The sequence below is a fragment of the Bidens hawaiensis genome, unplaced genomic scaffold, assembly GCF_021521415.1.
Source record: "Bidens hawaiensis isolate Kalapana, Puna unplaced genomic scaffold, B.hawaiensis_p1.1 tig00029290_1, whole genome shotgun sequence".
Classification (NCBI taxonomy): Eukaryota; Viridiplantae; Streptophyta; class Magnoliopsida; order Asterales; family Asteraceae; genus Bidens; species Bidens hawaiensis.
The window spans coordinates 36,982-109,070 of NW_027494827.1; the positions used below are offsets into that span (position 1 = coordinate 36,982).

General features: G+C 36.3%; 2 protein-coding genes, 1 long non-coding RNA gene and 1 pseudogene across 4 annotated transcripts; all 4 read right to left on the reverse strand.

Annotated features, from left to right (window-relative positions):
- Nucleotides 1-20,072: 20,072 nt before the first annotated feature.
- Nucleotides 20,073-22,829, reverse strand: LOC143578548 (uncharacterized). Of its 2 annotated transcripts, none has more exons than XR_013143295.1 (3): nucleotides 22,453-22,829; nucleotides 21,588-21,660; nucleotides 20,073-20,678 (listed from the first exon to the last, which is right to left on the reverse strand). It is a non-coding gene; the product is annotated as an uncharacterized LOC143578548 (long non-coding RNA). The 2 variants fall into 2 exon arrangements; XR_013143294.1 differs by lacking the exon at nucleotides 22,453-22,829 and adding an exon at nucleotides 21,752-22,200.
- Nucleotides 22,830-22,998: 169 nt separating this feature from the next.
- Nucleotides 22,999-38,168, reverse strand: LOC143578545 (protein JINGUBANG-like; annotated as a pseudogene).
- A 9,261-nt stretch (nucleotides 38,169-47,429) lies between these two features.
- Nucleotides 47,430-50,686, reverse strand: LOC143578546 (uncharacterized). Its single transcript, XM_077062095.1, has one exon. The coding sequence runs from the start codon at nucleotides 50,175-50,177 to the stop codon at nucleotides 47,463-47,465; it is 2,715 nt and encodes a 904-aa protein (XP_076918210.1). The 5' UTR covers nucleotides 50,178-50,686; the 3' UTR covers nucleotides 47,430-47,462.
- Nucleotides 50,687-66,673: 15,987 nt separating this feature from the next.
- LOC143578547 (uncharacterized) lies at nucleotides 66,674-69,827 on the reverse strand. Its single transcript, XM_077062096.1, has 2 exons — nucleotides 67,256-69,827; nucleotides 66,674-67,176 (listed from the first exon to the last, which is right to left on the reverse strand). The coding sequence occupies exon 1, from the start codon at nucleotides 69,003-69,005 to the stop codon at nucleotides 68,106-68,108; it is 900 nt and encodes a 299-aa protein (XP_076918211.1). The 5' UTR covers nucleotides 69,006-69,827; the 3' UTR covers nucleotides 66,674-67,176; nucleotides 67,256-68,105.
- Between the last annotated feature and the right edge of the window lie 2,262 nt (nucleotides 69,828-72,089).

Genomic DNA, 72,089 nt, shown 5'->3' on the forward strand with positions numbered 1-72,089 from the left:
AGGAGCCGACATTGGGTGCGGTAGAGTCAGTTGCCAGGACATGGGTTTGGTTGGTGATGAGGGTTTGGTTTGAGAGTCTCGATATGGTGGTGGTTGGTGGTGGTGTCCGGTAGCATTAGGTGACGGAGGAAATGGTGGGAGTTTGATGAAGATGATGTGTAATAAAACACACTTACTTTCCTTATGATTTTATCATGGTTTTTGTGCTTAATTGTTTATTTTATGAAAGTATTGGGGGTTAAGTGCAATAATTTATAAAGTTTAAATGTTAATTGTAGGTTTATGAAAGATGGTGAAAAAAGAGTTAATTTGGAAGATTTTAGAGGCCTTTTTGGTCAAGTTTTAAAGCTACAACTCAAGGCCCAACCCAAGCCCACAAGTTAGAAGCCTTGCATGATATTATATTAAGTTAATTAATTTAATTCTCAGCCATATTCCAGCCCTAAAAACCGAAATTAAAAAAAAAAACCCTAACTCCTTCAAGAGTTCCGATCGGCAGCAGCAAAGAAGGAACGAAAAAGAAGAGAAGGCGGCGGCTGTGGTGGCTGTGACGGCTTGAGAGGAAGAAGAACATCAAGAAGACTCTTGTGCAGCTGCTAGGCATCAAATACATTCATAAACTCAGCCATATAACCCTAAGTAATCATCTTTAAACCTTGTTTATTGTTCAAGAACCCTAACTAGTTAAATTGATCTTTTTCTTTGGATTGTTTTGCAAGTAATTGATTGTTTGACTTTGATTTAGTTATTCTTGGATCTTGAATGAGTTTGATTATGTTTATGATGATGTTTATGATGTTTTACTTGAATGTTAATGGCTGTCCAAAATTAATGAGTAGCTAATCTTGTTTGTTCTACCTAGGTTTGATGAATATTGTTAGGTTTTGACTAGTAATATGGATTGTTAATGATCATGGCTTAAATTGTTAATGTAAAGTTTGATTTAATAGTAAATTAGATTGTGTTTGGTGGCTGTGTTTTGTTTGATTATACCTAATAACCTCGTGCTTTAATTAATTGAATTGGTTTTGATTAGTTGTTGCATGTTTAAGGCTCTTTACTTTGTGTTTAGGGTTTAATTGCGGGGTGTACAACCGTAGGGATAAGTGGGTAAATTAATTAGATAAAATCAGTTGTGAAACACCTTCTTAGAGACCGAGAGGTGATAAGAAGTAAACTCGTCTCATTACTTTTACTTGTTAGAATTAAGATCGCGCGAGAGCAGGTTTTGTTCTTGTCGGGTTTGGGTGTTTGAGCGATTAGTTGGTCTAGTTTAAGTTAAGTTGAATTGTTCCTCTATCCTTGGTTGCGTAGTATTCGTTTCCATTAGGTTAGTGTGTCGGTGAGACCGAGAGGTGAGTCGGCATTAGAACACGTTAATAATTTGTTTTCCCGGTTTGTACTTAAAATCAACTAAAATAAGTTAGAGTTTGTTAGTGAGACCGAGAGGTGATCTGACCTTCTTGAGCGAACCTTAGTTGTGTCATCCTTTAGAACCGGTGTCGTGAGAGTTTTCAATCCATTGTCTTCTCATCTCCTTCAATATGATTCTTACCTAGGTAGACGTTTTTATCACTACAGTCAAAGTTTCCGAAGTTTTATCAAAAGTTTTCATTTAGTTAAGTTAAGTAGTTAAATTAAATCTAAAAAAAATCAATTAAATATTTTGGTGAGTCTTGGTTAGAGTTTAGTAATTATAAACGTTTTCACGTGTCTTCGAGTTCGATATCCGAACTTTCCTCATCTGTGCTATACGCGATCGGTACACTTGCCGTTTGTGTGAACTAGAATAGATTGTTTGGTTTTTAAAGCTTAGTTGCGAATTGTGTTTTATTTATATATATTTTCGCACATCAGAAGAAGATGATGAATATGATTTGTTTTAAAAAGACGAAATTCATTTGAAAATCGTCTTTGGAGATGAATTTTAAAAAAAACTCAAAAAACCACAATTTTGAAAACTCACGTGGAAGACGGAAACCGTTTGAAACATCACGTTAAAAATGGTTTTCATCAGGTAAGATTTGACGTGAAAACAAACGTTTAAGACAAATTTGAGATGAAAAGTCGCGTGGTAGGTGGGAAGGCTTGACAAATGGCAGATTATGATTGGTCCACGAAAAATCACAGGGAATTTCCCAATGTCACGTGGAAGACGGATTTGAAGCACAATTATGGGAATTTGAAATCTGGCGGGCCATTTTGGGAATTTTCTCTCCTGACAAGGGCTATTTTGGGAATTTTCCCAATCTATAATGATAGCATTATGTAGAAAGTACTTTATTCTCTTCCATCATTAATATTTTAGTATTTTAAAGGCTTTGTTTGAAAATTAATAGTTTTAATCCTTTTTGTGTAATCTTAAAATTAATTCAAGTCATTATTCACTTTTGGCTAAATCTGTGAAATTAATTACTACCATACCAGGTAATTAAATCTAAAATATTCAACATTAATTAACTTTTTACTTATAAGAACCAATATCAAAAATCATTGACAGCTACAAAAAAACTTCTCCAATTGCATTCTCTTTTCCAAAATTGTTGTCATGCCAAGAACCTAAGTGAAGCTTGCTTTCATAGAGAATAGCAAGGCAAGGAAAAGTTCATTCATGAAAAGAAAGGAAAGTTTGAAGAACAAGATGCATGAGCTATGCATATTATGTGACGTTGTAGGTTCCCAGCCGGATCTACACGGAATATCTCGTTCTACGTAGGTGCGGAATCCCTACGTAAGACGTTACGAGCGTAGAAGACGATACGAGTTAACACGATCGAACACACGTTACAATAAGCAAAGATACGTTGTATATTGCAACCGGAAACACGTGATATCAATCACTGATTACAGGACTCGTAAACACGTAAACTAAAAACTCAAACTTCTGAAACTCAAGCCGTAACCTAGACCTTATATCAGACGACAACTTCGCCTGGCATGTTCAGGCGAAGTTGTCACTAACTTCGCTTATCTAACAAGTTCGCCTGTATCAGCGAACTTGTTAGCTAACTTCGCTTAATACAAAACACTAATCCAAACGACTCGATTACAGACACTATATACTGAACTACTGACATCATGTACCAACAGACTCCCCCTTGGCAGTAGCTTCAATCTTTATCTTCAAACACGTGTCTTGTAATCTTCAACAATCTTGTATCTTCATCTTTAAGCATGAACTCCTTCACGTACACAAACTGATACAATTCTTTGATATTTCTTTGCTTCGTCTTTCCAAGCAAGAATATAAAATATCTTCTTCACATTCAGCACCTGCAGATCAGCTTGCGACAAGTTCACTAGATGCATCGGATCATAGACTCTCAGCAGCTCTTGTTCATCTTCGTCCTCCATTACTGCTTCAGCTGTTTCACAATCTACATACCACCACTTCAGATCCTTCAGCACATCCTTGGGCATTTGTTTCATCGGCACTTCTTTTAAACACCGGATCGGTTTATACTTCATAATCATCCAAGGCTTGCCATCTGTTCTCATCCCTCTATCTTTGTCTTCAATGAGTTTCCCTTTTGTGGTTTCAACAGCTCGAACTTCTTCTCTTTTATACTTTCCTTCCAAACAATCTTCCCAATGACTCTAGCCATGTTATCATCACTTCTGTTGATTAACCCCAATCTGGCTAAGTCTCTCACTTCACATTCTGGCAATGTATTCAATGATCTCAACATCCTCTTGAAGTATTGAACACCATCATACCTTTTAATCACAAAGAGCCTCAACTGCTCATCATATATCCAGCATATAATCCCCTTTCTCGATTCAGCATAGCCTCTAATGTTGTAACTCTTCTTAAACATAGTAGGGACCGCCGGTTTCTTCGTTTTTACAAACCATTGAGCATAGCCTTCTTTCCATCTTGGCTGCTCTTCCCATTCCGTCTCATCATTTCCAATCTCTTGACTCATATCTGCCTTATCGACTTCTGGAATCTCATGCTCCACATTCTCCTCTACTATCTCTCCCTCTTCTATATCATTTTCAATAACAATCTCTGCACCAATCTTCTCTATCTCATCCATCGGTAATACATCATCATCACCTACAAATTCATCATCCATCTCCTCAACTTCCACTACCACCACATCATCACCACCAGCTGCACTTGTCGACTCCCCCTGAGTTGTGGAAGTCCCAAGAGCTTGATCAGTTCTTGGCAACTCTCCACCTGCACCTTTCGATGCATTGGGATCATCGTCTCTGTCATTTCGCTTCTTAGTCCTCAGCTCATCGCTCTTACAGCTCGTCTCCCCCTGAGATGCCAAGAACTCCTTCAAAGCATCAATGATTTTGCCATGTTCTATCAGCAGGGACGACTGTATCTGATTCTCTGCAACGAGGCGTTGAATAGCATGGGTCTGGATAAGATTCACCCTTGATTGTTCTGCCACGACCCGTTCAAGTGCTGCTATTCGTTCAGAGTCTGATAAGGTTGCATCGAAATCAAACCTCATATGTGATATATCTTGAGTGTACTGAGGAGGGATTTCCGATGTAACCGGGACCTCAGAAGTAGGCATAGACGTAACCGCAGGTGGTATCGTCACCGATAACCCTGCAGTGGCCACAACCGTCGACTCAATAATTCGTGCCACGACCTCCGTTGGAGTAAGAGTTGGAGGTGGCAACGATACAATCTCCGGAGCCAATAGTTGGAATGTAGTGGGTGGGAGGCCAAAGGCAGATGAGGTAGCCACCACGGGAACGTCCGTGGCGCTTGGCCTTGTAACTTGTAATGATGAGGGAACGATAGTCATACCGGACAGTGCGGGTGGGGTGAAACGTACCACCCTTGAGCTCTCACCGGCTCCCGAACCTGCACCTGCCCGTTCCCTTCTTGATCTCCGAATCAACTGATGAACTTCTTCTTCATAATCTGACTCGCTGTCATCATCAGTTCTCTTTCGTTTCCCTTGAACCCGTTCTTGGTTAACTAGAATTCGTCTTGCTTCAGCCAACTCATCATCAGAATCAGAATCAGCCACCGTTGTAGCTGTCCTAGTCACATTCACACTTGAAACTTGTACATTTTCCTCTGGATCCACCCGATCCATATCAAAGAAGCCTTGACCACCAAATGCAGCATCAAGGTCTACGTTCTCCTCCGGTGACACAACAGGAGCAGCAGGTATAGCTTGAGGTGCTCCTGCCTGTTGTGGTGCCGGGTCCTGAAACTCGTCCCCACGAGCTGGCACATACTCCGGGTTGATCAAGTACCCAAAAGTGGAGTATGTCGAAGACGGAGCTCAGGTTTGCTCCTCGCACTGGAAGATCTGCATTGGGCGAAGATCCGTTTGCTCACACTTTCCACGTATCTAATTGGGCGGCGCTGAGGTAGCGTTGGAGCAATATGATTCAAGATCATTTGGAGGAATCTTGGATACATGATAAATCTCTCACGCGCCACCGCTCTTCTCTGTCGATCTATCTCGTAGAAGACCATCTGACTAAAGCTGTAACGCTTATTATAAGTCAGAGCAGTCATCGCCGACTGCATGGTCGCGCCCATGCCATCAGTGCCAATAGAATCCTGAATCGAAGACCTTCTTAGCAGTAAGAATAGCGCCATGGTGACCTCCTGTCGGTCCCTCATGACAGTGGCTCAGAATCCGCCGCCCCTCTTCAACATCCACGCATCTCCTTACCAGCTGATCAGCACCTATACGAAAAAGAAACGGGTCGTCCCAGATGTAGAACTTTACGTCAGCAAAAAATTTCTTCTTTGGCTGGTGAGACATCCTCTTAGGGAGGGAACCATCGACGAGGAAATTCGCGATATCGGAAAACCATGGGTAGCCGTCATCCTGGGCTTTGACAAACATGAGATTCTCTATCGGGAAATGGTCATTGATGAGGACCCCAGCATCTCCAATCTCGGCTCTCTTAAGACGTGACAAGTGATCCGCAGCTACATTCTCGGACCCCTTTTTATCACGGATTTCGATATCAAACTCCTGAAGCAGCAGGATCCATCGGATGAGACGAGGCTTAGCATCCTGTTTGCTGAAAATATAACGAATGGCAGCATGATCCGTGTAGACGACCGTTTGGACAGAACATGATAGGACCTAAACTTATCAAATGCAAACACCACAGCTAACAAATCTTTCTAGGTGGTGGTGTAATTCTCCTATGCAGTGTTCAAGGTCCGGCTCGCATAGTAGATCGGGTGGAAGTGCTTCTCCTTCCGCTGTCCAAGCACTGCTCCTACGGCATAGTCGCTCGCATCGCACAACAATTCGAATGGCAAAGACCAGTCGGGAGCAATCATGATCGGGGCGTTAACGAGTTTGTCTTTTAGAAGACCAAACGCCTCGATACATTGTTAAGAGAAGACAAATGGCGCGTCTTTCTCTAGTAGCTTGGTCATCGGTCTTGCAATTTTCGAGAAATCTTTAATGAACCGGCGATAGAAACCTGCATGACCTAAGAAGCTACGGATGGATCTTACAGACGTGGGCGGGGGAAGGTTAGAAATGGTTTCAATTTTAGCTCGATCAACCTTGATCCCCGCACTCGAGATCCTATGTCCTAGAACAATGCCCTCGCGTACCATGAAGTGACACTTCTCCCAGTTGAGGACTAGGTTGGTATCGACGCAACGAGCCATCATCCTATCAAGGTTGGAGAGACAATGATCGAAAGAATTCCCGAAGACAGAAAAATCGTCCATGAAGACCTCCATGAAATCCTCGATCATGTCATGAAAGATCGCCACCATACATCGCTGGAAAGTAGCTGGAGCGTTACATAGTCCAAAGGGCATACGTTTATAGGCAAACGTGCCATAGGGGCAGGTGAATGTGGTTTTCTCCTGATCATCGGGAGAGATCGGGATTTGGAAATACCCGGAGAAACCATCCAGAAAACAGTAGTACTGCTGACCCGCCAAACGCTCAAGCATCTGATCAAGGAAGGGTAGAGGAAAGTGATCTTTCCTAGTGGCGTCGTTCAGTCTGCGGTAGTCGATGCAGACTCTCCAACCGGTCACGGTCCTAGTGGGAATAAGCTCGTTCCTTTCATTGGTGACGACAGTCATGCCACCCTTCTTGGGAACCACTTGGACCGGACTCACCCAGGCGCTATCAGAGATGGGAAAAATGATTCCCGCATCAAGGAGTTTGATGATTTCTTTCTTAACGACCTCTAGTATTTTCGGATTAAGCCTCCGTTGAGGCTGAACAACGGATTTGAAATTATCCTCCATGAGGATCTTATGAGTGCAAAATGAGGGATTAATCCCTTTGATGTCGATAATCTTCTATGCTATCGCCTCCTTATGCGCTTTCAGCACCTTCAACAACTTCACCTTCTCGACCTCTGTCAAGGCAGACGCGATGATGACGGGTAGCTTCCTCTCTTCGTCAAGAAATGCATACTCCAAATGATCAGGTAGATCCTTAAGTTCTAATGAAGGAGGAGGGCTCTCAACAGAAGGCCGGTCTTTCGGATCATCTCGCATGATCTCGACAGCTGACTCTGAATCTAGGGGTGGTGACACGGTGTCATCCATCAATGGTTGAGTGGTCATGGCAACCATCTCGACCTCTAAAATCTCCCTATCTAGAATCTGTGGGTCCAAGGTAGGTCCTCCACAGATGTCAGTGAAAAACTCCCGCACATACGATACGATGGTGTCAACGAAATACAGGGAGTCGTCAATCGACTTGGGGTGCTTGAGTGAATGTCTTACGTCAAAGGTGACGTTATCATCCCCAACTTTCAGAATCAATTTTTCCTCACGGGCGTCGATCAACGCCTGTGCGGTGGCAAGGAATGGTCGGCCTAAAATGAGCGGGACACTATCATCCTCATTCATATCCAGAATGACAAAGTCCACCGGGAAGATGAACTTGTCGATACGAACAAGCATGTTCTCGACCACCCCTCGCGGATATTTCACGGAACGATCAGCAAGTTGGATACTCATTCGGGTTGGCCTAGGTTCGCCAAGACCCAACTTACTGAAAACAGAATACGGCATGAGATTGATGTTGGCCCCAAGGTCGGCCAAAGCATGCCGAACCGTATCGTCGCCTAAGATGCAGGGAATTGTGAAACTCCCCGGATCGGCCATCTTTTCAGGCAACTTCATCTGCAACACTGCAGAGCACCCAGCACTCAACGGAATAGAAGAGACCTCAGCTAGCTTCTCCTTATTGGAAAGAATGTCCTTGAGGAATTTGGCATATTTGGGCATCTGAGTAAGCGCCTCAAGGAAAGGAATGTTTAAGTGAAGTTGTTTGAGAAGTTCAAGGAACTTGGAGTTTTGCTCCTTGTCTCTATCCGATCGGAGTCTCCTAGGATAAGACAATTTGGGTTTGTAGACTCTCAAAGGTGGGTTTGATGAAGGTATATCAGCCGGCTTTGTACTCGCAGGAATAGTTTGCTGGTGTGCCTCGACCGGAGGAGACTCCATCTGGATCTCCTCGTCCACCTGCTCCTCTTCATCGACAACAGAGGTGACAACTCTCGAAGGACAGGCCTCTCTTTCTCTTTTAGCACCGCTCCTAGTAGTCACTACTTTGGCAAATCCTCTCGGATTTTTCTCGGTATTACTCGGTAGGGAACCTGGTGCTCTCTCGGATAACTGGCTGGCAATCTCTCCGACGTGACGCTCAAGATTAGCTAGAGACGTGGCTTGGTTCTTCAACATAGCATCGTGTTCCGCAAATTGGGCCTCATTCGTCACTCGGTTCCTCTCATCTCGCTTCAGCAGCTCAGCCATCATCTCCTCCAGTGAGGCTTTCTTCTCCTCTCTCCCCGCTTGTTCCGAACTCTCCTGACCTGAACTCCCCTGCCCGAATAGATTCTCTCGACGCTGGTTTTGGTATTGGGCTTGGTAGCCACTGGCTTGTCCCTCACGATAGTTATTCTGATTTCTCCAGCCAGTGTTCCCGCCGAAGGCGGGGGTTTGATATCTCAAGGGGTTGTTGACGAAGTCAACCTCCTCCTCATTTCTACCCGGCTTAACAGGACAGTCAATAGTGTCGTGACCCCCTCGGCAAACCTCACACTTCCCGATGCTCTTAACAGTAAGATCTCTAACGAGTTTGTTCAAAGCATCAATCTGCGCCTGCATGCTAGTGTTCGAATCGACCTGAAGTACTCCTCTTGATGACGTGGAAGAATTTCTGCCCCCGTGCCCATCGTAGCTCGCTGCAAGATCATCAAAAAGGACGACACACTCAACGGGATCTTTGTTCTTAAGGAGGTTCCCATTAGCAGTCTGGTTCAACATCTCTCTCACGTACTGAGTGGATCCATTGTAGAATTTCTCGATGAGCATCCATTTGTCTAAACCGTGGTGAGGACAACTAAGAAGGAGGTCTTTGAATCTTTCCCAAACTTCCCCAAAAAGACTCGCCGGACCTCATGCGGAAGGAACAAATCTCCTCACGGAGTCTAGCGGATTTAGATGGCGGAAAGAATTTGGTCATGAATTTCTCTTGAAGGCCCGCCCAAGTGGTGATGGATCCAGCAGGTAGATACTTCATCCATTTGTAGGCTTTTCTGGTGAGTGAGAAGGGAAAAAGACGGAGATATATGGCTTCATCGTTCATGTTGCCGATATTGAAAGTTTCACAGATTTGAACAAACATGTCGATGTGGTTTGAAGGATCTTCGCTCTCTAGCTCTTCGAATTGGAGTGCGGTTTGATGAGTTGCATGACGTGGGCAGGAATGGACCAGTTGCCAGCGGCGGCACCGTTCGGTAAAGTGATGCTTGAATGAGGATTCGTTGTCGGCCTACAATAGTCAGCTACTACTCTCCTAGGGGGTTGGTCACCCATGTTCCTATCCCTAGAAGATGCGGAAGAAATAGAAGTAGAAGAAGAATCAGAACCTGTCGGTGAAATAGAACGCTCTCTCTCGGGTTGGACATTCTCGGTGTCGTCAGACGTTTCAAGCTTCGGCGGTCCTTGTGAGCGGGTATGATGCATATGACTATAAAGAAAAACTTAAGCTAAAATTAAACTAAAAAGCTAAAATTAACAAATAAAAGCAAATAAACAAGTAAAAAGAAAACAGGTAAGTCCCCAAACTCGGGTCGTTCTCTAATCGCCTCAAACCGTGTCCCCGGCAACGGCGCCAAAAACTTGATGTGCGAAAATATATATATAAATAAAACACGAAATTGCAACTAAACTTTAAAAACTAAACAACCTATCCTAGTTCACACAAACAACAAGTGTACCGGTCGCGTATAGCAAAGATCAGGAAAGTCCGGATATCGAACTCGAAGACATGTGAGAACGGCTCAGATTATAAACCCTAATCCAAGTCCTACCTAAAAATATTTAATTGATTTTATTTATTTTTTTATTTTATTATAATTAACTAACTTGCTTAACTTAACGAAACTAACGAGAAAACTTAACGACACTTACGGAGCTTTTAACAGATATGGAGAAACGACTACCTAGGCAAGAATCTTATTGACAGTTCAACGACTAACGGAATTAACTAATCACACGACACCGGGATCTTAAAATAATCAACTAAGGCTCGTTAAAATTCGCTAGATCACCTCTCGGTCTCACCAACTAACCCTCACAAATCTAAGAAGACTGAATAAATGTACTGGTAAAAATATTACTAAGGTACCCTAATGACGCATCTCCTCTCGGACTCAACGACCCAAAACTCGCTAAAAATGGTACTAGCAATTAAAGGGATAAAGGGGTAACAATATTTAACCCAATCTAAGACACATATTTGCACACAAAACTAAACCGGACAAGACCAAAACTCGCTCTCGCGTAGTTCTAACCTAACCGAATAAAGACGCAAGACAAACCGACTCCCTATTACCTCTCGGTCGCAAGGAAGGTGAAACTATTGAGTTTTAATAATTAATTGCACTCAAGATTCCTATGGTCGCGCTAACCAAAAACAGATCAAAAACACTAAGTCTAAGACCTAAACGTAGAACTCTAACCAAATGACACACAATCAATCAATCAAAGTAATACGCGGAATCACAAACAATAATTATATAAAAACAATATTTAACACATCAAAGATTAAATTATATAAAGCTTTCAATAATAATACGTCGTGTAATTAATTAAAACCATGTAAACCGTCAAACAAAATCAATATTCATCTCAACCTAGGTAGTGCAAATAGTTTAGCTACTCATATCATTAATAATAAACAAAGACACAAAAATATTAAACATGTTCATGTCTAACACAAACTCAAAACAAACCATAACCATAAAGAAAAGAAACCAAACCAAAGTATATATGGATGCAAACTGATTTTTCTTTGGCTGCAATTTCCGATCGGGATTTCTTCTTTCTTGTTTGATGTCCTCCTTGCGATCAGAAATATATAGGGTAGTTGGTTTAAGCTTTATATTATAATTTTTGTTTGTTGTTGTCCACAATTGTTTTTGCCGTGAGGTTTAATCCCAACCACACAAAGCTTGGTTCAACTTGTGTCTCCTTCCAAGAGACACAATCCTAGCCGACCACCCAAACTACAAACTTAAGTTTCTTTCTTTTTTTATTCCGATCGCCCTAGGGTGTGTGGTCTTAGGGTTTTTTTTTATTTTGTTTTAATATATAATATCCATGTAAAGTTTTCCTCTAGCGGGCTTGGGTCGGGCCTTGAGCTTGTTTTTGTTAACTTGATCATAAAAGCCTCTTTTATCTTCAAAAAATCGAACCTTTTCACTTTTAAAACTCGTCACCTACATAAAATAATAAACTTTGTAAGATTAAGTTAAAACGAGTTAAAAACATTATCTATTATATAAATTAGTAATAAAAAGGTGATAAAATGGTACGGAAAAATAAGTGTGTTTTACAACACATCACTCACAGATCTCAAGGTATTATCATGCAATATTTAAAATGACAATATCTATTATTTAATTTCAATAAATCAAAATACATGATTTCATGAATAGAACAAGTAAGGACAAAATGATATTTAAAGTTCTTGTTTCTTCTCTCTAGCATGTAATCCTAAGTTTCTTTACCAAATCTTGCAACTAGATCACATGATAACCTGCATATGCGTTAAAATACAATAATTTTGTCAACACTAGGTTGAGTGAGTAAAACACCAGATTTAAGACATTATAATAATAATAATAATAATAATAATAATAATAATAATAAAAGTGCAAATTGTTCCCGTGAGATAAACAGTTAATCCATAACACATAAACAATCAATCAAACCATAAAGAAATTGCTCAACCAATTCCATATAAATGGACATTGTTTACCAAGCAAGGACTAAACCGTTGCCATAAAAATGGACAACAGTTACCAAAGATAGTCGTATGATCATACTATAAATGAGAACTTCTCCCACATGCGTTGAAATAAAGCAAGTAAGCAAATAGCAAGTTAAGCAAACTGATATACACACAAGGATAAACAGTTGCGGTTGAATACTAAATAATATAAAATAGTTAGTTACGCATATGTCCCCAAAACGTTAAAAATGAGTTAAAAAGAGGGGAGTGAAATATTCACCTCAGTAAACAAGTAAGAGATAATGAATATGTAAGAAAGTAGTACGTCAAGTTCTTCAGGATTTACCGACGAGAATCCTAATTACAATAATTGGGGAAATAAATATGGATGGAATAACGAAGCTAAAACTAGATAATGGTTCAGGATTTGATATCGATTGTGTTCTTTTAGAAATTAAATATGACTTAGACTTATCAGCAAGTTTATTACTTTTATTTAACAATAGTTTATCATAAATAATATTATTTTAATTATACAAGATTACATACAAATACTTAAGTAAATATTTATAAGACTTTGAATAAATTATTTTAAACTAAAAATACATTTAATGTTTATATATATTCTTATTATTAATAAAGATAGCTTTTAAAATAAATATTGTAAATTAGAGATAATAGATAATAATAAATAATAACATTTATACTATATGATCTTTTAAAAAATGTGCAAGCTATATATACTTTTAATACGTGGATAAACGAGATGAATTTTATATATATTAGTTTTTACACATAATACATTTTCATATATATATATATATATATATATATATATATATATATATATAAAAGGGTTAAAATAAAAAGACAAAGTTTTGTAGGAAGAGTATGAATGACATAAAATTTAGAGTTAGGAAACTATGTAGCCTAAATCCTGGTTTCCTATAAAACTATTTGGTATTTTAAAAACTATCAATCTCAACCACTAGATCATAGATTCAAGGGCTTAGATTTATTCTTACTCTTCCTAGAAAACTATTTCTTTTATTATAACTCACCCACATATATATATATATATATATATATATGTGCATTTATACATGGTTTTTAACAATGATTCGGAAAAACAACTAGTTTATATGTCGGTTCTGTAAAAGTATTGATTAAATATTAATTTTATAATATTAATAATATTTATGTTATTAATTTATGATCCATTATGCTTAATTAATAAACAAACATGTTTTGTAAAAGTATTGATTAAAAATTAATTTTATAATATTAATAATATTTATGTTATTAATTTATGATCCATTATGCTTAATTAATAAACAAACATGTTTTTCCAAAAATAAAGGGGCTGAGGGGTCTGAACCCGCGCCACCCTGCGGTCCGGATCCTACTGCAAACACAAGCCAGACCAAGTGATCCAGCATGTTAGCTGTTTAATTCACGAAAGCAAAAATATATAACAAACTGATACAATACCCAGATTAAGAACAAACCTTATAAATCATCAATCGGCCAAAACATTATTCGTTTGCCGATTAATGTTAGGGCTAATGATCCTCACCAAAAGGCGATCTCAACCATATAACCATTTACCTTAAAGATGCAAGACGAAGGTTAACTGACTCAGCTAAGTGTCGGCAAGAACAAGACCAAGAACATGATATCACATCAACGATAATGCAATTAGTCAAAGGGGTTAGGCCGGCGAGGGTGTCGAGATAATATCTGCAAGTTCAATTGGATTATAATTATATCTGGCTTGTATAACACGTCCCAAATAATGTCGGCTAAGTCGCAACTTGGTATGGGTTTGGGTCCAAGACACCCCAATTGTAATCGGGTTTGTGAATACGAGTATGGGTTTGGGTCGGATCTTGGGTTAAACGGGTTAGGATGATAATTTGCAATTTAGTCCTTAAGGTTTAAGGATGGAAGCAATTTGGGTTAAAGTTTTAGTTTGAGCTAAAATTGTTATTTATTGAAAGATATAAGTATATAATTAATTAAATAATATAATAATAGTTAATTTTTTTTCGATAAATGCGTTAAAATTTCCCGAACAGCGAAAGGGGTCGGGTTTTACTAAAAATATAAATTTTGAAAAGTCCGAGTTGTTACATGTTCATTGATGAATACTTTTCTTTTTGGAACTTTTAGTTTAAGATACGTACCAAACACTATTCAATGAATCTAAATGTGTATAAAATGTTTTGTATTTCTATTTAAAGGAGTGTGTTTTTAACTTGTGAAAAACAACGTTATAGACTTAGTTCTAGATATAAAAAAATCAGAATTTCAAATTCCAGCTATAAAAAAATACATGTTAAGTATATATGTAGCATAATTGCAATTGCAAGCATAGAGAGAAAAATAAATCAAGCATCAATTTGAACTTCAAATTTCGAAATATGTTGTATTGAATATATCATAATCAAAAGTGACCAATAGCCATCTGAGGAAACAAATATTTCAAATAAATAATTCTAAGGAATGAACCTTGAGGTTTCATGAAATAATTAGAATAATTATTGATGATGATGATGCGACATATGATCTCTATGAGAAAAATCACACAATTTGATTTTTGACTCAACATCTTCTAGTCATCGTAGGCTTTGTAAATTGGTGTTGATCTATATTCATTGCTAAATTTGGAAACTTTTGATACTGTGAATTTCTTGTGCATGCAATTTTACTATAAATATAATACCTTACCGGGACAAACCTTAGAGATACGATAATTTTGTTGTCACGTGAAATATGCAGTCAAGGATTATACAACGGCCCAATTCTTTCTTTGACCACCACCTATACATGTGGAAGCCTTGTGGTCTGGCTTTGCACTTTGTTCCGTAACATCTTACCAATTACAATTCTGAACTGCGTAATGGAAGGAAGTTAGAGGGCTAGCTTTCCGCTTAATCTTCTTTTTATGATCAGAATTTAGATGGAATTAATTAGACGTGTATGATATGTGTGGAATTATATTCAAGTTGACTTGCAAAAGAATGATGGATTTGTACTATCAAGTGAAGCATAACTTATAATTGTTATTTTTAACGAAATTAGCATCACATAAATCCATTGATCAACCTATCAAGGGATCCAAGATGTAAGATTTAGAAGCGCTAAAGATAAAACCTTGTATAATCTTCTTTTTAGGAAAGAAATGTTGCTTATAAATACCACCACTTTGAGCTTCGAAGGATATCTTTAAAGACATGTGATTGACCTTTTACACCTTACATAAAGCAAGTTACATGAATGATTATAGAATATGTTCTAAGTATGAGATTTTATAAATAGTAAGTATTGGATATGAGAGCATACTTATCCTTCATGGATACATTTGGGTTATGTATTATAATGACAATGGTGAGAATTGTGAGTTAGTTCGTGAACCGGTCATTTATACTACAAATAGGAGTATTAGAATCAATCATCATGCTATGTTTTCAAGTTGCTTGATCTAATGATTTGCAATTGATATCACACCCGGCTTCAGAGGCCTAGACATGTGACGAACAGTTGGTACATCTTTTGTAAATATATTAGAGTTTATGTTCCAACGCAGATTTCTTCATTTAAAATATTAATTTATATAACTCGGGAATTTAAACATCGTTATCATTACAAAACATTTCTTGTATAAAGAAAACATAATTTACATATTTTACATATTTTCAAAATATTGAGCCATCGGACTAGCAATCTAACAACTATCTTCCATCTTCTATATGAACCTTGTACATATTTTTAATCATTACCTTACGCTTACTTACGACCAGCTGTCGCTGAGCAAGGACATTACCATAAGGGATGATTAAAGATAAATGAAATAAAAGAGAGAAATGGATCTTAGAAATTGTTAAGTCCCCGGTGCGCTGATCGATACAAGATTTGATCGACATCTAAGAGTGCGGAATCCTTCTAGATTCATTTATGGTGTAAAAGACGAAGATGAAGTTAAATGAACAATAACAACAATACACGAATGGGATAAAATACGACTCAAAACTCATTTATTATTAATTATCACATATTACAAACCGAAAGAGTATACATCATTTTACCAGTGTGAGGTGGACTCTACCCTGGGTCAACCCACGAAACTACCTCTATCTACTAATCTCATGACGATTGAATAGTTGAACAACCAATAAAAACCCTAAACATAATACACATATATATAATAAAACAAGTTTGCGGGCTTGGGCCTCTAAGCGAACTTAAGCTAAGTTCTCTAGGGCAGGTTCGCCTAAACTGGTCTGAATTGCACAGCGACAGTTACAAAATGCACCAACAACAATTGATTAAGTGTCATTAATTGTCCAAAATCAACATGGCAAACATGTAAAAGCAAGTGTAGTGAGGCGATATTGAGGGTAATATCGCCCAATATTGCAACTACCAATAACATTACAAATACAGTAGTATACATTCATCACATATAATGTAAACTTTCTCCGTGCCAATATTGCTATTTAAATTCAAACAACCTCTAATTGGATTTACATAAGCTTTAGGTTATGAGTAAGATTCAAGCCTTCAAAGTAAATATTTTAGTCAACCCGTGTTAACTCCAAATTCGAAAACAAAATTACTTTTGACTCGTTTAAAGTGCTAAATTTCAACTGTATAAACCCGAATTTAACCAAAATGCCCATAGTAGCAAATTTCTATTTTCTTTTCTTAGATTGGCCCATCAAACAACAACAAAACCTTTATCTCAAATTTGGAATTAATAAGCGGGTAAGCGGTTCGTTGTGGTTATTAATTATGACCTTTTTCTAACAACCCAAAATGAACCTGACCAAAACAGTGGCATTTGACTCGAATAAACCATTGACACAACTTTGACCCATTATCATTCTAAATGAACTGTTGACACCAATTATATTATGATTATTGATCATGTCAACAACTTTTAGTATCCAAAAAAAGTATATACATACAATACCTGAGATGGGGTCCATGTATCTTGGTTAATGGCATCCATAGCAGGCTCCTTAAATCTTTCAATTGCATAATAAAATGCTATGGTAACATATATTAGTGGAAAAGCAATATGTAGCAGTTTGCACTAGCCAAAATTAATCAATAGCTGCAAGATCGCTAGTTATATATATATATATATATATATATATATATATATTAAAAACCACGTTTTGTTAACTCACAGAAAGAACTATTTATGAAACTTATTACACGTCTGCCGTTATTTGTTCACTTTCTACATCTTGTCATTTGTTCAGCTCCATCACTTGATTCTCTCCTCCGCTGTCATTGTCTTCTGTCGCGTTCATCCGGTGTATGTCGACGGCGACAGAAGTTTGCCACCACCACTTGCAAGCTCCTCTTATCGATTCGAACAGCTGCTGCACTTCACGGATCTTTAATTGAAGGTAACAAATCTCTAATTTGATGAATAGGGTAAAAAGAGCGTGATGACGGGTTTAGGTTCCCTTTCACAACTTCATCTCACGCGTTTAACATGCATAGGATGAGATTTTGTCTTGATAACTGTCAGGACATCTGATTGACAAAGCGGCTACTACTTGGCTAGGACATCGTTCAGCTGACAGTTAAGGTTTATTTCTCAGTTTCTAGGGGGTTTTAATGTCCCTTTTAATTTTTGTTTTCTAATTGCCGCAGGTTCAGTAATCTCCGTGAATACTTGAACATCAATCGTTTGCGGTATGTAATGTGCTTCTTCAGTTTTCCATCTATAGAGTTACAATTTCCAGTTTGGGTTTTTGGGGCATCTATTTTTGCTTTACCTATTTTAATGTTTGTCTGTGTTTTGTAATTTTGTAGCTTCATCATTCGGAAAGAATAGCGGAACGTGAAGCATGTGTAGTATGTTATCTGATTTTTCAGTTCATAATTTCGGATTTCATTTTATCATAGTCTCGCTCTGTTTACGTCTCCCATCGATCAAATCTTATCCAATCTTTATTGATAAAACCAACAAACACATGTCCCAAATTCGGTGCCCTAAACTATTAATTTACAGTCAAAACGATTCTGGGAACGAAACCAATTTCAGTATGGGTTGTGCAGGATCATCACGTGCGAAATCGGACGGTAATCATTTCAATTCAGGTTCAATTTCATGTGGTTTTCATAGTTAAGTTGGTGCAAGTTCGATTTTAGATGCTAATTTTCGATCTACGCGTTTGGAGACTTGAATTATTGGTTGTTTATGTGATTGTTAACGGTGGTTGTGTTCATTTGTATGAAATCATGTTGATTAATGTTGGATTGAATTTGGGGGTTTTCTATTGATAACATTTTTGTTATTTTTTTAATTCTCGAATAATAATAGCAATGATAATTCTGTAGGAGAACCCCAAAAGACATGTATATGTTTTTGTAGGTGTAGAGTATTGCAAGAATGACTCCAAGAATGCATACTAAATGCATTTTCCTATTGATAATCACCACCTACTGACCCTAAATAAACCCACATTTCCCCCAATCTCATTTACGTTTACATTTTATTTCTTTATTGCATCTTTTTTGAATTTCATAGTTGGTGTGATGAATACCTGAGAAGTATGCGAATGTCCTCTTCTCAATTGGATGTAAGGTAAGTACCAACACTACAACAAATCTCGATTATGTTAGTATATTTGAAAATGATGATTAGCAAAAATTTGCTTGCATTTTGTAACAGGCCAAATTCAAGGTTGCATTTTGTTAGTCAAAGGTCAGACGTCATATTACATTTTGTTAGTAATGTGTCACATTTCATATGGTAGCTTCAGAGTTGTATTTTGTTGGTCATGTATATTAGGTCTCAATACAACTTGCATTTTGTAGCGGGTCATATTCAAGTTGGCGTCCTGTTTACAGCTTGGATTAACGGTTCAGATTGCATATGGTAGAGTAACAGGTCAGATATTGTTGATTGAAACTTGCATTTCTTAACAGGTCAGCTTCAATATTTTGTTGATTTCTTAGCTAACAATTGAGTAGCGCTCGATAATAGCATTGCTTATGACTTATGAGCGACAAAATAGTTGCGGATGTAATCACCGGGTTCATCTTTTCATTACACATCAAAGTTACAATAGTTGCTAAGAGAATAATCATGATCAACATGATAAAAAAGAAAAAAAAATAACATATTAAGCCGAAAAAAGGTAAGAGCTGCCCCAGTTTATCATCGTACCTATTTGTAATGTTTAAGTAAACATACACATACGATGTCATCATTATACTTTTGTTTAACTTTATGTTTTTTTCTATATTTTGTAGTAGCAAAAGTATACATTAATGATTTAATGGTGTTGAAAAGGATTTCTGCAATTCAACCACACTACAGTACAGACCCTCTCCAAATAAAGATTATAAGATGGATCCATTTGTAAGTTTGGCAGTACACAAATTAGATAACAAAGCCAATGACACCTTTTATTTTCGTTTGGGGCAAACATAAAGATATATATAGTAGCGAATGAGTTGGTATATGTAGTCAAATGCAGGTCTCTATGTCTAACCTTTTTGTAGAACCTGGATACATTTGGTAAGGGCAAATGGATTGATATATATACCTAAGTGTAGGGACTGCTGTTTTTTTTTTCATATATGAATACATGTATCTAATTCCACCAAACTTTTATTTTACCATTCAATCACTGATCTTATCAACATGTCTAACACACACGGAACATGGCACTGACTTGGCCCGCCGTAACGTGCGGGTATGATTACTAGTTTATCTCAATTTGGAAAATGAATTTACACTGGTGGGCCGGTTTTGAGTGGAGGCCCTTCTCCACCGGGCCTAAGGTAAATCGGACATATATATATACTAGGTTATAACCCGTGTGCTACACGGGCCTGAGTACCTAACATTTTGAAATTATGAATAATTTATAAAAAAGAAATATGAGTTATATTTAACAGTGTCCCGTTTAAAATTACATATTATTTTTACTTAAAAAACTGAAATGTGAAAGGTTTGGGTAGTCTTTAAGCACTAATATCACTTGGGCAGCCAAGCCACACCATTTCTTGTCTTCATTACATTGGAATGTAATGACAGTTGCCAAAGTTTTCAATATGCTGCACACAATTCCCAAATCAAACATATCAATTTACTTGATATTGATAACCGCCAAAAGATTAAATAATTAGATCCTTTATAAAATTATAACATAACTTACCTTGTAAAGGGGAATATTTCTTACGCTAGCTCCTGCTTTGCAACTACAAGAGATACTGCAAGAATGACATTTGCTCCTAGTAAAACATCAAAATGATTCATTCATAAGTATGACTATGTCAACTTTCTGCAAGAAAAGAAAAGAAATCGATTTAACATCTGGAGCTATACGTTTTGCTTGCATCAGCCTTGCTCGTTATTAGTCCCATTGAGTTCTTCAACCATGCAATTGTCAATACCGTTTGATTAGTTGGGTCCTGTAACATTATAATACATTCAAATCATATATATTAATACACTATACGATCAAGATTATCATTCTTTTGGACCTGTAATGCAAAAAAAAACAATATTCACACAAATAAACGAAAATTGCAAAAATCAGCAATGAGGAGTGAACGGAATGGAAAAATCACATACATTGAGGTATCTAAAAACATAGACAATGAACAATCGACTTTGTAGTTGTTACCTACCGTGTTGCGATAACACATATTATATGTTAAAAAACCAATCAATTGTTTACCTGTTAAAGAAACCAAATACCAACCTATTGGTGAAAACCTTTTTTGGCCAATTACGTATACAAAATTGGCCAGTTAATGGAACAAAAATATGACCCGTTAACGGGTGAAATTTGACCAGATTTTAAAAATATTTTTTCTTTCCGTTAACAAATTACCGGGAGTATTATAAAATTGTGTTCTTGAGTGTTTTTAAAAGGGGATGGGGCAAATATGTTAAATGACAAAAATGCCCTTGTTTGATTAACTTATAAATACTATCTCAAGTACCTAAAAACTCATTAAATTACCTTCCTTAATTCAATCAATTTCAGATAAATAAATCTAAACCCCAATAAAAAACGACCAAAAAAATTAAAAAGAAAACAAAGTTATAATTTGAGTGCAGTTGGTAGAAAAAAATTGAATCATTGAACAAATATACACACATATAAGTTAAAGATTGAAAAAGGTATATTTTGATTTTTTGAAAAAAAAAATGAAAAATTTCAGAGTAAGATTTAAAAATTGAAAACTGTGTCAGAACAACTTAAATCGAATGCTTAATTTACAACCTAAGAAATCTATATTTATGTATTCAGTGTCTGATTCAGGTTCACATCACAACCAGGAAAACAAAAGATCTAATCACAATAACAGTACCTTTTGAATGCCACATGATTGTTTGTCTTGGTCATCAATTGCATGGAACATGAGATATCCTTCTTCAATTTAACTATAACAAAAGAAAAACCATATCACAATAGCCATGGTGACTGAAAGACTGAAAGAACAGATTGATTTCAGATATTAAAGTGAAAACTTACTATTGAGTTCTCGTCAAGTCACTGCTTAATGCTATCAAAATTAATAATACTACTTAATTGTACTAATTTGGAAATCCCAAATATTGGTAGTTGTGGAACGACTCAGACGGGTAACGGACACGATGGCGGTGAACAACGTTAGCAGCAGAATGGAGCATCTCGGTTAAATGACAGGATCCAGGGTGTCCATCAGTCAAACTCAGTAAAAAATTAATATGTGCGGTTCGGTTTTTTCGGTTCGTTACAATATACAAAACCGAACCAAAACCAATATTTCGGTATTTGCTAAAGTTTAAAACCGAACCGCTGGTTTTTAATTCGGTTTGGTTTTTTCGGTTCGGTTTATTTGGGTTTTTTGGTTTTGATTCGGTTGTTCCGGTTATATGCACACCCCTACAATCAAGAGCTTTTATGAGCTAATTATGTTAGAGGAAGATGTAGGGGATATGCCTTAGGGTGATTTCAAGCTACAATTCTGCAACAACAAAAAGAAGAATTAGCCTGATTCAGTCATACAAATAGATTAAACTAAACCCCAAGTCTGTAAATAAGGTCTATACAAACAGAAAGAACAAAAAAGGCTGAATATATCAAAATTCACTTTGAGCATTTTCTCTTTCTCCTACGCCGGAAGCGGTAAATATAACATTTTATTCACAAACACGATCATAATTCATCATATTTGTATGATATGTAGTTACATGAAAAAAACGGAAAGTCCACGTCAAGAAATAGAAAACCCGTCAAGAAAAGTGAGGTCTCGTACAAAAGCTCGGCGCGACCCGGCAAAGAAGACGACTTTCTGTAACCAATTTCCCCCCGTTCTTGGTGGAATTCGCCTTCAATGAGTCAAAATCATATCTTTTAACTGTGTAATTGTTCAATTGCATGTTGTGGGAAGGATTCTAACATACAGGGATGTGGTGCGAGGCTGGGGACAAAATATGTAAAACTGTAATACTCAACTGTCAAATTCTACACTGTTGTGAGGCCACGTGTCTCAATTATAGGAAGTGAAAATAAAAGGAGGAGATTGTGTATGAATGACATGTGTCTAAAACCTTATTTTATTATAATAGTAGATGTTTTATGATGGATATATTGACTTCATCAACACCGGGTTAGTAAATCGGAAGCTACTCAACTATAATTTTAACACACAAATGATACAACAATTCTAACACATGGTTCATACTTTACAATGTTTTCAAAAAAAAATAATTCTTAAATACCGATGATCACAATTTCTTCTACTGACTACTCACCCGGTGGTGTGGCGGTAGCTTGTTCTGTACCTCCACCTTACTCCGCCGCAACCCATCAATCCGTTGCGGCGAAGGTGGTGGATGGTTGTCATGCAACACTTGCGAACACGTTCTCCATATCTTCACGGACTTATCTAAACTACCACTATACAAAATACACGTGTTTCCTCCATCCCGTTGCTCCTTCTCCACCGCCAAACACTTCACCAGGCCCGTATGCCCGTACAAAATATACAAACACCTATGCCCGACCCGCTCATCCCGTTGCCAAACACATATGTTCTTATCTGCGGCACCACTAAACACCATATTTCCCCACACGGCGAGACACAAAACCGCTAGTTTATGACCTCGGAGCACGCCTCCGTGGATTAACTTCTCGTGTTCCCAATAATGCACAACTCCATCTGAGCACCCCGCGTAAACCACCGTCCCGGCGGGCGTAACCACCAACGACGTCACCGCGAACTCCTGCTTCAAAAAACTATGCGAAAAGTAATGCTTCGGCCGTCGCCCGTTCGACTCATTCCGCCACACCTTCAACGTCCCGTCCGCCGAGCCCGAAAACACGTAACCGTGAGCCCCCGCAACCACCATGTTGATGACGTCGTCATGCGCACAAATTGACTCCAAACATTTAAAATCCGAAACTCTCCAAACCTTCATGGTTTTGTCCCTGTAATGTGGGCGTTGTCTTTTCATTGGGTTAAATAAGGTCCAGTCCAGCTCTAAGCTTTGGGAGGTCCACTTGTCCAACTTTGTTTGTTGCATGTGCATTGCACGGTTGCATGCACACGATTTACTTTTTCTTTGGCTTGTTCCGTACTTTATGGTTTGTTTCTAATTGATAGGAGTTAGTTGTTTACGTGGGTTCATGTGACTTTACTGGTTTCTTTTGTAAGCTATTTATAGCACTTTAGTTCATGAATAACATTACCAGAAATTTGAGTGATTCAATTGTGTTCTCTAGTATACCATTACAAGTGGTATCAGAGCGCATCTGGGTGAGTTTGAGTGTGCGATCATGGCCGCTGAAAACGGAAACGTCCAAGTTCCAAGTGTTCCCACGTTTGACGGCGACTATGATCATTGGAGTCTTGTGATGAAGACTTTGCTGAAATCCAAGGAGTATTGGGTTGTCATAGATCCAGGTTACAATGAGCCGACCGAAGGGACTGTTCTGCCGGCTGCCGAGCGGGCCCAGTTAGAGCAAATGCGGCTCAAATATTTGAAGGCTCAAAATTATCTATTCCAATCCATTGGTAAGCAGATTCTCAAGACTATAACTCAGAAGGATACCTCCAAACAGATCTGGGAGGCTATGAAAACGAAGTACCAAGGTAATACGCGGGTTAAGCGGGCTCAGTTGCAGCGATTGCGGAAGGAGTTCGAGACCTTGGAGATGCGAGATGGCGAGACTATCACTGATTACTTTGGCCGTGTCATGACGGTGGCTAATGATATGCGGAATTTTGGTGAAGATCTAGATGATGTGAAAGTTGTTGAAAAAATTCTACAATCATTAACTGAAAACTTTAATTATGTTGTCTGTTCCATCGAAGAATCCAAGGATATCGACTGTTTATCAGTCGATGAATTGCAGAGTTCGTTGCTTGTTCACGAACAGAAGTTGACTAAAAAACACACACCTGATGATCAGGTTCTGCAGGTTGAACATGATCCTTCCACCGGACGTGGTCGTGGTCGAGGACGAGGTTATGGTGTGCGCGGCAGAGGTCGCGGACGTGGGAGAGGAAGATCTGACTATGATAAGTCCTCCGTTGAATGCTATCGTTGTCACCAATTGGGCCATTTTGCCTATGAGTGTACCCGTGGTGAGAAGTCGGTAAATTACACCGAATTAGACGAGGGTGAAGATCTTCTGTTGATGACTCACGCTACAGTGATGGAAGAACTACCAACAACGTGTAGTTGGTTTCTTGACTCTGCTTGTTCTAATCATATGACCGGATCCCGAAAGTGGTTCATAAACCTTGATGAGAATTTTACACATAGTGTAAAGTTAGGAAATGATCTTTGCTTAACAGTAAAGGGAATTGGTGACATACGTTTTGAAGCTGGGGGTATCACACAGGTGATTACTCGTGTTTATTATGTGCCAGATCTCACCTCGAATTTGTTGAGTATTGGGCAGTTACAAGAAAAGGACTTAATGGTGATGATTCATCGTGGAGTATGTAAGATCTACCATCCCCAACGAGGTTTGATCACTATTTCCACCATGACAAAAAATAGGATGTTTGTTGTGCAGGCCAAAAAGATAGAAAAAGAAAACATGTGTATGCAGGTAATTGATGACTTAAATGACCAAACATGGCATAGGAGGTTGGGTCATGTCCACAATAAGTCACTCTGTACCATGCAATCCAGGCAAATGGTGAAAGGGTTGCCACCTATAGCTACCTCAACAAAAGTATGTGAAGTGTGTAGTTTGGGAAAACAAAATAGAGAAAATATCCCAAAGAAGAGTTTGTGGAGAGCATCATCTAAACTGGAACTCTTGCATGTTGACCTGTGTGGGCCCATTAAGCCTGCATCACTTAGTGGCAAGAGGTATGTCATGGTTATTATAGATGACTTTTCTAGAAAGGGATGGGTTTACTTTCTGTCTCATAAACATGAAAGTTTAGAAACATTCAAGTATTTTAAAATTATGGTTGAAAATGAAACGGGCTTGGTCATTAAAAGTTTGAGAAGTGATCGCGGTGGCGAATTCACTTCCAACGATTTCAACCAATTTTGTAAGGAGTTTGGCATAAAACGACAACTAACCACGAGTTATACCCCTCAGCAAAATGGGGTAGCCGAGAGGCGAAATAGAACTCTAATGAATATGGTTAGATGTTTATTAATTGACAAACAAATGCCAAAGTGGTTCTGGTCCGAGGCTGCAAACTGGGCCTGCCACATTTTGAATCGTTGTGCCACTACATCGTTAGAAGAAAGGGTCCCAGAAGAAAGGTGGTCGGGCAGAAAACCCAACGTGGACTATTTTAAAATTTTTGGGTCCATAGGGTTTGTCCATATTCCTTCTCAACATCGATCCAAGTTGGAAAATAAAAGTCAAAAGTGCATTTTCTTGGGCATTAGTGCAGAGTCTAAGGCCTATAGGATGTATGATCCCATTCACAAAAAGCTTATCATTAGTAAAGATGTGATGTTTGATGAAAGAGAAAGGTGGTATTGGAATAATCAAGTTTTTGGTCCTTCTGAATTAATAATACTTAATGAAAGTGATATGGCAGAATCACATGAAGAAGAGCATATTGATGCCAATCTTAATGCCCAAGAAGATGTGACCAGTCACAATGTCACTCCCAATCATCAAAGTGAAGGACCACCAAATGAGACAAACAACATCAACAGTGAAAGTGACATTTCACTAACTAGTCATCCTAGCTCTCCTATTGTCCAATCACATCCTAGTTCACCTATCATCCAAACACGTGAAGCAATAGTAGGTGAGAGCACAAAAAGAACAAGGTCAGCACCTACTTGGATGCATGATTATGAGAGTGGAGATGGCTTATCTAATGATGAAGCCGATTTTGTTATGTTCTCCTCTTTGGAGGACCCAACAACATATGAAGAAGCTGTTAAAGAAACAATATGGGTAAACGCTATGGAGAAAGAGATGGAGTCCATAATGAAGAATGAAACATGGGAATTAGTTGATGCTCCAGCGGGCGTGACACCAATTGGAGTTAAATGGCTATACAAGACTAAATTGAATGAGAAAGGTGATGTAGATAAATACAAGGCCAGACTTGTTGTAAAGGGCTACGCACAGAAAAAGGGCATAGATTATGACGAGGTCTTTGCCCCTGTGGCTCGATGGGATACAGTCCGTAGCATTATTGCTATAGCTGCTCAAAAGGGTTGGTTGATACAACAGATGGATGTTAAATGTGCATTTCTTAATGGCACATTGAAGGAGACGGTATATATTCAGCAACCCCAAGGCTTTATCAAGAAAGGCGAAGAAACTAAGGTGTGCAAACTGAATAAGGCTCTCTACGGTTTGAAACAGGTGCCACGTGCTTGGTTCAAGAGAATCGAGAGTTATTTTCTGAAAGAAGGGTTCAAGAAAAGTTGTTATGATCATACTCTCTTTATTAAAAAATTACAAGGTGATGTGATCATTGTGAGTTTGTATGTGGATGATATGTTGTTCACAGGTAATAACCGAAGGATTTGTGAAGAATTCAAAGACTCCATGAAACATGAGTTTGAGATGATGATCTTGGTAAAATGCGGTATTTTCTGGGAATAGAAGTCATCCAAAGTGAAGCTGGAATAGCCATATGTCAAAAGAAGTATGCTAGAAGTGTGCTAGAAAGATTCAACATGTGGGAGGCAAATGGTGTGAAAAATCCGATAGTGCCTGGTGTTGTAGTGACCAAACAAGGTGTCGGTAACAAGGTTGATGAAACTGAATTTAAAAGTCTAGTCGGCAGCCTTATGTACCTAACGGTAACTAGACCAAACCTCATGTACTCTGTTTGTTTCATTGCAAGATTTATGGCTAATCCACGAGAAGAGCACTTGCTGTTAGCAAAAAGAATATTAAGGTATGTGAAGGAAACCTATGATTTTGGCTTGTTATATCAGAAAGGTGTTAGAACTAAGCTGCAGGTGTACACGGATAGTGATTATGCACGAGATACAGAAGACCGAAAATGTACATCTGGGTATGCATGCATTCTTAGCGGGGCAGCCATTTGTTGGAGTTCAAAGAAACAAGATATAGTAACACTCTCGTCGACTGAGGCCGAATACGTGGCTGCAACAGCATGTGCTTGTCATACTGTTTGGTTAAAAGGTTTATTGGAAGAGTTAAGTGAGGAACAGATTGGTGCAGTGGAAATTTATTGTGATAATAATTCTGCAATCAAGTTGTCAAAGAATCCGGTGTTACATCGAAGAACTAAGCATATCGATGTTCATTTTCACTACATAAGAGATCTAGTAAATGAAGAAAAGGTGTTGCTGAAGTATTGCTCAATTGCTCAACAGGTTGCTGATGTTATGACTAAACCAGTTAAGCTTGAAGTGTTTGAAAGGATGAGGAGTTTGCTGGGAGTTCAAGTCTTGAAGTATTAAACTGATGTGCCCACTTTCAGTTTAAGGGGAAGATATGTAATGTGGGCTTTGTCTTTTCATTGGGTTAAATAAGGTCCAGTCCAGCTCTATGCTTTGGGAGGTCCACTTGTCCAACTTTGTTTGTTGCATGTGCATTGCACGGTTGCATGCACACGATTTACTTTTTCTTTGGCTTGTTCCGTACTTTATGGTTTGTTTCTAATTGATAGGAGTTAGTTGTTTACGTGGGTTCATGTGACTTTACTGGTTTCTTTTGTAAGCTATTTATAGCACTTTAGTTCATGAATAACATTACCAGAAATTTGAGTGATTCAATTGTGTTCTCTAGTATACCATTACAAGTGGTATCAGAGCGCATCTGGGTGAGTTTGTGTGTGCGATCATGGCCGCTGAAAACGGAAACTTCCAAGTTCCAAGTGTTCCCACGTTTGACGGCGACTATGATCATTGGAGTCTTGTGATGAAGACTTTGCTGAAATCCAAGGAGTATTGGGTTGTCATAGATCCAGGTTACAATGAGCCGACCGAAGGGACTGTTCTGCCGGCTGCCGAGCGGGCCCAGTTAGAGCAAATGCGGCTCAAATATTTGAAGGCTCAAAATTATCTATTCCAATCCATTGGTAAGCAGATTCTCAAGACTATAACTCAGAAGGATACCTCCAAACAGATCTGGGAGGCTATGAAAACGAAGTACCAAGGTAATACGCGGGTTAAGCGGGCTCAGTTGCAGCGATTGCGGAAGGAGTTCGAGACCTTGGAGATGCGAGATGGCGAGACTATCACTGATTACTTTGGCCGTGTCATGACGGTGGCTAATGATATGCGGAATTTTGGTGAAGATCTAGATGATGTGAAAGTTGTTGAAAAAATTCTACAATCATTAACTGACAACTTTAATTATGTTGTCTGTTCCATCGAAGAATCCAAGGATATCGACTGTTTATCAGTCGATGAATTGCAGAGTTCGTTGCTTGTTCACGAACAGAAGTTGACTAAAAAACACACACCTGATGATCAGGTTCTGCAGGTTGAACATGATCCTTCCACCGGACGTGGTCGTGGTCGAGGACGAGGTTATGGTGTGCGTGGCAGAGGTCGCGGACGTGGGAGAGGAAGATCTGACTATGATAAGTCCTCCGTTGAATGTTATCGTTGTCACCAATTGGGCCATTTTGCCTATGAGTGTACCCGTGGTGAGAAGTCGGTAAATTACACCGAATTAGACGAGGGTGAAGATCTTGTGTTGATGACTCACGCTACAGTGATGGAAGAACTACCAACAACGTGTAGTTGGTTTCTTGACTCTGCTTGTTCTAATCATATGACCGGATCCCGAAAGTGGTTCATAAACCTTGATGAGAATTTTACACATAGTGTAAAGTTAGGAAATGATCTTTGCTTAACAGTAAAGGGAATTGGTGACATACGTTTTGAAGCTGGGGGTATCACACAGGTGATTACTCGTGTTTATTATGTGCCAGATCTCACCTCGAATTTGTTGAGTATTGGGCAGTTACAAGAAAAGGACTTAATGGTGATGATTCATCGTGGAGTATGTAAGATCTACCATCCCCAACGAGGTTTGATCACTATTTCCACCATGACAAAAAATAGGATGTTTGTTGTGCAGGCCAAAAAGATAGAAAAAGAAAACATGTGTATGCAGGTAATTGATGACTTAAATGACCAAACATGGCATAGGAGGTTGGGTCATGTCCACAATAAGTCACTCTGTACCATGCAATCCAGGCAAATGGTGAAAGGGTTGCCACCTATAGCTACCTCAACAAAAGTATGTGAAGTGTGTAGTTTGGGAAAACAAAATAGAGAAAATATCCCAAAGAAGAGTTTGTGGAGAGCATCATCTAAACTGGAACTCTTGCATGTTGACCTGTGTGGGCCCATTAAGCCTGCATCACTTAGTGGCAAGAGGTATGTCATGGTTATTATAGATGACTTTTCTAGAAAGGGATGGGTTTACTTTCTGTCTCATAAACATGAAAGTTTAGAAACATTCAAGTATTTTAAAATTATGGTTGAAAATGAAACGGGCTTGGTCATTAAAAGTTTGAGAAGTGATCGCGGTGGCGAATTCACTTCCAACGATTTCAACCAATTTTGTAAGGAGTTTGGCATAAAACGACAACTAACCACGAGTTATACCCCTCAGCAAAATGGGGTAGCCGAGAGGCGAAATAGAACTCTAATGAATATGGTTAGATGTTTATTAATTGACAAACAAATGCCAAAGTGGTTCTGGTCCGAGGCTGCAAACTGGGCCTGCCACATTTTGAATCGTTGTGCCACTACATCGTTAGAAGAAAGGGTCCCAGAAGAAAGGTGGTCGGGCAGAAAACCCAACGTGGACTATTTTAAAATTTTTGGGTCCATAGGGTTTGTCCATGTTCCTTCTCAACATCGATCCAAGTTGGAAAATAAAAGTCAAAAGTGCATTTTCTTGGGCATTAGTGCAGAGTCTAAGGCCTATAGGATGTATGATCCCAGTCACAAAAAGCTTATCATTAGTAAAGATGTGATGTTTGATGAAAGAGAAAGGTGGTATTGGAATAATCAAGTTTTTGGTCCTTCTGAATTAATAATACTTAATGAAAGTGATATGGCAGAATCACATGAAGAAGAGCATATTGATGCCAATCTTAATGCCCAAGAAGATGTGACCAGTCACAATGTCACTCCCAATCATCAAAGTGAAGGACCACCAAATGAGACAAACAACATCAACAGTGAAAGTGACATTTCACTATCTAGTCATCCTAGCTCTCCTATTGTCCAATCACATCCTAGTTCACCTATCATCCAAACACGTGAAGCAATAGTAGGTGAGAGCACAAAAAGAACAAGGTCAGCACCTACTTGGATGCATGATTATGAGAGTGGAGATGGCTTATCTAATGATGAAGCCGATTTTGTTATGTTCTCCTCTTTGGAGGACCCAACAACATATGAAGAAGCTGTTAAAGAAACAATATGGGTAAACGCTATGGAGAAAGAGATGGAGTCCATAATGAAGAATGAAACATGGGAATTAGTTGATGCTCCAGCGGGCGTGACACCAATTGGAGTTAAATGGCTATACAAGACTAAATTGAATGAGAAAGGTGATGTAGATAAATACAAGGCCAGACTTGTTGTAAAGGGCTACGCACAGAAAAAGGGCATAGATTATGACGAGGTCTTTGCCCCTGTGGCTCGATGGGATACAGTCCGTAGCATTATTGCTATAGCTGCTCAAAAGGGTTGGTTGATACAACAGATGGATGTTAAATGTGCATTTCTTAATGGCACATTGAAGGAGACGGTATATATTCAGCAACCCCAAGGCTTTATCAAGAAAGGCGAAGAAACTAAGGTGTGCAAACTGAATAAGGCTCTCTACGGTTTGAAACAGGTGCCACGTGCTTGGTTCAAGAGAATCGAGAGTTATTTTCTGAAAGAAGGGTTCAAGAAAAGTTGTTATGATCATACTCTCTTTATTAAAAAATTACAAGGTGATTTGATCATTGTGAGTTTGTATGTGGATGATATGTTGTTCACAGGTAATAACCGAAGGATTTGTGAAGAATTCAAAGACTCCATGAAACATGAGTTTGAGATGATGATCTTGGTAAAATGCGGTATTTTCTGGGAATAGAAGTCATCCAAAGTGAAGCTGGAATAGCCATATGTCAAAAGAAGTATGCTAGAAGTGTGCTAGAAAGATTCAACATGTGGGAGGCAAATGGTGTGAAAAATCCGATAGTGCCTGGTGTTGTAGTGACCAAACAAGGTGTCGGTAACAAGGTTGATGAAACTGAATTTAAAAGTCTAGTCGGCAGCCTTATGTACCTAACGGTAACTAGACCAAACCTCATGTACTCTGTTTGTTTCATTGCAAGATTTATGGCTAATCCACGAGAAGAGCACTTGCTGTTAGCAAAAAGAATATTAAGGTATGTGAAGGAAACCTATGATTTTGGCTTGTTATATCAGAAAGGTGTTAGAACTAAGCTGCAGGTGTACACGGATAGTGATTATGCACGAGATACAGAAGACCGAAAATGTACATCTGGGTATGCATGCATTCTTAGCGGGGCAGCCATTTGTTGGAGTTCAAAGAAACAAGATATAGTAACACTCTCGTCGACTGAGGCCGAATACGTGGCTGCAACAGCATGTGCTTGTCATACTGTTTGGTTAAAAGGTTTATTGGAAGAGTTAAGTGAGGAACAGATTGGTGCAGTGGAAATTTATTGTGACAATAATTCTGCAATCAAGTTGTCAAAGAATCCGGTGTTACATCGAAGAACTAAGCATATCGATGTTCATTTTCACTACATAAGAGATCTAGTAAATGAAGAAAAGGTGTTGCTGAAGTATTGCTCAATTGCTCAACAGGTTGCTGATGTTATTACTAAACCAGTTAAGATTGAAGTGTTTGAAAGGATGAGGAGTTTGCTGGGAGTTCAAGTCTTGAAGTATTAAACTGATGTGCCCACTTTCAGTTTAAGGGGAAGATATGTAATGTGGGCTTTGTCTTTTCATTGGGTTAAATAAGGTCCAGTCCAGCTCTAAGCTTTGGGAGGTCCACTTGTCCAACTTTGTTTGTTGCATGTGCATTGCACGGTTGCATGCACACGATTTACTTTTTCTTTGGCTTGTTCCGTACTTTATGGTTTGTTTCTAATTGATAGGAGTTAGTTGTTTACGTGGGTTCATGTGACTTTACTGGTTTCTTTTGTAAGCTATTTATAGCACTTTAGTTCATGAATAACATTACCAGAAATTTGAGTGATTCAATTGTGTTCTCTAGTATACCATTACAAGTGGTATCAGAGCGCATCTGGGTGAGTTTGTGTGTGCGATCATGGCCGCTGAAAACGGAAACTTCCAAGTTCCAAGTGTTCCCACGTTTGACGGCGACTATGATCATTGGAGTCTTGTGATGAAGACTTTGCTGAAATCCAAGGAGTATTGGGTTGTCATAGATCCAGGTTACAATGAGCCGACCGAAGGGACTGTTCTGCCGGCTGCCGAGCGGGCCCAGTTAGAGCAAATGCGGCTCAAATATTTGAAGGCTCAAAATTATCTATTCCAATCCATTGGTAAGCAGATTCTCAAGACTATAACTCAGAAGGATACCTCCAAACAGATCTGGGAGGCTATGAAAACGAAGTACCAAGGTAATACGCGGGTTAAGCGGGCTCAGTTGCAGCGATTGCGGAAGGAGTTCGAGACCTTGGAGATGCGAGATGGCGAGACTATCACTGATTACTTTGGCCGTGTCATGACGGTGGCTAATGATATGCGGAATTTTGGTGAAGATCTAGATGATGTGAAAGTTGTTGAAAAAATTCTACAATCATTAACTGACAACTTTAATTATGTTGTCTGTTCTATCGAAGAATCCAAGGATATCGACTGTTTATCAGTCGATGAATTGCAGAGTTCGTTGCTTGTTCACGAACAGAAGTTGACTAAAAAACACACACCTGATGATCAGGTTCTGCAGGTTGAACATGATCCTTCCACCGGACGTGGTCGTGGTCGAGGACGAGGTTATGGTGTGCGTGGCAGAGGTCGCGGACGTGGGAGAGGAAGATCTGACTATGATAAGTCCTCCGTTGAATGTTATCGTTGTCACCAATTGGGCCATTTTGCCTATGAGTGTACCCGTGGTGAGAAGTCGGTAAATTACACCGAATTAGACGAGGGTGAAGATCTTGTGTTGATGACTCACGCTACAGTGATGGAAGAACTACCAACAACGTGTAGTTGGTTTCTTGACTCTGCTTGTTCTAATCATATGACCGGATCCCGAAAGTGGTTCATAAACCTTGATGAGAATTTTACACATAGTGTAAAGTTAGGAAATGATCTTTGCTTAACAGTAAAGGGAATTGGTGACATACGTTTTGAAGCTGGGGGTATCACACAGGTGATTACTCGTGTTTATTATGTGCCAGATCTCACCTCGAATTTGTTGAGTATTGGGCAGTTACAAGAAAAGGACTTAATGGTGATGATTCATCGTGGAGTATGTAAGATCTACCATCCCCAACGAGGTTTGATCACTATTTCCACCATGACAAAAAATAGGATGTTTGTTGTGCAGGCCAAAAAGATAGAAAAAGAAAACATGTGTATGCAGGTAATTGATGACTTAAATGACCAAACATGGCATAGGAGGTTGGGTCATGTCCACAATAAGTCACTCTGTACCATGCAATCCAGGCAAATGGTGAAAGGGTTGCCACCTATAGCTACCTCAACAAAAGTATGTGAAGTGTGTAGTTTGGGAAAACAAAATAGAGAAAATATCCCAAAGAAGAGTTTGTGGAGAGCATCATCTAAACTGGAACTCTTGCATGTTGACCTGTGTGGGCCCATTAAGCCTGCATCACTTAGTGGCAAGAGGTATGTCATGGTTATTATAGATGACTTTTCTAGAAAGGGATGGGTTTACTTTCTGTCTCATAAACATGAAAGTTTAGAAACATTCAAGTATTTTAAAATTATGGTTGAAAATGAAACGGGCTTGGTCATTAAAAGTTTGAGAAGTGATCGCGGTGGCGAATTCACTTCCAACGATTTCAACCAATTTTGTAAGGAGTTTGGCATAAAACGACAACTAACCACGAGTTATACCCCTCAGCAAAATGGGGTAGCCGAGAGGCGAAATAGAACTCTAATGAATATGGTTAGATGTTTATTAATTGACAAACAAATGCCAAAGTGGTTCTGGTCCGAGGCTGCAAACTGGGCCTGCCACATTTTGAATCGTTGTGCCACTACATCGTTAGAAGAAAGGGTCCCAGAAGAAAGGTGGTCGGGCAGAAAACCCAACGTGGACTATTTTAAAATTTTTGGGTCCATAGGGTTTGTCCATGTTCCTTCTCAACATCGATCCAAGTTGGAAAATAAAAGTCAAAAGTGCATTTTCTTGGGCATTAGTGCAGAGTCTAAGGCCTATAGGATGTATGATCCCATTCACAAAAAGCTTATCATTAGTAAAGATGTGATGTTTGATGAAAGAGAAAGGTGGTATTGGAATAATCAAGTTTTTGGTCCTTCTGAATTAATAATACTTAATGAAAGTGATATGGCAGAATCACATGAAGAAGAGCATATTGATGCCAATCTTAATGCCCAAGAAGATGTGACCAGTCACAATGTCACTCCCAATCATCAAAGTGAAGGACCACCAAATGAGACAAACAACATCAACAGTGAAAGTGACATTTCACTAACTAGTCATCCTAGCTCTCCTATTGTCCAATCACATCCTAGTTCACCTATCATCCAAACACGTGAAGCAATAGTAGGTGAGAGCACAAAAAGAACAAGGTCAGCACCTACTTGGATGCATGATTATGAGAGTGGAGATGGCTTATCTAATGATGAAGCCGATTTTGTTATGTTCTCCTCTTTGGAGGACCCAACAACATATGAAGAAGCTGTTAAAGAAACAATATGGGTAAACGCTATGGAGAAAGAGATGGAGTCCATAATGAAGAATGAAACATGGGAATTAGTTGATGCTCCAGCGGGCGTGACACCAATTGGAGTTAAATGGCTATACAAGACTAAATTGAATGAGAAAGGTGATGTAGATAAATACAAGGCCAGACTTGTTGTAAAGGGCTACGCACAGAAAAAGGGCATAGATTATGACGAGGTCTTTGCCCCTGTGGCTCGATGGGATACAGTCCGTAGCATTATTGCTATAGCTGCTCAAAAGGGTTGGTTGATACAACAGATGGATGTTAAATGTGCATTTCTTAATGGCACATTGAAGGAGACGGTATATATTCAGCAACCCCAAGGCTTTATCAAGAAAGGCGAAAAAACTAAGGTGTGCAAACTGAATAAGGCTCTCTACGGTTTGAAACAGGTGCCACGTGCTTGGTTCAAGAGAATCGAGAGTTATTTTCTGAAATACTCTCTTTATTAAAAAATTACAAGGTGATGTGATCATTGTGAGTTTGTATGTGGATGATATGTTGTTCACAGGTAATAACCGAAGGATTTGTGAAGAATTCAAAGACTCCATGAAACATGAGTTTGAGATGATGATCTTGGTAAAATGCGGTATTTTCTGGGAATAGAAGTCATCCAAAGTGAAGCTGGAATAGCCATATGTCAAAAGAAGTATGCTAGAAGTGTGCTAGAAAGATTCAACATGTGGGAGGCAAATGGTGTGAAAAATCCGATAGTGCCTGGTGTTGTAGTGACCAAACAAGGTGTCGGTAACAAGGTTGATGAAACTGAATTTAAAAGTCTAGTCGGCAGCCTTATGTACCTAACGGTAACTAGACCAAACCTCATGTACTCTGTTTGTTTCATTGCAAGATTTATGGCTAATCCACGAGAAGAGCACTTGCTGTTAGCAAAAAGAATATTAAGGTATGTGAAGGAAACCTATGATTTTGGCTTGTTATATCAGAAAGGTGTTAGAACTAAGCTGCAGGTGTACACGGATAGTGATTATGCACGAGATACAGAAGACCGAAAATGTACATCTGGGTATGCATGCATTCTTAGCGGGGCAGCCATTTGTTGGAGTTCAAAGAAACAAGATATAGTAACACTCTCGTCGACTGAGGCCGAATACGTGGCTGCAACAGCATGTGCTTGTCATACTGTTTGGTTAAAAGGTTTATTGGAAGAGTTAAGTGAGGAACAGATTGGTGCAGTGGAAATTTATTGTGACAATAATTCTGCAATCAAGTTGTCAAAGAATCCGGTGTTACATCGAAGAACTTAGCATATCGATGTTCATTTTCACTACATAAGAGATCTAGTAAATGAAGAAAAGGTGTTGCTGAAGTATTGCTCAATTGCTCAACAGGTTGCTGATGTTATGACTAAACCAGTTAAGCTTGAAGTGTTTGAAAGGATGAGGAGTTTGCTGGGAGTTCAAGTCTTGAAGTATTAAACTGATGTGCCCACTTTCAGTTTAAGGGGAAGATATGTAATGTGGGCTTTGTCTTTTCATTGGGTTAAATAAGGTCCAGTCCAGCTCTATGCTTTGGGAGGTCCACTTGTCCAACTTTGTTTGTTGCATGTGCATTGCACGGTTGCATGCACACGATTTACTTTTTCTTTGGCTTGTTCCGTACTTTATGGTTTGTTTCTAATTGATAGGAGTTAGTTGTTTACGTGGGTTCATGTGACTTTACTGGTTTCTTTTGTAAGCTATTTATAGCACTTTAGTTCATGAATAACATTACCAGAAATTTGAGTGATTCAATTGTGTTCTCTAGTATACCATTACAGTCCCATGATCCCGAATACAAAAGAGTACCATCTTCACTCAAACTTAAACTCGAAATCGCATCGAAATGTTTGATCCAAATCGCGCTGCGATTTCTATGCAAATGTGTGTAATTCTTCGGTCTCAATGACTTCTTTAAAACCGAATGGAAGTCGGGTAACGTCCCGATTTTTTTATAAATTTTCTGGTCGGTTTTCAACGCTCTCCAAACCCAAATTTTCCCGTCCTGGTGGCCGGTAAATATTTTATCACCTGAGATCACGATCGCTTTAACTAACATGCTATGCGATTTAAATCCGGAATATTCCTTTTGGTGCTTCCAAATCCGAATATTCTTGCTAGAAGATCCCGTGTATAATAAATCCCGGTTGCAGCCAGTGAATATATATGACCTTCTTCGCGAACAAGCGAAGTTAATAGCCCGACGTAATTTTTATCGTGCCCGGTTTGTTCCACGTAGGACGACCACGGGGATTCTAACAAAGGCGAGGTTTGGGCCGACATTTGTAGACGATTATAAGGAGATTGTCTATACGAATCCCTTCGGGAGCCCTCGTCGAATAGGGAATCGGTGTCGGACAATGGTTCGACATTGTGGTTGACGGGTGGTGGTTGTTCAGCGTCGTAAAAGTGATCATCTTCGTCTTCGTCGTCATCTTTGTCCTTTTTCTTGGATAGTTTTCGAGGGATTAGCCAATTAAGACTCAGGTTCATACTTCTTCGCAATGTGTTCTTCATTATATTTGATTTAGGTTTTATTGGTTCTTCCTCTCGTACAAGATTAATGGATCAAATTCTGGATGCAGAATTTGCATTAATTGGGTCTTGTAATTGGAGAGGAAGATTGAGTTAATTTTCAGGAAACCTAATTATTTCACGAGAGAGGATAATATTATGAAAAACCCAAAAGAAACTTAGATTAATTTTCCACGAATAGGTTATATTACGGATGCATCAATGCATGCATGAATGCATATGTTTTATTAAAAACAAAATATTTTCTCCTATGATAACAAAATTTAATCAAAAACTTGTAGTAGTGAAAATTTACATGTTTTCGTCCAAAAGTTTTGAGCCCCTGTACTCTTTTTCGTTTAAGCTTCGTCATTGAGTAGGTGATTTAAAATAAAAGTATTTTTAAAGTTCTCGTACATTTGGATTGCAAAATCTCTTCATGATGAAATGACACCATCGTTGAATCGAAGATGATCTACGACAATCATGTGACACAGTAGAAAATGTCACTGAATAATAATAATTAAAGTTTCAAAAATATTACAATTAAATTACTCATGTAATTTTTTACCAAATCAAATTATCACTAACTCTTGGTTAATATTTTACAGTTTTAACCCATTTTAAAATTAGCCATCAAGTTTTTATTCCATCATATATTTGTTATTCTTCAAAGGTTGAGCCATCAAAAAAAATTATCCTTAGTTTTTGTGGGCCTTTCAAGTTTAATTCAGCCCAATCAAATTTAATTAGCCCACTTTAGTTTTTCTTTTGGATTTCTCTTCGGCTCTTTCTTCCAATGTTGAGCCATCAAAATAATATATTTCTAATAAAAATATGTAATGAAATAATTTTGGAAATGCGTTTTTAGTTCATTTTATTAAAAATTAAAGAAAAAAAATACAGTTTAAAGAAAGCGCTTTTCAACAAAGATTTTTATATTGAAAGGACGTAAAAAAAAATTTAATTCAAGTAAGAAATATTTTCTATAGAAACTTTAACTAATAATAATGATTATTATAATAAATATTGTGTAATGTTTTAACTATCTTACAAATAAAAAAAAATAAAAAAAATAAAAATAAAAACATTAGAAGCACAGGTTGAAGTATAGCGTTGAGGTTACGTACCGGGGAATATAAAATATAAAAGATGTGTCTAACATATGCTTATAGAGTTCTTTGCGATATCTTTGGTGTGTTGGGAAAAACGACCACCTAGCCACGAACGGTAAACAAATACAGAATTAATCTTCGTTTGGCTAAACTTTTTCCCGACCCGAATGAACCAATGAGGATGCAAACAAATAGGGTAAATAAAAGTAAATAATGACACAATAATTTTTAGCGTGGAAAACCTCTCAAGGCAGAGTAAAAACCACGGGACTACTAGAGCCGCTTCAAATCCACTATCATCGATAATGAGCAATACAAAAGTTCTTCTCTAGGTAAAACTAGATGCATACACAAATCATCATATACTTAGTACAAACTAACATCAAGTATATGGAAACAAATACAAAAGATTAAACGAGTAAGAGGTATCACCAACAAGAGAATGAATCGATCTCTGAAACGTCTCTTATCATCACCAAAATACCAAAAAACCTTGGAGCACTCAAAATATTCTCTTGGTTTGCTGCTTTGCTGATGTCGACCAAAAGAAGAAAAAACCCCAACTTGTGTGTATGTATTTCGGCAGAATACAATATGTATGTATGTCGGCAGGGAATATCAATCATGTGCACAAACAAAAAACCCATTTATATGTATGTTTGTTTCTTGAAGCCCACACATAAGTCAACTTGGGCCACGGCCCACCAAACCAAATATTGATTTCATGTCTTGTGTCACGAGATCAGTAACAACAAAATAAATAATTTTTTTTTCTTTTTCTTTATAATAATAATATTAATAAAAGACCCATATAGGATAATATTTGTTGGGCTTTCTCATGGGCAAAAAATATCCCAACAAATCTCCCCCTTTTTGTCTATGAGAAAGAACTCACCACCCCAGCGAGCGAGCAACAAATCTTCAGCTTCTCCCTTGCCAAAGCTTTGGTCAACATATCGGAACAATTATCATCGGTGTGAACTTTATCAAGTTCAAACAACTTGTCTTCAATAGCATCTCTAATCCAATGACACCTCACATCAATATGTTTTGTTCTCTTATGATACATAGAGTTCTTAGCAAGGTGAATAGCACTTTGATTATCACAAAGAACCACATAGCGCTGTTGCATAAAGTCAAGCTCTTGCATAAATTTTTTCAACCACAATAATTCTTTGCATGCTTCTGTTGCTGCCATATACTCTGCCTCGGTAGTAGACAAATCAACACACTTTTGCAGTCTTGACTGCCATGACACGGCTCCCCCTGCAAATAACATCAAATATCCAGAAGTGGATTTCATGTTGTCCTTATTTCCTTCCATATCAGAATCTGTGTAACCAACAAGCCTTGGCTCCCATTTCCAAATGTTATACCTAATTTGGAAGTACCTCGTAAATATCTAAGTATCCACTTAACTGCTTCCCAATGCTTACTACCCAGATTTGCCAAGAACCGACTAACAACACCTACTGCATGGGCAATATCAGGCCGTGTACATACCATTGCATACATCAAGCTTTCAACTGCTGAGGCATATGGAACACCATCCATCTCTTTTATCTCTTTCTCATAAGTAGGGCAATCTTTTTCAGTTAACTTAAAATTGGGAGTAAGAGGTGTACTAACCACATTAACTTTAGACATCTTGAATCTACTAAGCACCTTTTCAATGTATTGCTCTTGTGACATGTGTAACTTCTTTGAAGCTCTATCTCTAGTAATCCGAATGCCAAGAATATTCTTAGCTGGCCCCAAGTCTTTCATAGAAAACGACTTGCTTAATTCTTTCTTCAGCTGGACAATTCTTTCCGCATTCTTGCCAACAATCAACATATCATCAACATAAAGCAATAAAATGATAAAATCATCATCACCAAACCTCTTAAAGAAAACACAGTGATCAGACGCAGTCTTTCGGTAACCTTGCTTTCCCATAACTGACTTAAATTTCTTGTACCACTGTCTCGGTGCTTGCTTCAACCCATAAAGACTTTTATGAAGTTTACAAACATAATCTTCTTTACCTTTAACCTGAAAACCTTCAGGTTGCTCCATATAGATCTCTTTATCCAGATCACCATGAAGGAATGCTGTCTTGACATCCATTTGATCAACCTCAAGATCAAGACTAGCAGCTAAACCAAGGATCACCCTGATGGAACTCATCTTCACGACTGGAGAAAAAATCTCATCAAAATCAATACCCTCTCTTTAACTGAACCCTTTGACCACCAATTTTGCCTTGTACCTAGGCCGAGAGGTATGCTCTTCAGTCTTCAATTTGTAGACCCACTTGTTCTTCAAAGCTCTTTTGCCCTTAGACAACTTCACCAACTCAAAGGTATTGTTCTCATACAAGGAATTCATCTCATCTTGCATGGCTTCAAACCACTCTCTTTTATGCTTATGTTCCATGGCCTCTTTATAATACTCGGTCTCTCCCCCATCAGTGAGTAAGACATACTCACCAGCCGAATAACGAGTAGAAGGTTGACGGTCTCTGGTAGACCGCCTGAGTGGGACAAATGCAGGCATATCAACTGGTAACTCGGGATGAATATCCTCATCCAAATCCACCTGCTCTTGATTATCAACATTATCGGTACCATGTTGTTCATCATTTTGAATACCATATTCGTGATGTGGCTCAGATTGCTGAGTAGAAATAGGATCCAAATCAAAGAGATCATCAATATACTGAGGAACTACTTGTGTCTTCTCAATATCTTTCAAACTCTCGTCTTTCACAAACACAACATCAAGACTTCTAACAAGCTTCTTTGAAACCGGATCATATAGCCTGTATTCAAACTCATCTTGCCCATAACCAAGGAATATACACTGTCTAGACTTCACATCAAGCTTTGATCTTTCATCTTTGGGAATATGCACAAATGCTTTGCATCCAAAGACCCGCAAATGACTATACGAAACATCTTTGCCACTCCAAACCCTGTCTGGAACATCATTATGCAAAGGAATACAAGGAGTAAGATTAATAACATGTATCGCTGTAAGTAAAGCTTCTCCCCAAAAGGAATTAGGTAACCCAGCATGTGAGAGCAAACACTTAAACCTTTCAACCAAAGTTCTGTTCATCCGTTCTGCTAAACCATTCAACTGTGGTGTCTTAGGAGGTGGCATTTGGTGTCAAATACCCTTCTCTCTACAATAAGCATTAAAAGGACCAATATATTCACCTCCATTATCTATACGAACACACTTGAGCTTCTTCCTAGTCTGTCTCTCAACTAGGGCATGAAACTGCTTAAACGCATCAAATACTTGATCTTTAGACTTTAAAGTATAAACCCATACCTTCCTCGAATGATCGTCTATAAATGTGACAAAATATAAGCAGCCCCCAAGTGTTCTAGTCTTCATAAGATCACATACGTCTGAATGCACCAAGCAAGTATACTTTCTTTTTTATGAGGCGGATGACTATGAAAAGAAACTCTCTTTTGCTTACCATTCATACAATGAGAACACTTCTTCAAATGAACATCTTTCACACCGGACAAGGCATCTTTCTTCAATAAAATAGACATCCCCTTTTCACTCATGTGAGCAAGTCTCTTATGCCACACATCAGTCGCATCAGAATTTGTCAATGAATTAACCGAGTCTCTGGAAATCTTTGGATGTGCCATGTACAACTTTGAAGTTCTTTCACCTCTTGCCACGATCAACGAACCACGAGTGAGTTTCCAAATTCCACCACCAAAGGTACTGTGGAAACCATCATCATCTAATGTGCCCGCGGAGATCAAATTAAGTCTGATATCCGAAACATGTTTCACATTGTGTAAAACCAAATCCATCCCAGTATCAAACTTCAAACAAACATCCCCAACACCAACGATCTTTGATAGCCCATTATTACCCATCTTGACATTCCCAAAATCACCAGGAGTATAAGACGAATAAAAATCCATTTGTGATGTCACATGACAAGTAGCACCACTGTCAACAACCCAACTCAAATCATCACGTGCAATGTTCACCCTATCATAATCACAACAAATATAAAACTCTTCGGTGGCAGTGTTAGTTTCAAAAGTACCTTCATCACTGTCATCTTTCTTGTAGTTGTTCTTTTTATTGTTATAATTAGCCTTCTTGTTCTCCTTTTTTAGTTTCCTGCAATATTTTATTGTGTGCCCTTTTCTACCACAATGATGACACTCATATTCTTCAAACTTCCCTTTGGACTTACTGCGGTGCTTTGCTCTATTACTCGGACCTCTGCTATGGCTTCTCCCCCTACTTTCGGTAACCAAGGCATCTGAATGTGAAGAGGAACCTTGTGACTTTCTTCTCATCTCTTCATTTATAATATTACCTTTAGCCAATTCCATGCGGAGTTGGACAATGATGTCCTAAAAGTCTCCCAAGAATCCGGTAACGTACCAAGAAGCCACAAACCTTGTATCTCGTCTTTAAACTTAATACCCATACCTGCAAGCTGATTAATAACACCCTGAAAAACATTCAAATGATCAGTAACAGGAGTTCCATCACGGTATTTCAAGTTAATCAACTGTTTAATCAAGAACAACTTATTGTTCCCTGTCTTCCAAGCCGGTCTTCCGAGCATACAACTCTTCAAGCTTGGTCCATAGAGTGCGAGCATGACTCTCCCCGCTAATATGGTTCAAAACATTATCATCAACCCATTGCCGAATATACCCGCAAACCTTCCGACGCAAAATATTTCATTCTTCATCAGTTTTATCTTAAGGTTTATCGGTACTAAAAACAGGCAAATAATAATCCTTCACATAAAGAAGGTCTTCCATCTTGCCTTTCCAAACATGATAATTAGAACCATTCAAACTCACCATCCTACCCGTATTAGCTTCCATCGTTCAAACAAGTCTTAACCCAAGAACAAGAGCCGAAGCTCTGATACCACTCTGTCGGGAAAAACGACCACCTAGCCACGAATGGTAAACAAAAAATTGCGGAATTAATCTTCGTTTGGCTAAACTTTTTCCCGACCCGAATGAACCAATGAGGATGCAATCAAATAGGGTAATAAAAGTAAATAATGACACAATAATTTTTAGCGTGGAAAACCTCTCAAGGCGAGAGTAAAAACCACGGGACTACTAGAGCCGCTTCAAATCCACTATCACCAATAATGAGCAATACAAAAGTTCTTCTCTAGGTAAAACTAGAGGCATACACAAATCATCATATACTTGGTACAAACTAACATCAAGTATATGGAACCAAATACAAAAAGATTAAACGAGTAAGAGGTATCACCAACGAGAGAATGAATCGATCTCTGACACGTCTCTTATCTTCACCAAAATACCAAAAAACCTTGGAGCACTCAAAAAATTCTCTTGGTTTGCTGCTTTGCTGATGTCGACCAAAAGAAGAAAAAACCCCAACTTGTGTGTATGTATTTCGGCAGAATACAATATGTATGTCGGCAGGGTATAACAATCATGTGCACAAACCAAAAACCCATTTATATGTATGTTTGTTTCTTGAAACCCACACATAAGTCAACTTGGGTCACGGCCCACCAAACCAAATATTGATTTCATGTCTTGTGTCACGAGATCAGTAACAACAAAATAAATATTATATTTGTTTTCTTTTTCTTTATAATAATAATATTAATAAAAGACCTATGTAGGATAATATTTGTTGGGCTTTCTCATGAGCAAAAAATATCCCAACATGGTGTTCTCTACTTTCTAGTGTCGTAAGAGTAGTAGAAAGACAATTTAGTGTTTTCTACTTCCTATTTTATTATCTTGGTTATCTTATTTCTTATAACTAGAAACTATGGTCCAAAGTCCAAACCATCCCGTAAGGCTAGGTTTATAGTTCTAAGAGGACCAGTAGTGATGATCTCGATTCCCCAATTTCTCCTGTTTTCTCCAAAATCGGGGGTGGTGTTCCCGCTTCCCACCTTTCCCTAGTTGAAAAACCCGCGGACAACCCCCCGACTTCCCATTTTTCTTCACAATTTGGCCTCACAATATGGGATAAACAGGTGGTTATTCACTGATTTGCGTGTGAAAAAAAAACCCGGATCCGCGGGCCTTTGGGGGGGGGGGGTGTTCCGGGTTTTTCTGTTTCTTTTCACGAACATCACTCGGTGTCCTCTAAGTGAATAGATCAATCATTACGGTACAGTTTTATATGTACATTCTGCCTTTTTAAAATCATTTTTGGTTAAAGGCTGGACTTTTGCGAACCTTTATGATGAACTAGAACAATGTAAACTGACTTTTTAAGCAGGTGTGCTAATACTACAAAAAGCAGGTTGTCAATATTTTCTCCATTAGCTTATGATTTTGCTTTATGTCAAATCTTTTTACCCAAAGTTGCAGAATCTATTATCACCAAGATTCTTAAAAGAATTGACTATTTATTCTATGGCAGATAATAAGCCATTTCACTTCAAATCTATAAAATATAACCATTGTACGCCACATTGACATCGGTATCCCGGTATCTCCAATATTCCGCCATTGGCACCTTTTGGGCTTAAAAACCCACAATTGATGATGCCACACATGGGGAAAACGCGTAGGGGCAAAAAGGTGCGCCTCATGTAGCCCTGGGTTATAGATGGTCAAAATTATAGTTTGTAGGAGGTTTGTATGTAATAAAACATAAAGGACAAAGATGTTATGACATGTTTACTTTATATATTGGTTTAAATGTAAAACGAACTAGATATATTCAACTTCATATTGTAGATAAAGCTTATTTGGTTGTATAGTGGCGCACACCACACCTACGTTATTTATGTGCCTTGCGTGTCGAATATTGGGACTTCTTTAAGGACTTGGAGCGCCTCCATGTTTCACACCCCTAAATTCTAGCGGTTTTGGTCAGCTCCGTGTTTCTAGATAGAAGGTTAAATTCCAACATTTGTGTTAATTCTTATGCTTTTATTATGAAGTTCTTGTTTTTGGAAACTATGATCCAAACCATTTATTGTGGAGCTTGTTTGCAAGTGAAGAGATCAATGGATATAGTATACACTACAGATTTCTATGTACATTCTGCTCTTTTAAAATATTTATGGTTTGAATAAAAGTTGGGACTTTTGTGAACCTTATGATGACTTGAACATGTAAAGATGACTTTTTAAGAGAGTGTGCTAAAACTATAAAAAAAAAAGATTATTAAAAATCTCCATTATGCCCATCTTTTCACCCAAAGTTGCAGAATCCATCGTCACCAAGATTCTTTAAAGAACTGATTAAAGGGGAAATAACAGACCATTTTACTTTAAATCTATGGATGTTCCCTTTGACCTATGAAACATATGACAATTTGGCATTGGCGCCTTTGGGCTTAAAAAAATCACCAATGACTAAGAGGGGTCTCATATAATCTTGGGTTAAAATTAGGGGTTTATATAAGAAATTAAAAACAATATAAGAGATTAAGAAATTATGAAATGTTTAGTTGATAAATAGAAACATGCATAAAAATTAGAAAATGCAACCTAATTAGAAAATGCAACCTATGCCTGCATATAGAGCTTATTGGTTGTATGTAGGCATGAGCCTCATGTACGTTAGTACGTGATGTGCACGTCTTGTGCATTGGCTTTTGGGACCAAAACGTCTCATGTTTCTTATCTACCCTATTGACGAAATGCCATCCTTTACTTTAAACTTTGAAAATATCCATTATTTGTGTTGTTACATGTCATCTTCCTATTAGCTAAAATGTGTGGCCACGTTATTCTCATCTGCGCTACCACATTTCGTCATACAAGTCAACTTTTAATCGCAGGCGCCATGTGTTTATAAGGTTAAAATTTGTGGTCATAGTTGGTAATATTCTAATTTTAGTCAAACAGTTATATGTTTAAAAAGTTGATTAAAATTGCAGTTGTGAAGAAACTTAATTATTTCAGTTTCTGTTTTGGAATTTAATTTATCAATAACAAAGGCATGATAAGGCAAACAAAACTTGATGGTTATGGCCTACCATCCTACTTATTAAAGCTAAAACAATAGTACATATTCCACTTCCACATCAAAATGCATCAAATAAATATAATTTCAAATATCCCAATAATCCAAACATCTATTTCAATTTAACAAATTCAGAATAATTTACAACTTCCGGTTTAACACACGAATCTAACAAACATGATGAAACACGATAAAACAACCCATAATCTGTTCTTGAAATGTCAAATACTATTCTTCATCTTCAAGAACAGTCGAAAGCCCGGTTTCGGAGCCGAAATCAGGATTCAAAAACTTTGCAACAAAAGCCCACAGTGTGTACACGTCACTAAAGTTAGTCAAAAAGCCCAAAGAAGCAGTCACAACTTCAACCCTAACAAACCCGCTTTTCCCGTTTTGCCCTCCGGTCTCCATAGGCTTACAAACTGTCATATCTTCACGATTCGGGTGCGATTTTGAGCCATCCAAAACCCGTATATGACTAAGTATCCCGACACCGAGTGAAATCCCGTTTTGTTCAGCCAATTTCTGAACCGTTTCAGGCCCGATTAAACCTTTTCTCCCGTCTCTAATATTAAACGCCACGGACGCGCCCCGTTCGTATTTGATCTTCGGCCCGTATATGTGAACAAGTGGGACCCCGTCCTGCCCTTTTGTCCCAGGTATTTGCAACTGAAGAAGTGATGTCACGAGCCAGTTGACCAAAAACCGTAACCGAAGAGTCGTCTTATTGAGACCCAACATATCCACATGATCAAGATGCTTACATGTGATCTCAGGTTCGCGTCTACTCGATTCTTGACCTTCATTGTAATCACCATCACTATAATAATCATCTTCTTCAATATTTGCAGTTAAAATGTCTCCGTTTTTACTCGGTTCGTTTAAAGTAAACGATACCCGTCTTCCTGTGCTTACCGGGTCTTGCTCAGTTTCATCAACCCCGAAAATCCGACGACTACCCGGAAACCGATTATTATTCCCTTCTCGTCTTCCTAATAACCGAAAGTCCCCCTCGGTTTCCCGTCTTATGGAGCTTTCGTTGGCCTGAGAAGCGGCCTTTGAGCCCGAACCGTTTTCCCATTTGCTTGTTTCGTGTTCTTCTTCGATCTCGTGAAAGTTTTCATGATTTGGAGTATTATTTGTGGGCCCCACAAAATAATCTTCTTTCGGGTCTTCCTTAATTCGGTCCAATTCTTGTGAAACAGACATAACCGCTGCATCAAACGACAGCATTTGGGCTTCATGATCGCATACAGGGCTATTAGCTGTTTTAAAACTCGATTTTGGAGACGATAACGGTTTGTTTTTGGCCCTGCCTGTGAACCAAACGGGCGGACCAGGTGACGTTGAAAGCCCGTGCTTATCTTTATCCGGGCCACCACCATAATCGGATCCTACCGGGCTTGATCCAAGATCGATCCATAACGAGTTATCCAACGACTCGTCTTCACTAAAAACCGGGCTTTTCATCACTTCACCAACTGAAACCCCCTCACTTTCTTCAAAGATCGTGCTCGACCCGTCTCGATCCGAGACGTTATCGTGCTCAATTTCAGTATCAAATACCTCTCTCACTTGAGCCGAAGTATACGCGCCAGAAAATGCGGGTAATCGCGGGCCGGGCCCGCTTTCCAACATCACATCACCGCTCCCATTGACATCTTCTTCTTCAATTCCCGACAATCCCGGCATCCCATCAACCGAATCACTTAGGTATAACGGAAAAACCGGGCTGATTTTAACGATACCCAACCCGGCATGGCCTGTTTGACTTTGCAGACTTCTTATAACCGATTTCTTGATCAGCAAACACCCAAATCCAGTCGGGTCAAACCCAAAAACCCGATAAAAAGACGTAATAATAAAATCGGGCCGAAAAAGAGACAGCCCGAGAGAATCCATGTCTTTCGGGCCCAATGAGCCCGCATCAAGCAATACGTGCCAATTATTTTGTTGGGCCAAAGCCATCCACTGATAAGAATACTTAGAACCCGTAACCCGCGATTGAACAGGGAACACGAACAACCCGACAGCCGAATCTTTCTTCCTTTTCTTTTTACTTGAAATTTGTTTTCTTAAATCGGTTGAACAAAGTTTAAGCGTCGGCCATTTAAACCACGCGGATTGAACCTTGGCGCCCTTTTGTTTAGCACTTTGACCCATCCAGTTAACCGACTGGCTCTCGTGGTCAAACATGGTCAACAGCTTTTTATTCGTGTGAAACGGGTACGATTCGGCTAGAAGCTTAAAAGCCGAGCCTCGACTAACCGTGAACACGAGCCCATATTCGTTCTCGGGGATGTTCAAATAATCCATAATCCGAGTTTTGATATCGTGTTCCACGGTTCCCTTTTCAGCACCGTAAAGTGCATGATTACTCAAATTGGCGGTTATTTCGGTTAAATTAAATGTCGACGACTCCCAATAATGAACCGTTTGCAAAAACGAAAACAACCCGAATCCACAATAATCAAGACATACCTTTGGAGGAACCGATTCGGATAAATGTGAATAATCATCTGATCTTAAATGATCAACCTTTTCCGAAGACTGATACTTTGGGTACATTGTGAGGAACTTGTTAAACGATTGATGGAGATCGGGAATCGATTGTTCGGTTTCAAACGTTCTGTCGGCTGCGAGTGCGGTCGCTCTAAGGAATTCCTTTTGAGTTTTGAGTCGGGCCAGGGATCGGGATCGTCCCAACCCGATATCATAATTATCATCTTGATCATTGAGTAAAGATTCTGAGTCAATATCTTGTGATTTGATGAGTGATCCATCTTCAGAAGCTGCTTCAAGAGCTTCTTTGAGTTTCTTAATATTATTATTATGATTATCATCTGGTGAGTAAGGGTTTTCAGGCCCATTTTTCTTTTTGCCTTTTTTGTCCAAAATTAAAGACGCACAATGAGAAATTAGCTTCCATAGTGAAAGATGCATCAAATCAGCTTCTGTACATAAACAATTACAACCCAAAAGAAAAAAAAAGATTTGGCTTATTTGGACATAAATCCAAACCCTAGTTCCCTAAACAGCAAAAAAGGAACAACCTTTATAACATTCTGAAGTGAAATAAGCTGTTTTCGAATGATCAAAACCCTAATGGGTGAATATAAATCAAACCCAGATGAAGAACAGAGCTTAAAGAAGAACTAGAATTGATGTCAGAGAAGAAAAAAGTTGAAATCTTGGAATCTTGAAATTTGAGTTAAAAATCAAGAAAAAGAAATCCCAACAGTTTAAAGGTCAATGCAGCTGTCTGCAGTCATACATAATTTTTTATTAAACCCCAGAACATATATTTACAAAACCCAGAAAGAAAATATATATATATAAAAAAAAGGAACCACCTTGAATCAAGATTCAAGAAAATTCCAAGCCCTAGGTACAAGACAAAAAAGAAAACTGAAACCTTAGATCAATAACGAATGATGGTCAAATGGTAAAATTGAAAAAGCCCTGATTTTGAATTGAAAAGGTTGTGTTTTTAAAAGCTTGAGTGGAGAAGATGAGAGAGTCTAAGGCTGAGGGGTGTGGGGCGCAATCCTGGGCGCGAGAGCCCCTCCGCTCGCGCCTCGGGGCGCTAACCCCACACCACCGGGGCGCGAGCCGGGGCGCGAGCGCGGAAATCCAGGCAGGCGTGAGTGTGGTCGCGGGAGAAGAGAGAGGAAAAGCTGGTGGGCCCGCCCAAAAGAGCCGTTGAGCTCCGTTTTTTTTTTAAAAAAACATTTAAAAACTCCTATATAATACCCCAAAATCAACCCATTTCAACCATATCAAAACACAACTTCAATCTCCAAACTCATATATAATATCCCAAACTCCTATATAATACCCAAAAATGTCTGGAAATTGGTACCCAAACCTAGATTCAGATTATAGTTACGACGATTTATGGTCGTCACCAGACCAATCGATGTTTTATTCGGGGCCGCAAGAAACATCCGGCTTTCAACCATCCAACATACAACCGTCTCCTAACTTTGTTGTTCCAGAGACACAAGAATCACACGGTGATGCTACGGGAGCAAGAAGACGCGTCCACCGGAAAAAACAACTTGCAACGGACGGGCCGGGACCGGCTTCGACTCCGAGGACGAAACGGAAAACCACTCCGTGGTCATCGGATGAGAAGGAAGCCTTGTGTTGGGCTTGGATAGTTATTTCTGAGGATCGGCGTTGCGGTAATTGTTTTAACGTTTTTAAAAATGATTTTTAATAAAAAAGTTAAATAAAAAAGTTAACTGGAAATCTAATTTAATTATTCATTTTGCAGCCGACTACCAAAAAAGCAAGGTTTTTTGGACAAAGGTTAGGGAGACGTTCTATACGCTCGTTGGGAGTACAGAGCGAAACGCCGATATGATTTCGGGTCGGTGGTCCGAAATCAGAAAATTTGTAGGCTTGTTTACTAATCTTTTCAACAGGAACGCCGGTCGTATGAGACCAAGTGGCAGTGATGATTTGGCGGTTTACAATTTCACTGTCGAAGAGTGGAGGCAGGAGTGTTTGCGGAGGTATGGGACGGTGAAGACGTGGGACGATTTAAAGTTGTGGGAGAGGTTGAAAAGGTGTTCCAAGTGGGTTGAGCTTGTGGCGCCGGACCATGATGCGGAAGTAGGGCCGAAACGGACTAAAACTAGTTCGTCTGGAGCGTATAGCACTTCCGCCGGGTCGGATTGCCGCGTTTGATTCGACCTAAACGTTGCGGGGGAGGAAACGTCTTCACCGCCGAGGAGGCGGCCATTGGGACGGGACGCCAAGGGGAAAAAAACGGCTGAGGGGGGAGCCGTAAACATCGTCGATCTTGTTGAATCCCTCAATAAATTCAACAAAACCATGGAGGTGGTCTCTAATGACAAAAAGGAAAAAAGTCGAATGAGAGATTTGGACTTCCTTACAAGAGACTTCAGTAACCTAAATCCGGTCGATCAAATGCTGATGGAAAAGCAAAAGGAACGTATCCGAAAGAGGTTGATCGAAGAAGACCAAGCCGAAGAATAAGAATAATGTTTTTTTTAGTACTTTAATTTATATTTTATTTTTAGATATTAATGTGTTTTTTTAATTAATGTGTGTTTTTTTAAATAATTTATGAGTTTTTTTAATAATACGTTTTTTTAATACATTTATAAAAAAATAAAAAAAAAATCCGCTGGAGCCCCTGCTGGAGCCCCTCCACACCAGGACCAGGGGCTCCAGCGGGGGCTCCAACACCCACCTTATCCAGTTTCTCTCTCTGCCACACGTCACAATATTATTGGCTGGAGCCCCCACTCGCGCCCCCATTAGAGCCCCACACCCCTCAGCCTAAACAGCAAATAATTTAAAACGTACCTCTGTACATATTATAAATAAATAATTATAAAAATAAATAAATACTCTGGGTTGAGCAAGTGGTATCAGTCTTGCCTTATTTTAAGTTTTTAACCAACACCTTACCTACTCTCTATATTTTCCCTTTTAAATTATGCTTTTGCTTATCTTTTGGCTGAAGTTATATATTGTGTTGTATATATATATACTAGGTTACGTGCCCGTGTTTTACACAGGTTAAGAAAATGTCTTTTCGTAAACATATTAATAACAACATATAATAAAATGTGTGAGATTTATAAAAATCAACTTCAAATATAACAATAAAATTCAATTAAAATATATTGTGTTAATATATATAAATTCTAGTTTTCATTTACTAACTTCTAAAGACATTATTATAGAGGGTTTGATGTTTGTATCGAGTATCGAATCATCCATTTTTGCATTTGAATTAATTCACTACAGAGTTTAATAGAGTGTCATTTACTAAATTACATGATAATTAGTACACTTAACTTCTTTATAAATAATAAACTTAAAAAATGAAGGAGATCAACTATACATAAAAACTTCATTAATGTTATTTATGTGAGTAATTTGTAAAATTCATATCAATTTTATAAATAATTAATTTTCTATAAGATTGTAAAAGAAAAATTGAATCAATGTTTATGAAAAAATTAAAAAGTTCGGAATTTTTTTTTAAAAAAACGTCATATTAATTTTTGTATTACACTGTATTATAAAAAATAAAATAATAAAAATTAACAATATAATTATCTACATAACTTTGAATCCCAATAAAACATTGTTTAACCTATTGTCTTTACATTAACTCATTTTCATCTTCTATTCTCACTCTTCCATCTTCAATCTTCCACCTTCCACATCGAAAGTATATACGGCTGAACTCTCAAAGAATCAATTATCGTATTGTTAAGATCTTCTATATTTGGCGAGTTACTTTTCACATACTAAGTATTGTGTTGATTAAGGTTAAAATAAGTGAAACTGTGAAAGTTTTTAGTAAAGACGGTGATGATTAAAATAATCTTTTAAGTTTAATGTTTTAATATAAGTTATCTTTATGTTTATGTAGATTGCATAACAAAATTTAATAAAAAATTATGTATGTGTATTTTGATAAATAAAGTTAGGGCTTTTGAAAAGAAATATAATCAGAATGAAATAATGTTTGTATTATTTTTGACATTGTGTTAGTGTTTATTTATTGATATGTTTGAATTATAACATAAGCTGTAATACAAAATTGACTGTTATAATCATTCACAGGTCAGATGGGTCCAAGGTTTATTAGGATTGTAAAAAACCCTAATGCAACTTCTATGGTAAGCCTTGTAGTTTTTAAATAGTATAAGTAAATAATAAGTATATTAATGTAAAATGGTTTTGAATTTGTATTTATTTCAGAAGTTACCGTTAAACTACGATGAGTTATTTTTAAAATACAATTATCCACTTGGTTCTACTACCATTAGAACAAAAAGTGGATCCAGATGGACAGTTTCAATAAAACATGTGAAGAATGCTTATATGATGACTAAAGGAAGGGAAAACGTTGCTTCGGATTTGAAGTTAGCTTTTGACGATTTTTTGGTCTTTAAGCATGATGGAAATTCATGTTTCACAATTCAACATTTCAATGAAACTCGTGTTACTGTTGATGGCAATTCATTCTACAAAAACCTGTTCCATCTTGACATAGATTATACGATATGTATTCTTATTGTGAATATAAAGTAATAGTTAGAGTATAGAAAATTTTAAATTAGTTTTTAATGTTTTTGAATATAAAGGTGGTGCCAACTTTGTTTGTTCAACGATTTGAAGATCTGGAAAATATCTCTATCAGATATTTTACGATACGTGCTGATGACATGAATGATTGTATAGTCAAAATCCTTCACATTGGAGAAAAGTTTTATTTTAGGAGGGGTTGGCTGAAAGTGGTTGAAGCTTTAAAACTGAAAAGGGGACAACATCTGGTATTTGATTATGATGGTAGAGATGTTTTCAAGTTGACAGCTTTCAAGGGAGATGGTATGGAATATAGGTTGACACCATTTAAATGTCCGGAAAGGGTTCGAGAAATTATAGATGTTGATCTTGAATCTATTGAAGATGAATCTGATGATAATCTTGATGAGAATAATGCTGATTTTGAAGTAACTTCTGTGAGCAGCATTTTACCTAAAGCTTGATTATCAGGAACAGTTTTTTCAATGATATCCTTAAAATCTGTGAAACAGAATCCATATACGGGACCAGAGAAATCAAAACATGGGAACACATCACTGTCCACAAAAATACCAAGCTTGTTTTGGTTGTTCACATATTTGTACTTTGAGTCATTCAAACCAATCGTAGGCCTCACAATGTAATAACAGTCTACAAAAGTAAAATTAAAGAAGTGTAAATAAGATTTAATCAAAAAATTATTTAGTGATTTTAAAAAAACTAAAAGCATAATCTAAAAAAAATAAAAAATCAACATATGATATTAATTGTACAAAGTAAAAGTAATATTAAGTATAAAAAGAGGATAATATTATAAAGCAGCTGATTCATTAATAATATCTACAATTATTTATTAATTTTAATAATAAATAAAAAAAGTTGGAACACAAATAGGTTATACTCTTTTGAATAAAAATGGAAAACTACAAAATACAAATAACTTTAATTCACATACAATTTGATAAATATTCCTAAAATTACTTAAAGAAACATACTAATTTTATAACATATGTTCAAATATAATACAAATACAATGAAGAAAAAAATAGAGTGTAAACAACTATTAAAAAAATTAGTATAAACCAGACAATTATAGTAAATGTTATCAATATTTACTACAAAATTATAATATAAATTCTAAACTAATATAATAACAAATAAGAAATCAACATATGATAACAACTGTGCAAAGTAAAAATAATATTGTTGACTATAAAAATAAAAGAATAGTAAAAATAACCGGATTCATGAAGAAGACTTTCAAATTTGGGAAACCATCTTCTAAGAACATTAGCTTGCATTGTGGTTCCCTGTAAGTAAAAAGTATATGTCAAAAAGATATGAAAAATAAAACAACATAATTTAAAATAAAATGTATAAATTAAATGGATTAAGATATACTTGTTCATCCACAACAATCATTTCAATTGAGTAAAACTGATATGGATTATTATACAAAGGCTGCTTCCATAAACGGATTACACGAACTTTGACAGTGTAATCACGACGAGCCAAATCCAAATCCTTCAAATAAGTGATGTTTCTGTACCAAAATAATATGCAAAAAACAAATTTATTAATTATAAGCTGATATAAATAAAGAATTCATTACAACATAAAGTATTAGAATATACCCGTGCTCCATGACTTCACAAGAAAGATACAATACAGAAATTAAAGACAAGTGGGAGGTAGCGTGCAAAATTGTGAGCATGTGGGGGAGTATTTATAGAGGAAAAACAACAATCTATTTTAGGCTATATGAAAAATAGAAGGCAAATCTTCTTTCTTGATTTGATAAGTTGTTAACTAAATTGGGAAAGATTTTCTCTAAAGAGAACTTTATTAAGACTAAACAAATATAACTTTGTACCAACTTTTACATAAACCAATACATAAAAACGGTTAAAAACAGAATGCATCAAAATATCCATAAAATATTTACAATATTTTGAAAAGACTAAACACTTTAAAAGTTTAAGTTTAGTTAAAAATATAAACTACAGTTTATAATTTTCAAAATATAAATATTACAAATCTGTGATTATAAAGTTTCAGATTAAAAATTTATAATTTTCAATATATAAACTATTGTCCCAAATATATAGTTTAAGTATTGAGTATTTTTCTTACATTTTTTAAAAATTTAAATTTAATATTCATTATATATGATAAGTTTATCAACATATTTAAGTAAGGTCAAGATTAACTTTCTAAAAACAATACATTAAAACCGATAAAAACAGAAAGCATGAAAATATCCAATGAATATTGACAATGTTTTGAAAAGACAAATCAATTGAAAAGTAAAAGTTTATTTCAAAATCTAAAATATGGTTTGTAATTTTTGAAATTTAATTATTGTTAATCCGTGAATGCAAATAAATAATAACAAATATATACTTTTAAACGAATTTGGAAAATGTACATGAGAATTTAATTAGCCAGATTCTTGATTGGAATTTTAAACAGTGTCAATGGGTGATAAATTATCTGTTTTATTTCTTATAATATAAAAAAAATCAACATTTTATTGCTATATAATCTCTATAAGTAGTTGAAATAGTTGAAATCAACATTTCATTGCTATTTATCTTATGTTTTTAGTTTAATATAGTGTAAATGTTATGTTTTTCTTTCACCTACAAACTGTATAAGTAGTCCAACTAATTTTGACAAATTTTAATCTCTAATATTCTTTCACCTACAATCTATTTTAAGCTATAAGAAACATGACAGAAAAATATTCTTTCTTGGTTAGAGACATTGGTTTCTAAATTGATCAACATTTGAAAACTTTTGAAAAAGATGTCTTCTAATAGTGTTTTATAGATTGAGTGAATATAAGGATACTAAGTATTTTTAAAGTTGAAATAAAACAATACATAAAAACGGAAAAAAACATAATGCATTTAAATATCCAACGAATATATCCAATTTTTGAAAAGACAAAATACTTTTAAAGTGTAAATATCTATATTGGGATTTGAAAATGTCTTATTAAATATCGTAGTTTAGTTTCTTATAGTGTAAATGTTATGTTTTTCTTTCACCTATAATCTGAATAAGTGGTCCAATATCTATTTTGTCACATTTGAATGTTCTAATATACTTTCACCTACAATCTATTTTAAGATATAAGAAACATGGCAAAAAAATATTCTTTCTTGGTTAGAGAAATTGGTTTCTAAATTTGGAAACATTTTTGGAAGTTGTGAAAAATATGTCTTCTAATAGTGTTTATAGATTGAGTGAATATAAAGATCCTAAGTTATTCAAAAGTTAGTCCAACACATTCTAACAATCTTGAAATGGTCAACTTGTCCTCATAGTTGAAAAAATATGGAAATTGTGTATAAGTTGTTCAGATATTTAGGTAAAGTGTCCTACATATTTTGTAACTGTTTTTAAAGTTGATATACAACAATACATAAAAAACGAAACAAACATAATGTAGTAAGGTTTGAAAAAACAAAATTAAAATTCATTGGAAAGACTGAACAACTGACATAAGTATACTTTTTTTTGAAAATGAAAGTTTAATTTTTTGTAATATAATTTTGTTTGGAAATGAAAAGTCCAACTTTCAAAAGTAGATCTACCTTTTTAAAAGTTGAATTTTGTAAAGATCTCCCTTTTTGAAAGTTGAATTTTTTTAATATATTTTAGTTTGAAATGAAAAGTTGATGAAAAGTATATCTGTCTTTTTTAAAGTTGAGAGAAAATCATATCTTTTGGTTTGAAATGAAAAGTTGATAAAAAGTAGATCTACCTTTTTTAAAGTTGAAAGAAAATAAAACATTAAAAAGATAACAAAAAGATTGTATTGAGCTTTGTAAAGATTTGTAAAGAATATTAACGGTTTTTTGAAAAGAGTGAACACTTTAAAAATGGTTTTGTAAGTCAAAATAAATTTTTTTTATTTTTAAAATATATGATATGTAAATCTTTGATGATAGATTATAATAACAACAAACATAGACTTTTTAAACTCAAATTGAAAACGTATAACATAATTTACTTAGTCTGAATGTTGCTTGGAATATCAAATACTCAAAATGTTGACAATTTTCGGACGTTTTCATATAGTGTTTTCTAGTTTGAAATTATAAATTTATAAACCTACTTAGGTAGAGAAAATATTAACTTTCTACTGTAACTTTCTACTGTGATGAATTTTAAAATATGCCAGTCTTATAAAATATATAGATTTTTTTTCATATATTCTAAATATTTCAATGTTTTCTTCAACTTATAATCTCTATATGTAGTACAAAAAAATAATAACCCTTTTAAACAATAAATGTTGATCTAAATATTTAACATTTAAAGAAAATTCATCATAAAAAGGATAAAACCAAAAATAATAACCTTTTTAAACAATATTATAAGTTTTTGGAAATTACAAATTAGAAATATTGCATATATAACAATGATAATATAATTCTTAATTCTTAAATAATAACCTTTTTAAGCAATAAATGTTGATCTAAATATTTAAAATTTCAAGAAAATACATCATAAAAAGAATAAGTCCAAAAAATAATAACCTTTTGAAACACTATTAAAATTTATTGTACATTTAAAATATTGCATATATAAAAAAGTATTCTTTTTTATAAACACTTTTAAAAATTAAAATCAATTTGTTAATTCCTAAAAATAATTATCATTCAAGAACAATTTCAATGTTTTCTTTAACTTATAATCTCTGTATGTAGTACAAAAAACAATAACCTTTTTAAACAATAAATGTTGATCTAAATATTTAGCATTTAAAGAAAATTCATCATAAAAATGATACAACAAAAAATAATAACCTTTTTAAACAATATTATAAGTTTTTGGAAATTATAAATTAGAAATATTGCATATATAACAATGATAATATAATTCTTAATTCTTAAATAATAACATTTTTAAGCAATAAATGTTGATCTAAATATTTAGAATTTCAAGAAAATACATCATAAAAAGGATAAGACCAAAAATAATAACCTTTTGAAACGCTATTAAAATTTATTGTAAATTTAAAATATTGCATATATAAAAAAGTATTTTTTTTTTATAAACACTATTAAAAATTAAAATCAATTTGTTAATTCCTAAAAATAATTATCATTCAAGAACATTTAGATGAAAAACATCATATACATCATAAGAGGATAAAACAAAAAAATAATAACCTTTTTAAACAATAAATGTTGATCTAAATATTTAGCATTTAAAAAAAATTCATCATAAAAAGGATAAAAGCAAAAATAATAACCTTTTTAAACAATATTATAACTTTTAGGAAATTAGAAATTAGAAATATTGCATATATAAAAATGAGAATACAATTACTAATTCTTAAATAATAACCTTTTTAAAAAATAAATGTTGATGTAAATATTTACATCATAAAAGGAAAAGTTATAGTTTTTCAAACGTATTATTTTATGTTTTTGTTTTTAAAATATGTAATATGTAATTAATTTATTATAAATGAAATATTATCAATTAAACTAAACAAATACATACTTTTAAAGAGAAATGTAAATTTGAGTATACCTTCACACCATAAATCATATGAGAACGAAATTTCTTAATGTGATTCTTGCTTGAAGAAACATACTGTAATCTGTAAACATATGGAAATCCGATTTTGTTTAAAATAACTAACTAATATAATAAATTTAACTTTCATAACACATACTATGAAGAAGATAACTTATTGTTTGAAGAAATTGAATTAAACAACATGATATTGAAGTCCAACAATCCAGATTGCAGCTAAGTTGATTTGTACTTGCAAAACATTGAAAACAAATTTGGAAATTAATTTGAATTAATAAATATGTAAAATAAAATTTTAAATTACTAAATTATATATAGAGATTTAAACAGCAAAACAGTACCTGTTCATCGTCATCGTAAATCTTCAATGTTGAGAATACGCCTAAAAAATATGGTGCAAATAATGCAAGCCAAAATGATCAATTAAATAAATCTAACTCTTATTTTTCAGAATATAAAGAATTTAAATTAATTATAAATTCAACTACACATATCTTGCAAAACATAATATTGATTCCAGCAAAGCCGATGTGTACTTGGAACACATAATACAAAAATGTTAAAAGTAAAATAGAAGTGAGAAATATAGAAAATGGAAAATTAAAAAATTAAATTAAATATACTATTTGAACAGGATAACAGTATCTCTTTATGTTCATCTTCATCTTCACTGTTGAGCATATGAATCTGAATAGACAACATAGAATTATTTATTAATGAAAAATAAATTCATAGTTAATTAACATGACTTAAGTACACAGTATGAGGCAAATTAATAAAACCTAACATAAAAAAATTAATTGCGCTCACCTTCAACAAAGACGATTTACGGAGGCTTTAGATGAACTGACCGTAAAAATTTTCCCAAAATATTAAAGAGATAAGAAATTATTTAAAGGATTAGAACATAAGAACAAAATATTTAGAGAAAATAAGAAATATATAAACACATTAAAAGTCACCTTGAACGGTGAGGTTTCACGGCGGCAGATAGCAAAAAACGGGAATTAATGAACACAACAACAACTGAAGTACTTGATTTGTCACAAGATCTGAAATATAGTGAAGATCACCAGATCCGAAATATAGTGAATATCTGAAGATCCAGTGTGGAGAAGAGATGTTTGTGGATCTGAAGATCTGAAATATAGTGAATATCATAAGATCCTTTGTGGAGAAGAGATGTTTGTAGATATGGTGTGGAGAAGAGAGAAACATTGAAACGGCGGAGTGAATGAATGAAGGAGAGAGAAGAAGAAAAGAGATAGGGTTATGGATTTGAATGACGGAGAGAGAAGAAGAAAACCCGGTTCAAAGAAAGAGGCGACGTGGAAGCGTAGTTTTTGAACACAATATCAAAATGGTTGTGGGGCTGACACGTGTCCCAAATGAATATGGTTGTGACACGTGCCAGAACCTGTTTTCTTTTATTATATATAGAGATATATATTACAATCTGGAATTTGTTATGAAATATCAAGATTCATTGGATTGCCGTTTTATTCAAAACCTAAACTAAAGATGAAGAAAATTGTTACCTAGTTATCTCTTAAATAGTAATTTTTGTTTACCATAAAGTATGGTAATTGTAGTATAAATACCACATTTATGATAATAAGAAGCATACACCATATTGAAAAAACTCTAAGGGCGTGTTCATTTCACAAAATTTGTGGGAATTCAAAGGAATTGGAATTAAAATCCCATGACATGACGTGTTTGTTTCGTTGGATTTGGAATCTTAATTCCATTTTGGTGTGTTCGGTTCAAAGAATTGGAATGAGAATTGGAATTCAATTCCTTCAAATTCCTTTAAATAGAAGGATTTCAAATCCTTCCAAAAAGTGGAGGAATTCAATGATATTCATTGGAATCTTATCTCGATTTTTTTTAAGAGGACAACGAATAAATAAAACATGTTAGTTTTTTTTTTACTTTTTTTGTTTTTATTTATATTTTGAGTTATGAATTTATTATTATTATTTTTGAATATTTTTTTGAGGGTTTTTTGATCTTAATAGAAAACCCATTAAAAAATAAAAAATAATAATAAAAAAAATCATAACGCAAAATATAAATAAAAAACCAAAAATCTGAAAAAAACTAAAATATTTTCACCGTTATCATTGTAAAAAAAACTTCTTGGTTTTTATTCGTTTGTCAAACGAACACATTAAGAATGTATTTAGATTTCAATTCCCCTCAATTCCAATTCCTATTGGAATGTTCAGATTCCAAATCCAACTCCTTCAAATTCCAAATCCTATGCAAATTCCAATTCCTATTCCATTTCATTCCGTGAAACGAACGAGCCTTAAGAGTTATACATATTTCTTACTACTACTCTTTATAATTACCTCTAAACTTCTAAGTTACTTCAATAATCTTGTTATAATTATAGTTATATTATAACACGTTATCAGCACGACCCGCTTGTGTCTTAATCAAGAAGATCAACCAAATAAGAAGGTGTCAATCATAAACAAGCTTATCATTTATATCTCATTTATTTTATTACTTACAAAATAATTATTAAATCTATACATATAATTTATTTATATAACCGTTGATGAAACGGTCATATAGTCGTTATAAAACGTTTATAAATTTTCAACTATAAATAACCAATTATCAGTCTTAATTCTTTCACAAATACAAAAACATTCTTCTCAAGAATACTCAAGATAATATTTTGAAAGATGATTCACCCAGTTTTGATATTAACTACCATAATGCTGATAATCTTATTGTTCTTAATTTGTAATCTTCCACCTAGGGAGTTTAATCTTTTATTTTTTCCTTTGTCTATTTATAGCTTTATCTTATTTGTGTTTAGTAACAAAATGGCAAACATTACAAAACTTGAATTTCCATCCCTTAATATCACCGTGGATAATTATATGTCGTGGACGGCACAAGTTAAACGGCATCTCAAGTCAATGGGTGTTCTAAAAACGTTAATGGAGGAAAATAATTGCAAAGAACAAGACAAGGCAAAAGCCGAAGTCTTCCTCCACAAACACATTGATGATATGTTACAATTTGAGTATTCAAATTGTGAAGATCCATACGTTTTGTGGAAAGACTTAAAAAGCAGACTTGATCATCAAAGGGAAGTTCTACTTCCCACTGCTAGAGATGAATGGAACAATCTCATATTCCAATATTTCAAAAAAGTAAATGAGTACACCTCTGATTTGTTCAGAATATGCTCAACGCTCTGATTTTGTAAGCAAACTGTTACTGAGGAAGATATGTTGGAGAAAACTTTCTCCACATTTCATGCATCAAATATAAATTTGCAACAACAATATAGGTTGCAAAATTTTAGAAGATATTCTAATCTTAATTCATTTCTCCTCGTAGCAGAAAAGAATAACGAGATTTTAATGAAAAATCATCAATCTCGTCCCACCGGATCACTAGCAATCCCAGAAGCAAATATTGCTACTAATAATGGCACTAAAGAGAAAAAAGGGTACGAGGCCATGATCATGGCCATTTGATAAAAGCTACTCTAATGGTCGAAACTGTCCAATCAAAGGTAATAATAAACGCCGGGGTAATTGTAACACCCCGGCTAAAGCGGAAACGCCTGAGTGTGATGTACAGATTGCCCAAAACACATGTGACACTATTAAGTGACAATATTATCATTAATTCATTCCAAAGCATCAAGTACACAAGTTATATCAAATGAACAAACACAAGGGAAAATAAACAAAACAAACATCTTCTTGTTTATTATCTAGATAACCTAACTTCTAGTATCCTCTTCATTTCATCCTTTAATGAAAGTACCTGTAGCATATATATAAAATAAAGTCAACTAATTGAATAGTTGGTGAGTTCACACAAGTTTTGATATACATACATAAAAATCATACAATTCCATGAACAAGTGTAAATGAGCAAGTAATTCCCTTTCCAACTGGGATTGTGCACCAGCGTAATCAGATAAGCGCAAGTAAGGTCCTTTCCAGTTGGGATTGTGCACAAACGTACTCGGATAATGAGGCCCTTTTCCACTCATAACAACAAATGTATTGAGCGCAAATGGGACGTATGATCATACTATCTTGAAGTAATCCATGAGCAAGTAATTTGTAGCAAGTAACAAGTAAGCACACAAGTCCATGTAGCGAATTGTAGTTTGTAAATAATGAATAACGAAATTGAATTGTTGATAGGATATATATGCTACCCACAAAATAGTTTAAAAAGGGTAAAAAGGGGGTGTGAGAAACTCACATTTGATATTGGAGACAAATTGAAATAATAACCGAAAGCGAGTTAACAAACGAAGCAATTGAATCTCACGAAACTATAAATAATAACAAAGATACAAAAATCAAGGACTAGCTACCGGAATTATAAAGTTAATTAACTTATGGTAGATGGGGACTTGGGGATTTTTAATGAGTTTAACAAAAATGAATAAAGTTTATATAAATCATTTGATGTTTATTACTTGAAAAATGATTTGTAGACAAATAATTATAACTTATTAATATAAGATTAAATAATAATATTAATAACAATTTATTTTTTTTCGAACTATAAACTTTTATAAACAACCGAAAACCGCAAGAACCAAAACACCTAGCCAAAACACCAAGGGGCAGCCTCCACAACCCGGAGAGCAGTCCAAAAAACGAAAACTTACATTAAAACAAAGTCACACCAATTAGACCAAACTAGCGATATCTTTCTACCCCTATTTTTGAGCCAAAGAAACCCAAAAGATTTAATATCACAAATAATATTTTCAATCATAACCTCCTTTCCTTCAAAAACTTTTTCATTTCTCGCCTTCCATAAACTCCAACAAGCTATAATAATAATACCATGGAACACTTCTTTCTCCAAAGCTCTGAGCTTTATCGACTTATGGAGCTCAAGAAGGTCTCTAACCGAAAACCCAAAAATTTGGGGCACTTTGCACCAATGACTAATATGCTCCCAGACCACGGCCGCGACATAACAAAGTGTAAAAATATGGTTAGCTGATTCACAACCTATATCGCAAAGACCGCACGTGTTATCAACCACCCTTAAATTCCTTCTCTCCAACGCCTCGCGGGTAGGGATTCTATTCATCTCGGCCCTCCACGCATGAATGTTGCATTTTGCTGGGACCCACTTACTCCATTTCATTATAAAATTGTTCCCCGCGTTTTTATTTTTTATAATTAAACATTTGACCGAGCTTACACAGAAAGCCCCTTCTTTATCTCCAAGCCAAACCCAAGAATCTGGGCCTTCCTTCCAACCTGCAGAAATCATCAAATGCAAACATTTTTCCCATTCATCCCTTTCCTGTACCGAACTTGGAGCTCTAATCCAATTCCAAGACCAACTGAAGCTGCCTCCATAACCTATCCTTGACCTTGCACTTTTTTTCTTTTTCCAACTTATACAAATTAGGATAGGCTTCTTTTAGACTTTGACTCCCTGCCCAATTGTCAACCCAAAAAAGCAGTTTCTTGCCATCTCCTAAATGCCCTTTTATCAAATCCACCATCTTGCTTCCTTCCAAATTTAAAGTATTTATAGTCTTAGCTATATTTAGCCAAACACCTGAGCTTCCCTTCTTTCCCGGCACCACTTCCTGATCTCTAATTTGATTATGGATGGAGTCAATAACACGCCTCCACAACCCATTGTCTTCAGTTTTGTATCTCCAGCCCCACTTAGCTAACAACGAGATATTGACATCTTTAAGCCTCGAGATGCCTAAACCTCCTTTATTCTTAGGATTATCCACTCTCTCCCAAGCCACCCAATGAATCTTTTGAATATTATTAGACCCTCTCCATAGAAACTTTTTCATTATCTTTTCAAGGTTCTCCACAACTTTGCTCGGCACTTTGAAAATAGAAAAATAATAAACCGGAAGACTTTCAAGAACCGCTTTGATTAGCACCACCCTTCCTCCGATTGATAAAGAATTTGCTCTCCAAGTAGCTAATCTTTTCTCAAAAATATTCATTATCCCATTCCAATTGTGAATTTTGTTCATGTTAGCTCCCACTAAAATGTCTAAGTGAATAAACGACATTATCCCCGGCTTGCAACCTAACACTCCAGCCATCTCTTTTATCTCTTCCCCGTTCACATTACTTCCAAACAAAACAGATTTCTTGAAATTAATTCTGAGCCCGGAACACATGTAAAAGCACCTTAAGATTCTATTCAGATTCATCAAATTAGCCATGGACCATTCCCCTATTATCATGGCGTCATCCGCATATAAAAGATGAGATATAAAAGGGCCATTATTTGGGGTTTGAACACCCGAAACTAAACCCTCCTCAACCGCCTTACTTACCATGCTAGATAGAGTCTCCATCACCACAAGAAATAGAAAAGGAGAAATGGGATCTCCTTGTCTCATTCCTTTATAGCATTGGAATTTGAAAGTGGGCGACCCATTGACTGACACCGAGGAACTAGCCGAGGAGAGAATCCCCAACATCCAATTGCACCACAACGAAGGGAAGCCCATTTGATCCAAAGTGGAGATTAAAAAGTTCCAATTCACATTATCGTAGGCCTTTTCAAAGTCAATTTTTAGATAGAAAGCTTTTAATTTAGATTTATTTGCCCAAGCGATAACCTCATTCATTATAAGAGGCCCGTCTAGGATAGCCTTACCACTTAAAAACGCCGACTGAGGCTCGGAGATCACCGAACCCAACACCTTCTTTAACCGATTGGCCAAAACCTTCGAGACCACCTTACTTATCACGCCAACTAAATTAATCGGCCTAAACTCTTTATTGAAAATCCCATCATGAAACTCATCCAAAATCTTCCGAAAATCATCTTCAAAAAACTCCCAAAAATGCTTAATAAATCTGAAGTTGAAACCGTCTGGGCCTGGAGCACGATCCCCATTACAATCAAAAACCGCGTCTTTAATTTCCTCCTTTGTAAAAGCTGAAGTTAGAGATTTTGCTTCCATTTCCGATAATCTCTTTAGATTATGACACTTCAACCTCGGCCTCTCCTTCACGTTCTCAATAAATCTCTTTTTAAAATGAGAAAAAACCTCTTTTTTAACTTTCTTAGGATTATCGCACCAGCTACCATCCACAACCAAACCTGAAATGGAGTTTTTTCTTTTCCTGTTGTTGATGTAGCTGTGAAAAAACGCCGAATTTTTGTCACCATAAAGAGCCCATCTGATTCTTGACCTTTGTTTAATATCCTTCAACTTAAATTTATCCAAATTCATAAGTTCTTTTAAACATTCCATCCTAACCCATTCTTCTTCCTCAGATACGTCCCTCGATTCCAACTCTCTATCTATTTTCTCCATTTCCGACTTTAACAACCTTTCGGTCTCTCCTTCTTTTGCTTTCGTGCTATCCCACCACTTTTTAATGTTTGTTCTCAACTGTTTAAACTTTTTTACCAAACCTATATCCGTTGGACTTTCCAGAATCCAATTACTACATGTTGAACGGACCACCTCATCGAAATCTTTGCGTTCTAGCCAAGAATTGAAGAACCGAAAAGGGCGGTGCCCAAAGTTCACATCTTTAATGATGAGGATTAAAGGGTTGTGATCGGACAAAAATTTGGGTAACACTCTGAAACTTGCATTCGGCCAGGTATTAACAAAATTTTGACTAACCAAACACCTATCAATCTTACTCAGCTTATTACGAACTGAGAAAGTGAACTTACCCCCTTTCATAGCAAACTTTGTTAAATCATTTTCAAAAATGAAAGCATTAAAATATCTAGCTCTTACCGTGTTAAAGCTCGAATTTCTTCTTTCAACAGGGAATCTAACCACATTGAAATCCCCCATCAAAATCCAAAGGCCCTCGTGATCTGCTTTCAAGCTCGTGATACGATCCCACAGTCTTTTCTTCTCTCCCTTCCCTTGGGGAGCATAAACATTAAGAACACAGAACGGTTCCATCCTCCCTACCACCGAGCCTTTAATAAACATGAAATTTCTATCTTTAACAACCTCTATCGGCCTAAACGTAGCTAAATCCCAAATACAAAGAAGACCGCTAGATCTTCCAGTAGCTCCCACAAAATCCATACCGAAGCCCGAATTATCCTAGAATCTACTAACATGAGTATTCTCCATATCTAAAACTAAAGTCTCCTGTAACGCCCAAAATGAAATCCCCTCCTTGATTTTGATATCTCTAACCCACCCTGCCTTAGCGTCCAACCCCATACCTTTTATGTTTAAAGATAAGAAATTCATTGGATAACCTCTTCAACTCCATCACCCTTGATCGAATCCTTCACCATCTCCATAAAATTACCTACCTCCGCTCCAATCTTAGCCCCCACCTCAATCGTCGCACTAATCTCCTTCTCAAAATCTGAAACCGTGATTTCGAGGTCTTCCGTATTATCCACTTGCATCTCCCACAGATCATCTTCTTCCTCCACACATAAATCTATATTACCCTCACCTTCCTCCTCATCTACCTCTTCTATGTTAGTTCTCGATGTCTGCATCTCCTTGTCAGCCACTTCTGTATTCTGCTTATTCCCCACTTTGGACCTAGAATCCAAAGTACTAAAAATCTCTTTGTCTCTATTCAGGCCCAACAACACGTCCAGCCCAAAGGGGTCATTATTTCTTGGTCTCTTTTTGGCTCTGGGCCTGTCTGGACTTAGGTTAGCACTCACTGAACCTCTTGATTTTTTATTTTTATTTTTTTTCTTCTTCCTACAAGTTTTATTATTACTTTTAGAATCAAAAGTTAAAACTGCAGGTGGGCCCTCTTCATTATTATGTAAATTTTCCATTCCCCCAAACTGGTATTCCTCCTCGAGATGTCCCTCTTTCTCTTCTACCAATTTTTCATTAATTGCATGTAAGTTCCCCATGTTCCCAACTAGCGTTTCAGAACCTTCATTTTCTCCAACTCCGACCATTGCCGGAGTTTTCGTGGCACCGGATTCAAGCCTCACTGTTGCCCTGCTGCCTTCTTCTACCTCCTTCTCCACTCTTCCCGAACACTCCGGATCCCACATTCCTAGATCTTCTGTTACCCAAACCACATAGGATTTTTCTCTCCAACTTAGTTTGATTTCCTCGGCTATTGTCTTGCCATCTCCGACCATTATTCCAATACATTCAATCGACATATCCCCGTTATTCCAAGAGATCTGCGATTTATGAACAAATTTTCCAATTAAAGCTCTGATCGAATTATACACCTCCTCTTCAGACAAGTGTAACGGGACACCAATCACTCGAAGTCAAGCGATTCTTTGAAATGGGAGTGATCGACCACTCCATTCAGTTAATTTCCAAAATCACTTATCCCAGATATCCTTTCGTTTCAAAAAATCCCAAGCGATTGTCAGATTATCGAACGCCAGTAACACATGAAGTCCACCGATATAGTGGATATTGAGACGAAAAACCCCGACCTCTTTTAACAGACCTTTGAGGTTTCTCATCAACGTCAGATCCTTTGCCACACTTACTAAAGCTCTCCTGTGTAAAATTTCCAACGCGTTTACCTTTTCCGGGACCTTTACCTCCAATACCTTTTTCGCCGTTGGCTTTTTGTTCTCACACGCCTTTTTATATGATCTTCCCATCTGCCTTAAAGGGGGTATTCCTGCTTTTTTGGCTCTTCTAATCTGTCCCATACTGGAGCATTTTGTTGATTCTCTATTCTTTAATGATTCTCTATTCTCTGATGCCCCTCCACTTTCTTCTCCAACCTTTTCATTCCATCTCCATTCTCTTCAGCAAATATTGCCACCTTGACAAACAATTTGTTCTTTCCCATTTTGATATTTTTCAAAGTTACCTCTAAATTTGTCGCATCTTTCACATTCGTGAATGAAACGAAGCCAAAACACTTTCCACCCTTATCGTTCTTTCTTGCTATGTAAGCATCAGCAACCTCCCCAAATTCTCCAAAAAACTCCATCATCTCCTTACGAATACAGTCAGCCAGGTGATTAGATACAAAGAATCTCACCGATGATTTGCTTTCTAACCCTCCTATTCTTTCCCCATCTTTGTCTTTACGTCTTCTTCTTTCATCCCCCATTTGATTTTTTTAATTAAAATTATTACACATTTGTTTCCAAGTAACATAATTATTTAATTAACTTAAATGTTTTGCATGAATTCTCTTAAAGAAAATTATAAATAGTAGTTATGTTGAAATAAAATAAACAATAATTAATTTACTCAATTATTAATTCAAAGATATGAAGTATGTTATATCTATTGTAAAATATTTTTAAAAAAATAAATTTTTATAAATAATCTTATTTAAAAGAAAGTTTATAAGTTATGATAATCAATGAATCATAGGATCTAGATAAACATATATCCATGTTTGTTCTTGCAAAATAACTAGGTTTGATCCAAGATTTAGAAAAATCAAAGTGTTCATCTTGGATATCCATGATCATAATGATTCTTAAAACCAAGATATAATATTTTTATGATAAAAGTAACATGATCATGAAGAACAACTTATGAACAAATATGAACATTCAAGATAAAATCAAAACAAAAGCTATAAAATGCTTGAAATGGTAACAACTTACTTGTTAGTGCTCTTAAACTTAAGAAAAGAATGGATTGAGGTGTGAAAATAATGGAGGATTTGTCCTCCTTTTATATTGAAAATATAGAGTTGTTATGTCTTAAGGAAATTATGAAAATTAATCATATTTAATATAATTAAAACACAAATTAAAAATTGTTTAATAGGGTATTCAAAAGGTTTAACTATTTTAATAAATTTTTTGACTTAAAACATTCATTAGTTTTTATTAGTTAAGTAACATATGAAAAGATGATGATAATAATAAAATTAATAATAATTATAAATAATAAAAGTAGTAGTTGTAGTTAAATAATAATTCTAGTAAATTGCATAGGACATATACATAAAAATTTGATCTTGTTTATGAATGTTTTAAATGAGTATGTAATACTATAAGGGTGGTGAAATGTATAATTGCATTGAAATGATCACATAAAATACATTAACGAAAATTTGAGATTAATTAATAATATTATAAAAATATATAAATTTAAATAGAAACAAAACCGAAATTTAAAATGGGTCGGATTTTCGGGTTTGAAAAGTAACGAATGTTACAGGACTTACAACTTTTAGAAATTTCGTCTAGAAATTAAAATAAAAAAAATTAAAAGAGAACAACTAATAAACGGAGTTGTTAGAAATTTCAGCAATTTTATACATGCATAATTAAAATAAAATAACACAGATCTTTGAATGACCCGAAAGAACGCCACAAACAGGAAATATGACAAGGACACTTATATATAGGATGTACCAGCGGCGTATCCACCATGCACTTATCATATTGTATTTGCCCCGTTCTCCAAAAATCATTCCAAGTTCCAAGTTATTTTACACAACTGGACTTATTATATTTTCCATGCGAGGAGTTTGATAATTACGTGTCGACCCATAATTATCTCTATCATCGGATGGTCCGTATAACTTGCTCTATTATGTGGTTTTAAGACATAGACTTTATAATTACATAAAATTCTCATATAGAACGTTGAAGATAAAAAAAATAATGAATTTAAAGGGTAAGCATTACTAAAACATATTAATAGACCATTCAGACCAAGGATGACGCGAAACACTAAGTCAAGTAAATAAAATCATCGAGTCTAAACCAAGTAAACGATTTAAAAAAACGAAATAAACGAGATAATGAAGTTAAAGAATGAAGCATTTGAATTATGAACATCGTAACATGTAATTGAAATAATGGGGTTGAGAAGAACGTGGTAAGTAAACGTAGCATTTAACCAACGAAATATGAACATGTAATTTGTTAACGCATTGGGTTCGAGAATAGTTTAAATGAACGAAACTTTTAAGTATCAAAATATCATGATGTTTAAAAAAACGAAAATCTCCAATAGAACATTGACGTGACCAATGGCAGCGTTGAGATGAATAAACAATTATATCTTACAAACATGTAAATTGATAATAACTTGAAATGAAATGGATAAACGAAAATTTTAATATTAACATATTGAAATCGATTAAGTTTGTGAAAAGAAAAATTTTCAATAGTAACTTTGTGCTTATCAAGTATATAATTAGAACTTCGAAATTAAAATATAGTAATTGTCTTAAATTGATGAAATCAAGAACAATAAAATGGTTCAAATAAAATATTAAGTGGAAGAAAAGTACAAGAACA

Bases quoted from the DNA above. Each gene is read 5' to 3' on its own strand.
- LOC143578546 (XM_077062095.1), bottom strand. From the start codon at position 50,177: ATGCATCTTTCACTATGGAAGCTAATTTCTCATTGTGCGTCTTTAATT.
- LOC143578547 (XM_077062096.1), bottom strand. From the start codon at position 69,005: ATGTCGATTGAATGTATTGGAATAATGGTCGGAGATGGCAAGACAATA.